Below are 71835 nucleotides of genomic sequence, written 5' to 3'. Positions count from 1 at the left end.
TTAGGTTTGTTTAGCATGTCCGGCTAAATAAATTTAGATATCGGTATGTAAAGTAAGCGGAATAAAGGAATCAAAACTGAGTTGGTTTAAATTTATTTCAAAATATAGTCACTCTTTTTATGGTCTCAATTTACAGAGTTAATACCAAAGTTTTTGTACGAGAGTAAAAGACATAAAGAAGTTAAAATCAATAGAACGACGGTTTGAGCTTTTAACTGGACAGTGTAAATTGGACATTAACTTTAAATCAGGGTGAGAGCAATTTTTAAAGTTAATTAAATTCTAATCATTTTCAAAAGTTATTTTTAAAAGTTAAATGTGAGGACGAGAGTTAAGCATTTAAGTTTAATCATATAATCTAAGTCAACAGAGCGAGAGTTTGAGACGAGGGTGTTTAAACGGTTAGTATTTTCTTAAAAAAGAGTTTCTATAGATTCCATTGCTTTCAAAAAGTGATTTTAGATTTAACTAAATAGTGAGAGCGTACGTTAATATAAAGTCATAGTCTGATTCAACAGAGCGAGAGTTTGAGAAAAGACTTTTAATCAATAGTGTCTACTGAAAAGACTTATTTTAAAACTTAGAAACCAACGAAGACTTGATTCCCTAATTACGACAAACTACATACCGATATCCGTGTTATTTGATATTTAATCTAGATCCAAATTTAGTTTTACTTTTCCCCCTAATCATCAAAGTATCGTCCGCCTTAGCTTTACGAAGTAGCCTTAGAAAAACGGTATATCGATTCATTAAGTCCCTGTGGGATCGATATCTTTTAAAATTACGCGATTAGACTGTGCACTTGCAGTTAATACCCCAATAGACTCATAAAGTCGCGATCAGGTCTTGGAGATTTAGCATCAGTAGCTTTTTGGCTCACTTTTGAACTGGTTTGAGAGAGATGAAGGTGAGTAGATGTGAAAGAACAATGGAGAGTGAGATAACCCTTCAGGCGTGTAGAAACGAATAAGTTTTGAAAATGAACTAAAATAGGAATTATATGCCTTATTTCTTGTGCAACAATGATATCAAGAGAGAGAAATTTTCCTTTTTCATAACTCATTTGCTTTAATTTCTCATACATGCAAATGCCAAGAGTTCCCCTTATCCTTTCAAACCCAACTTCCTTTGCATACTTGCATTGAGAAATAAGAGTGATGTCTTCTATTTTTACTTGATTTCCAAGAATGTGGGTGAATTATCCACCTATGCTTTTCTCAACTTCAGACTGCCTTAGTTGAACATAATGTTCCAGCATCTTGTTTGGAATTTTACTAAACACAAAGTCATAAGTGAGTTTTCCTGTATCATTCTTCACATACAGGGTGTTATTTATTCCACCCAAGCCTTTCACTTGTATGGTTTCTATGAAGTTCATATGAAGTAACTTCAGAACTTTAGAGGAGGAATGATTTTGGAGAGTCTTGTGGGACATCTTGGTCTGCTTGCCTATTTGGCACTCTCCATATATTTTTCCTCCTTCAATCTTGATATTTGGAAATCCCTTGACAATATATTTAGATGTGATCTTCTCCATGCTCTTAAGGTTGAGATGACAAAGTTTCTGGTACCATATATTTGTCTCGTCGACCTTGGATATCAAACATGTTATGGGTTGACTTTTGTTTTGAGATACCTACAAATAACAGTTGTGTTTGGATCCTAAACCCTTCATTAACACTTGTTGGTCTTTGCTGGAGACAAATCACTAAGACTTTTTGAAGTTCACATTCAAACCTTTATCACATAGTTGTTTGATGCTGATTATGTTAGCAGTTAGATATTCTATCACCAGTATGTCATGAAGACAATGGAAACCTGAACTAACCAGTTTGCATATGCCTTTGATTCTTCCTCTATCTCCATCACCAAAAGTAACATAACTATTAGAGTAAGTCTTTAACTCTTCAAGATAGTTCTTTTCTCCATTCATGTGCCTTGAACACCCACTATAAAAATACCAATCTTATCTTGAGGAAACTCTAAGAGATGTATGAGTTATGAGACAAGTGACAGTTTCCTTGGGTTTCCACACTTTCTTTACTTGAGGTTTCTTCCCTTTCTTTCTTTTCAACTTTGGTTGACTATAGGACTGAGGATAACCATATAGTCTATAACAACAAGGCATTATATGATCATATATTCCATAATGGTGACACCTCCAAGATGAGTTGTTGTTGCCTCTGTTATGAGGATACACATATTGAGCAGGATGTTGAGACATGTGGTCCAACATTTGAAATGCATTCTTATTCTCAAGAGAAACAAAACTCCTTAGTGGGAATTTTGACCTTTTTGTTCATAGAACTGTAGTCAAACCCTGTTGCCTTCATATTCTAATACTTCTCCTCAACTTCTTAGATCTCATCTAACATATCATAACACATATAGATTTTGTCATATTGTCAAATTTAGATTTTTAAAATGTGACTTCCTCTTCCAAACCTGCAATGGTTGAGCTAAGATTTTCTTTTTTCATAAGTAGAGCACTTATAGTCTTCTTTTGTTTCTCTTCTCTCAAGTAAGGTTCCTTCCAGTGAGTGAGAAAAAGTCTGTATGTTTCAAATAGTTCTTCTTCTGAGATATCTTCATCACTATACTCTCTACCAGAATCATATTTTCCAATTAAAGCCATCAACTTATTAGTGTAAGACCCTAATTTTGACCCTAAGATCCCTCATGACATCATGTTATTGCACAAGTGCATTGCCTCAAGGATCATAGCATGTTTGGCTCCTTAACCCTAGGGGTGGGACTTGTGTGTGTGGTTTTAGACCACCAAGCATGCTTGTATTGTATATTATTTCTTTTCTTATTTGATTACTAACCAAAAACACAAAAATATGTCACTAACTCTTGTTTTGAAGCTCAAGTGATCATGTGCTCCAATGCTCCTAGGAGGCTCCTAAGCCCAATGAAATGGCTAGATGAAGATGAGGAAAAGCATGACAATGGTCCACAAAGCTCCTAATAATCATATATGTCTCCCAAGTATCTCAATTTTCCAATTTGATCAAGATAATCCAAAGGGCTTGAAGATTGTTTCCCAAGGAAACCCTAATTCAATTGTGCTTTGATTGTGCCTTGCCCATGAAGCAACCTCAACCTATGATCAAATTTAATCAAGGGAATTTTATTCATTCATTATTTTATGAATATATGACCCTATTTGAGAATCCTAAATCATTTATTCATTAAGATTGGAAGTTTGGCATTGAGAAGTTGACCAGTCAAGTCATCTGACTAAGCTGAGCACCATTGAGATATAACTTTTTATGTGTTTGCCAAATGAAGATGACCCTAAGAAAAACAATGTTTTTAAGAACCATATGAACAACTTTCTAATTCATCAAAATTCCATTTGAAACTTGTAAGGTCATCATTCATTTCAAAACATTATAGGTCATTTTGACTGAAACCCTAATTTTAGGTCAACTTACCAAGGGCATAACTTCCTTATTTTTTATGATTTTGAGGTGAGACCAAATGCATCATAAATCTTAAGATGTCTAATTCATATGTTATGTTGGACAAAATTTCATAATCTTAAAATAAATACATGTGATAATACAAAACATTATAGGTCATATTGGACCTAAGTCATTGAATTTGAAAAAATACCTAACTTAAAATGCCCATAACTTTGTCATAGAAAATCCAAATGATGCAAAATTTGAGTCTAAATTGATCATCTTGAAAAGATATACAACGTTGGTGTTGGAAAGTTTTCCACTTTAAGCTTGGATCATGAAAAATGAGGGGTTTGATTAGACTTGCTTTTGGTGAAAATTTTCAAATGTGACTTAAACATGTTTTGTGCTTGGATTTTCCAGGCCAGTTTTCATTAATTTCCAAATGCCAAATGAATTTTTGCCCAACATGACTTTTGTTCTTTATTTCAAGGGCTTTCCAACCATTACTCACATTACTTTTTTTTGACTTACCATTGGTGAGTTTCGAAGAACTCTTCATTTATGTGCATTTTGGCATTTCATGATGTAACTTGGTATGCAAGCTGATTCCCTTTCATGTACGCGTCCAAATCCATTCCATGTGGTATCAGCAAGATGTTTCATTCATCTTTGGGCCTGCTACACGCTTGCACAGGCCCATGCAAGCAAAGTTCAAATTTCATGCACACGGGGGAAGTATGATGCACAACCACTTTCAGCTATAAATAACCACACCCTCTCATTCATTCATCAACCTTTTGGAGATCTGAATTGCTGCAGCATTGAAACCATAGCCATACCAAAGGAATTTGATCAAATTTTTTCTCACTTTCGAGCTTGAAATTCAGCATTATTATCTGATCTTCAAAGCTTAATCCCTTAACCTTTCACTTCCACTGCATCCCTAGAGCAAAGAGGAACCAAGATCTTGAAGGTTTCGTGGCCTGAAGAGCTCTAATTCAGAGGTATACCTTCAAACTTTTTGGATCTATAACTCTCAATTCAATGTAGTATCCTTGTGTTTGTGTGGTTTTCTGAAGTCCTCACACTTGAGGCAAGCCAATGGTGGTTTCAATTTTCCATTTCGTGCACTTTCAGTTTGAACACCATGAACTTCCACTTCACATTTCTCTCAACATAGGAAGAGTGAGGAATATCCATGGATACAGTGGTGATCTCCATCACACGAGCTTCGTTTCCATGTTCTTACTTTCCATTTTTGTTAAACTTTTTTTCTCTGCAACTGGCGGCCGGATTCTGTTGGCTCGCCGGAGAAGACGGTGGTTTCCACCACCACCACAATGTGTCTTGCTTCCTGACCCTTGAATTTGGCTTCCACGTTTTAATCTCATTCATCCATTGTGTTTACTTATTTTAATTCAAGATGTTGCGTGCTTGACTAATGTACACCATGCGCCATCAGATCTGGACAGTCCATTGATGCCACGTCAATTAATGAGGTGCATCACGCGGCTGTGGTTTTTTCCATTTAATTCATTTTCTTTTATTTCCAGTTAATTCATTTGATTTTCAAAAACTCATAAAAAATTTATCTGAAGTCATAAAAATATTAGACAAATTCCAGAAAAATTCTTGAAAAATCTAGTTTCATATTTTGATTTTTAATTATTTTTGTGACTTCATTTAATATTTTTTTGAGAATTATTTGGTTTTTAATAGTTTTAATTCATTTTAAAATACTTTCTGACTTTTGAAAAATCCAAAAATATTTTCCTAGCACCTATGGATCATGGTAAGTCAATGAAAAATAGTCTCATCAATTTCTTATTTGATTTGAGATTTATTTGAGATTTTAGTCCATATTGTGCTATTTTTAATTGTTTTTAAATACTTTATGATTTCCAAAATTATTGAGAAAATTAGTCAAAGCTTGTTTGACCATGTTGAACCTATGAGAATTTAATTGGACTTGTTGAAGTTGATTTGAATTGAATTTGAGGTTTGACCTTATTTGTTTATTTTTTATTTGCATTTTATTTTAATTCAAAAAATACAAAAAAAAATCTCATTGACTCTTTGACTTGTTATCTTCATTTCTTTTCTGTTTGGTGTTGATTGATGTTGGTTTGATCCACATTTGATCAATTGAAGTTTGATTGATGTATTCTTTTCCCCTCCCTTTCATCTTCACCCCATTCTTTCCATCAATGGCCAATGAGTTAAGTTCTTATGGTTGGTCTTGACAAATGAGAGGTTTAATCTTCTTTGGTCCAAACCAAACTCAACTTGATCCATGATCAAGTGAGTTATTTGGTGTCCAAGATAGGTTGCTTCTTGGTCAAGCAAATAACCTAAAAACAATACAAGGCCCTTCCCTTTTGTTTTGGCATGGAAAGTTTATGGAGCTTGGCTTACTAGTCATGATCTCTAACTTGTATTATTTGCCTATATTTTTATTGATCGGCCTCAGATAGGTGTGACTACTACATTAGTCCACTTACGATTGCTTAACATAGCGCTACATTGTCTTATGACAAGCTAACATAACCTCCACTAATTACTAACTTTAATTTGGGCATTTAATTTTCTTGTCATTTACTTTTAATGTCATTTATTTCTTTCCCATTATTCATATTGATTTTCCCTTTGCTCACTTGAGCACATATTTTATGTTTATGTCATTTTTCTTTTACTCATTTGAGCCCATTATTGTCTAAATATATTGTCATCTTGTGTTTGCTTTGTGTTTGTTTTGTTTGAACCAAATGCAAAAAGGAGAAAGGACTTAGAATTAGGACTTACCTATGCTTAAAGGAGTTCAAGAGCAACTAGGCCTCATGCCTTTAGAATGATAAATTTGTTAAAGAGCAACTAGGCCTCATGCCTTTAGAATGCTAAAAATTCAAAATTGATCTCAAAGGACTTCTCATCCAAACTTATTCTTTGTCCATTCCCCTTATTGTGTTGTGAACTTTTTGATGTTTGCTTTTGTGTGATAGGGATCCCACCTTGAGATTGTGAAAATAGGACCATTGTCATGAGTAGCCAAGATAAGAGACAAGCCAAATGGAGATCCTATGAGCTTGAGTTCAATTTGTTTGATTGCTTGTTTGTGTGCTAATTCCAAAGGAAAAGAGCATCTTGAGTCATCTTTATGACTCCAAGAAAAGGAACTCCAAGGGTTTATCTTTCCCCTCTTATCTTTGTTTGATTTAGGACTAGCCCTTCTCTTCTTATCTCCACTCTAACCATGCCAAAAATATTTTTCTAAACTTTGACTTTGTTTCAAATTAGAAACCTAGGCCTCAAGCCTTTGACTTTTCAAAACCATTTTCATCAATACTCATTGTGAATAAATCTTAATCCAACTTTGACTTCATTTTGTAAATAAATCTAACTTGTAAATATAACCCACTTCAAGTTATTTTTGTGGTTCCAATGGCCACTTGTTAAAACCTTTCAAAAACATTAGTCATAGGTTTGAGTTATCATAGTGGTTGATGTAAATATCACCTCATCCTTAGTGATTGGATTATAAGTCTTCCATGCTTATTATAGGGTTAACCCCTCACTAGCATGTTGAAGCCCTCCTCACATGGTGGATTGTTGGTTTAGGTTGAGTTTTCTCCCTTTGATAGCAAAAGACCTTAAGGATTTTGGTCAAATCAATTCACCAATCTTTGAGATTTTTACCCTGAACTACGAGGTTTTGATCCTCCTTTGTGATGGTGTAGGCAATGGGTTTATCCATTCAAACAACAAAATTTGTAAATATAATCTATTCTCTTCTCACCCCTCCAATCTTTTGTACAAATATTTTCATAAATACCAACCTACAACGCATATCTGCAAACAGGGTTCCCTTAGAGTACTAAGGATGTTTTGGGTGCGTAAAACCTTCCCATTTCATAACCAAACCCCTTACCCAGATCTCTGACATTTTTATTAGTTTTTGATTTGAAAAACTTCTTACCTTAGCTTTTGTTCGCTTTTTAGCCTTTCCTTTGGACAAATAAAAGTGCGGTGGCAACTCGAATTGTATGTTGACTTTTGGTTTAGTCAATAAACCTAAAGGTATCAAAAACCCCGCTACAATTAGCTATTTATCATTCCCTTTCATCATAAGAATCTGACCAAGTGATTGAAAATCCCTTTTTTTATTTCTTTAGAAACGCAGGACATTCAACTTTAATGTGACCAGGACCTTCACATTCACAACATTGTGCTATTTTGCCTTTGTTAGTTTTATGTTCATCTTTGCTCTTGTTCAAGGGAGTTATGTATGACACCTTGTCTTGGACATTTGTCCTCCAATTTCTGTCCAGCATTCTTAAATCTTTGTTAAGATTTCTCCCAACAAGGGTTATATCGTCTGATATACATTCTTCACCTTGACCTTCATCCTCTTTAGTGTTGGAGACAAAATCTATAATTTTGTTCTTCTTTTTAGACCTGATATTTAAAGTTATCTCAAAGGTTTGTAAAGAACCAATGAGTTCATCAACTTTGATGTTGCGTAAGTCTTGGGCTTCTTCAATGGTTGTGACCTTCATATCAAACTTCTTAGGTAGATTCTGAGGATTTTTATTGCAGCTTTTCTTCATACATCTTCTCTCCTAAGGAAAAGTAAGTGTTGGTAATGTCACGTTGTCTGATGTTGAAGTCAGAGATGAATTTATCTTCATTCATTCCCAGATTCTCAAACTTTGTAGTGAGGAGCTGCATCCTTGACATATGAACCTTGGATGTGCCTTCATGTGCACTTTTGAGAATCTCCCAAGCTTCTTTGGCTTTAGTACATGTGTTAATCAATCTAAACATGTTTTTTACACACCCTTGAAAATAGGATTTAAGGCCTCAAAGTTTCTAAGAGCTTCATCATCTTCAGTATTTGTCCAATCAGCTTCAAACTTTAAGGCTAAGTTCCATTTTGAGAGCTAATCACAAGGTTTTTCTAAACCTTTATAACAACCTTCCATATTTTATTGTCCATGGATTTGAGCAAAGCAGCCACCTTCGGTTTCCAATAATCATAGTTGGTGACATCCAAGGCAGGTGGTCTATTGACTGATCATCCATCCTTAGTGTTGTCCATTTAAACATAAAATATCTTCCTTGAAGCTTACCCGAATAGAATAAGGTGTCTGCTCTGATGCCAATTGAAATTTCATTCTTAAGGGGATAGATGTTGGACCAGATGTCTAAGCCAATGTTTCAACAACGCCTACGTCTAGGGGGATTCAAACCCAAGAAAAGAAATCCACTCTCAATAAAATTAGCACAAAATGTCTTATATGAAAAACCATAGTTCAATGCCCCTCTTCTTAATTCTATCAGTTTATTTCTATTTAGGATTCCCCCTAAATATTAGACCCCTCTCACTTTCTCTTAATCACAAACCCTAGTAGTGATCAATATAATAATCAGAATATTGAAGGTTGAATTATATCTCAACTAACAAATGAAACTCTGTGTCTTTGGATATGAATGCAGGCTCTAGGGTGGTGCACAAACAACAACACAAATAAAATACTCAAAATAGAAACCCTAACACAAAGGTTTTCAATACTTGCATACACTTCAAACGTTAGGTTTAAGTCTCCTTAAATAGCAATGTAACTTATGGGCTTTGACCCAATGGGAAATTGACTTGAGATCTGTCCAGATTTGTAGCAGATTTAGTTAACCTCTTTTTTCAAAAGCCTCCACCAAAAAGATTTGAATTTGAATTTAAATGCCTAATTAATTATATTTGATTTTATTCAATCTTCCAAAGAAAAATAATTAACACATTTCTAAAAGATAACAACAAATCTTGTTGTACACATCCAGAAAATAAGCTTTAAACAACAACATTGGGTTGTTGATAAATGTCAGATGTTGCACACATGCTATAATATAGTGTCCCACATGTGTTCTTTCTTATCAAAACATCTTGAACACTCCATGTTATTTTGCATAATGCAGTCAATCAAACAGAACAACAGTCTGGTAACCCCCAATTTTGATATTGTCTCTCACACCTTGCTCACCACATTTAACTCCATATTTTCTAGGATTTTCTTGTTACAAAGATTGACATCTGGATCATTTAAGGAATCGTAACACAACACCGGTCCTTCAGAAAAAAATTCCTTCTGAGAATCCGATGAACTCTTGGAAATTAAAATATTTGTCTTGTGATCATTCTCCTTTGACTTTCCATGTTCTTCGTTGTCTCCTTCTAGGCATTGGTGGCAATTTTAGGGATTTTGCTGATATTAGGTTGAAGAATTGCAAAATATAATAGTTGAAACTCCAAATGTTTGTCTTCAAACAATTTTCTCAGGGATTTCTTCCTCCTTCTCCTTTTGGGCTTACCTTTTTTTACCTTCAAACTCTCATTGTCAAAACTTATTATGCCTATTTCCCCTAAGCCCTTTTCGCTGAGTCCAAAAGATGAATTAGGTCCATATAATCTGATACTATCCTTTGAATTTAACAAAGACTCATGTACCCTACTACATGTAGGTTGTTGAGAATCGTGACTGTTACCGCCTGAATCACTAGAGTCACCTGCAACCTTTTTACCTTCAAAAAGTTGATTTTAATTTTCTAGTGAAAAGGTGTTTTGCTCTAAGCCTCCCTACTGAGAAAATCCAATTCCATTTTCCCAATATCCTCTTGACATGTAACATTAGTGTCAAAACTTAGGAAATCTCCTACCTTGTTACTCTCCTTGAAAATCGGGATTCTATCTTCGAAAACTTTTTTGAATAAAATTATCCCCGGACTATGAACATCTTCTACCATCTTGTTTCTAAAAAGATTATCGTTGACCCTTAAACTGAGCACTTCGTTAATCGTCATTAAACACTTGATTATGATAAAGAAGCTAACAACATCCATATTATCTTGTCTGGACGTACTATCATCGCTACAATTGTAATGGCCTACTGTCTTGGCTAAAAATTCAAAAAACTTGGAATCCATGCATGGCATGGGATGCCGTAGCATTTGATCCAAGTTACTCTTTCAGCATCTAAATCATTTGGTTTCCAAGCACGAATCTCCTTAAACCACTAACTAAGCTAATCCATGGCTTCCTCAATAAACACATTCAGTTCCCTTTCCTCAACTTCCTCCAACAAACACATATTTGAGCCTAATGGCGTAACTTTGATTGAGAAATAACCCTTCGTGTGAAAGATATCTTGAATATCATAAGCTAACCCAGGATAATCCACAAGCTTTCTCAAACCTTTCCAGCTCACCTCCTTCTACCTTGAAACTGAGCTGATTGATTGTCTAGTTAGAGGTTGGTTCTTTAGCTCTGTGGTTTGTTCCCGAGGAGTCTCTAACTCTCATAACTTCTATGTAAGTGTTTTTGTTAGCTCCATGCGAACTTCCAACAAATTTGTGAGTCGTTACATGCTTGGTCCTCCATACAATATCTTTTCCCCCTCGATCTTCCTTCACCTCCATAGCTCTCCTTGACATCACTTTCCTTTGGAATGTAGGAAGATTCGCAAACAACTTCCTTCCGTCTATGAAAATGTTATCAAGCTTCGTCGGCTTCCTTCTTTCATCTTTCACATTGAAGAATCGAACAAAGCTGTATCCTCTTTTATCTTTCTTGCCAGAATCACCACTTCATCTATCTCCCCATACTCTTTGAGAAATAGAGAAAGGTTTTTTTGCCTTCATCTTCTCTGAGAACTCCGTGACGAAAAACATTGTTGTTTTGGAATCTTCCCTTCCACTAGCCGCTCTTTCTGCGTCCAACCTGTCGTTTCTCCCAACAGAATGATTAGTAGAAACTTTGGACCAGCCATCTTCATCTGTTACTAACTGTTTGCCTCTTGCCAATGCCTTGAATAGTAGCTCGATTAGGGTTTGTGAGGGGAAACTAGAGAGAAGAGAAGGTTTCTCTCATTTTCTAAAACTTGCATTGCATGTATGTGCTCAACTATTTTAATAAAGAGCTGGCTATCTAAAGGAGTAAACCTTGTTGGTAAGTCGAACGATTGTAATCAACTCAGAATATTCCGGTAACAAAATACAAAAATATGTTCTTTTATATCATGGTTATTGGTATTTTGCAATTGATTCTTGCCATGCTCTTGAACTCAATGTATATAATTATCTTCTGATATATTTTATAACTATTTCGTTATATAAGTGTACCCTAGTAGTTAATAGAGTTGGTTAGATAGCATAACTAACTTGCAACTGTACTTCTAACAGATTAGGCAGCTAACTAATAACAACTATAGAATTTACTGCATAATTAAACAGTAAAACAAATACAGAATTTACTGATATATACTCTTTAAACCAATAATTTAATTCTAGCAAATACCTTGAACATGCATCAATATTAAAATTACTACAAATGTACATATCAACAAAGGTGGTTTTTGCAATTTTTATAAATATGTAACAGACTCTAGAGTTTGTGAGAAATTTAAAAACTAACTAACTACCTAACTAACTAACCAACTAACTACCTAACTAACTAACCAACTAACTACCTAATAACAAACTCTAACCAACTATTATATATATCATCCTATTTGGAAGAGTTACTCAAATCAAAGTAAGACATCACCATGGCCATCAATTGCAGTAATGTTATCTATTATTTCATACTGAACCTCCTTTGTGGGCCCTATTTCGAGCAAATCAAGCTCACATTCCTCACAATTTTTGCGCTTTCAACGTCTTCCTGGATCATCTTCTGCGCAGTCATCACATTTGCCCCCTCTAATGTCAAGTTCCACGTAACTCAGGCTTCTCTCACAAAGTTCAACCTCACAACCAACACTTTGGATTACAAACTAGAAGCCAACATCACATCAAGAAATCCCAACAAGAACGTTGAAATACACTACATGAGGGTCACCGCAATTGCATGGTACAAAGATAATGAGTTTGCTAGGGTGAATCTTTCATCTTTTGATCAAGGCCGCAAGAATACCACTTTTCTGCATGTAGGGTTTGAAGGGAAGGGTGTGATCATACTCAAGCCTAAACAACTTTTCGAGTACAGCCAAGAGACGCGTGTAGGGATCTATAATGACTTGGCTATCGATTTGGATTTTTCAATGACGTATAAGTTTGGAATTCACAAGAGTTGGCCCTTCGAACCACCAATTGTGAAATGTCGTCGATTGAGTCTTTCTTTGATTTCTAATGGTAACTCATCAGCAGCAGCACCTTCTTTTCAGGTTAGAAGATGCAGAACTGGTCCTTTCTTTGTTAATCGATAATCCTTTGTAGCATTTAAAGATTTGCTTAGTTTTGGTTATTTGATCTAGGGTTTGTTTAGTTTTCAGATGATAAAGTTGTATAAAATCACATGGTGGCGCTAGTATATAAAGTGCTATATGTGTGAATATGACTGTTAGGATTTGTTTAGTTTGGAATTATGATTTGAGTATTTTGTGCCTGTTATGGAATAGTTATCACGTTTTGCTGTGTTTTATTTGATTTCAGTTTTGTTATTCAATGCATCTAGCAGTGCTGTAATAAGAAATGTTGTTTTGTTTGAATTCTATATTCAGATACAATTATATCAACATTGAAGCCTTCTTTAATCTTCTTATTGACACAACTATTGTTCTTTTATTGAATTAATTGCCAGAATGATGTTGGGATTATAAGATAAAGTGTCCAATTTTTGGTTTAGTTAATGCATGACTTACTAGTAGTACCTTTTAATTTCAAATTTTATGATCTAGAATTCCTTGAAATTTAAATCTTTGCACCTATCAACTCTCTAATCATTGTCCAATGCTTTTTTAATTTCTTCCATTTACTATACAACTGAATTTGCATGAAGTTTATTTCGCACCTACATAATTTACTGTACAAAGCAACATGTAAAATTTGATTGTAAGTCTAAACTTTTCTTTTGTTTTGATCAAGTAATTTAATAATTATAATTTTAACTTCTTAGAAATAAATAAGTGGAGGATACCTAATTGGATTTAGAAGATAGATGGCAATGTCCCACCGAATTGTATTTAGAAGATAACTCTTTGATATTTTGATATTTGAGGTTTTAGTATTTTAAAAAGAGTGGAGATCAATTTATTTCAAAAGTAAATTTTTTTAAATTAAATTTTAAATTAAAGTATTTAAATTAAATTTAACCTAATAGTTAATTTTACCATTATATTAAATTCAATTTAAAAATTATGATTTGGAATAAAGTAAAAACTATTCTTGAAATAAATTGATTTCCTCTCTTTTAGAAATATATATGATATTCATTTATATAGCTTCTACAATTAATTAAGGAGTTTTTAATTAAGGAGTTTTTAAGGCTTTCACCAATGATCAAACATATCACTAGTTCAATTAACTAGACCTCTACCCACACGCGATATAAGGGTAAGTTTTATTGAATTATTATTGATAATATTGTTTCTAAAAGATATAAACTATATTTTTATGTATGTTTCTAATGAGTGTATCTTTTATTAAAAATTTAATAATAATTTAATAGTTTATATATTATCACTATTATAAATAATGATTTTTAGGACAAAACTTATACATTGAACAACAAATAATCAAGGGTATATACGTTATGAATGTGTCATGTTTTATTTTTAAAAAAATAATAATCAATCTTTTTCTCGATTTTTACAAAAAGACGTATTTGCTTTTTATAGATTTTACTATGGATGTGTATGTGTTGAGTTGGATACGGTTTGACATAATCTATTATCCAACCCGTTTAAATTTTAATGGGTTGGGTTCGTCGTCCAACATGCAATTTCATTTTTAAAACCGACACAAACCTACCCTTTTCATTTATGGGTTGTATTTGGTTGGGTTCGCGGATTGTGTTTTAACTAAAAATGATTTTTTTAATGATTTTTTTAATATAAACAAATTTCACACAATTCAAATTGAATGAAACACATCATATAATATATAATAAAATTCATCAACACGACATCATATTTGATAATAGTATAAATTCCACTAGACACATTATTTTCATAAAATACGTAAGTTAGAAATGACGTAAAAAAAATAAGAAACAACATTTAGTCTTAAAATTACGTAAAATAATTGGTCTAATAGTATTATTAGTAGAGAATAAAAAAATTTGACAAAATTATGGTTAGTAGTAAGATATTAATTTTATATGTTTATTTAAAATAATAATAAATTACTAATGTCACATCAATGGATTGGGTCAATAGGTCTACGAATTGAGAAACTCAAACCCAGTATCCGAATCAAAACTGTTCGGATTGTTGCGGGTTGGGTTAGGTATACCTATAAATGAATGAGTTCAAGTAATTTATGGGTTGGTTCGGTTTGGGTCAGTGGGTTCGCGAGTCCACCCGAACCCATGAACACCCCTAGATTTTACGTCGGATATGTTACCTCGCTTTTTAGTAAAACTGAGATAAATACTCTCTAAATTTTTTATTCCCTAAGAGTTAATGTTAAGTCTATGTCATTCACTTTTTGAGCTCTAGAGAACGAAAGAACACCATTCTTTTTCAAGGAGGAAGAAAGCTCGAACGAACATTTTTCTTTACAAGTATCTCATCACATTTCCGGTATGTAAAAGTTCTTCATTACTGATGTTGTTGTTGTTTTTTTGTTGTTGTTGTTGTCGTTGTTGTTGTTATTGTTATTATTTTGAGATTGTCTTGTTGTTTACTGTTTTGTTGGTTGTGTACTATTTTTATTTTATTTTTCAAAAGCTTTATCTGATTATGGATCGTAGTTTGATGAAAGTCAATAGATTAAGTAAAGAGTATTAGAATAGAGTGGTATAATTTCTTGATTTCTCTAAAAAAACCTTCCTAAAAATAATGAGATTTTTAGATGTCCAAGGGATGATATATTCAATCATGTTGGATGTGATGAAATTATTCAAAATTACACGAAATGGGTATGACATGGTGAAATGACAAAAAAGAGACCTCTGTCACATACAGTTGAAGATGGTGAATTTATTAATGATACTATATAAGATATGATTCGTGACATTGGAGTAAATGTTTTCAAGAAAGCTAATGTGGTAAATACTTTGCAAAGAGACATGGAAGATTAGTTGTATCCAGGAGGGAAGTTTATAAAAGGCAACACCATATTAATGTTATCTTTGGAAAAAATACAAAAAAAGTCTATGGAGAAAAATATTTGGAAAAAGAGGTCGGAGTTCTTTGATCTTCCATATTGGTCTAGTCTTGATGTAAGACATTATCTTGATGTGATGCATGTGGAGAAAAATGTATGTGATAGTTTGACTGAAACACTTCTCAACATTAAAGGTAAGACAAAAGATACTAAAAAATCTCACGAAGATATGGTTGTGATGGGTATACGGCAAGAGTTAGCCCCAAAAGAAATATAAAATATAACCTATTTTCCCCTAGCATGTCACACTCTGTCTAAAAAAGAAAAATAATGTTTTTGTGAATGTTTGCAAGTATCAAAGTTCCCCAATGATACTCATCAAATATGAAGAAACTTGTGTCAATGAATGATCTCAAGTTAGTTGGCTTAAAATCTCATGATTGTCATGTCTTGATACAAAAACTTCCACCAGTGGTTATTCATGATATTTACCAAGAAATGTAAGGTTAACTATAACCAAATTGTGCTTATTATTCAATGTTATATGTAGTAAAGTTATTGATCCTGGAAATTTAGACGACTTAGGACATGAAACTGCAATTATCTTGTGCCAATTAGAGATATTTTTCCCTCCATTATTCTTAGACATTATGGTTCACTTAGTAGTTCATCTAGTAAGGGAGATTAGAATTTATGGTCTAGTTTATTTACGGTGGATGTATCCGGTAGAGCGTTACATGAAGATTTTTAAAGGGTATATAAAGAATCATCATTATTCGGAAGCTTCGAGTGTAGAAAGGTATTCACAGAAGAAGCTATTGAGTTTCGTACAAACTATTTGTCATAAGCGAACTCTATAGGTATTTTTGAGTCTCTTCATGATGGATGTTATGATGGTAGAGGTATTCAAGGTTTAAATGTTAAGACATTTGACCGAGAAGTAGTTTTTCAAGCACATTTGTATATATTGAATAACCTTAGTGAAGTTTAACCTTACTTGGCCGCTCACAAAAGTCTTATGAAGGAAAAATTCCCTCGAATGAATGAAAGATGGTTGTTAACAGAGCATAACAAAACTTTCATAAATTGGTTTAATGAAAGTGTTTCTAAAGAAAGTAGCACATCAAATACAATTAAATGGTTGTCATGTGTGCATAAGTTTAAAGTAATTACTTGGAGTGCATACAAAATTACTGAATATTCATTCTATACAAAATCAAAGGATGGTCGTAGCACCATGCAAAATAGCGGGGTTATGGTTAAGGTTGAATCCATGTACTTTTCTAGTTCCAAAGATAACAATCATGTACTAGCATCCAGAGCGTACTTTGGGGTCATTTAGGAGATTTTGGAGATTGACTATGTTGATTTTAAAGTGCCTTTATTTAAGTGCAAGTGGATTGACAGTAACGCTGGTGTAGAAACCGATGAATTAGAATTCACACAGGTTGGTCTTTGAAAGGTAACTTATAGGAACGAACCATTCATCATGGCAATCCAAGCAAAACAAAATTTTTATGTCACTGATCCTGCTAGCACTAGATGGTTAGCCGTCATTATGTAAAAAATACAGAGTCGCCGTCAGATTTTATTTATTCCAAAGGAAATAGATAATATCGAGAAAACCCCTAAAAGAATGTTCATCGCAACCATGAGCGGATTCAAAAGTCGATTATGCAAGGGGAAGGTATTAGCACCCCTCACATCCATTGTATTCATTGGGAACCATCTTGATAGTCCTTTGCTTGAATGGGTGTTACCATTTTAATGCTTATTTGCTAGAGGTTTACGGAGTGGTAGTGAGTTTTTATTAGTGTGTTCGCCAAGGATTTGGGCCCTCTTGCCTACGTATGCTCACTTGTTGAAGTGAGAAATCAAATCCTCGTAGTTCATGGTAGAAAATGATTGTTTATTGGTTGTTTTTACCTTGAAAAAGGGTTTTCGGTGTGATGCTCTAAGGCGCAAAAATATAGTTTGATGAGTTAATGTTGTTTTTTAGGTTTTGAAAGGAAATATTATTTGACTTCGGATTGCACTAAAGACTGTGGGTAGAGGTGAATATTTCAAATAACTAAGTCGTCTTGTGTACAAAATACTCAGAATGAGGGTAGGAAAACTCCATTCTCACTCCTTCTCCACCATTTAAGGCTCGTGGCGCGCAATCCGAATCCTATCTTATTGTGTTTTGAATTTGATTGAGAAAAGGTTGCTTGACGTTGGATTGAGAGTTTGTTTATTGTTTCGATGGTGACGGTTCTAGCTCCTATGTTGGCTAACAAGCAACAACAAAATAAAGGAAAACGAGGAAAAAAGTACACCAAAGTGGGGAGAGAGAGATATAAAAAATACAAGGGAATAATGCGAGAAATAAAGAGTCTCGTTGTAAGGTAGACCAAGAGAAAGCCTTGTGTGTGCATTGTGTCCTAAGCTAAATATATAGAAAATTGAATTGTAAAGCATGTCTCCCTAGGGTAGTGTCATGTCAAGCTTATATCATACACAAGTTCCAAGGTCCATGCAATGGTCACTATAAGTACTCTAAGTCCATCATTAAGTCCCAAAGATTACTCTTTTTGGTCTTTTCCATTTTTATCATATTTTTGTTCATTTTTTAGATTAGATCACAAGATAAAGCAATAATAAGAATGTATAAATATGAGGTAAAATGATAATGATGATGTAGATGATAATGATGATGGATGATAGTTAGAGTGCACAAAGTAAAGAAACAAAAAAGAGTTAGGATGCAATAATGTAAATGTTAGAAGTTAGTGTTGCATAATGTAAAGGTTAGAAGTTAAGTGGCAAAGAACAATCACCTAGGGATCATCTATCAACAAATCAAATGACCCAAACATATGCTTCACCAAGAAATAACATATCATCAATTCAAAGTGCCAAAAATGATCAATTGATCATTTATCAACATGTTTGAATTGAAGAAGATTGAATCAGCCAAGGGATTCATCTATGGATGATTTTAGATGATAAAGATGGATCAACCAAGTAATCATAAAAGATGAATAAAAGTTTAAAATAAAAAGAATTAAAAGTTAGTGGTTAGATGTTAATTTGCATTAAAGATTAGATCAAGTTGGAGTGTTAACAAAATGCGAAAATAAAATCAAGATAAAAATAATTGCATAAGAATAATAAGAGAAAAAATAGGAAAATAAATAAATAATAGTAAACAAACAAGCAATGGAGCAGCGGGTGCAGAATTGTAAAACAAAGTGCAATGAGAAGTTTGGCGCCAGGGCCCATTGGCAAGGCCCAAGGCTGGCCTAGTTCACTACATGGGGTGCATTGAGTGAATAGGGTGTGAAGAGCTGAAAGATTGGGCCTCAGATGGAAATAAGCCCACAAGGAAGGCTGAAGAAGTAAAAACTTGTGGTCTGGTCAAACATTTCAATGTTTTGCTCATTTGAATGAGCCACCGGAGCAGCTTCCCTCTTCGCCGGCAGCGGTGGCGCTCAAACCATAAATGAAACCACCAATCAAAACGCCTTTTCACTCTGAGCCTAAATCTGCAATCAACTTGCCTTAATTCTCACCGGATCAACCAAATCAAAGATGAAATTCCAAGAACCCTAGGGCTTGCAGATGAAATTAAATGGCGAATTCGTGTTAATTCACACAATTAGCTTTGGGTTAATGATCTTCTGATTGAGCTCTGCACACCAGTAACAAAGTTATGGTGAGAAGTGAAGAGATTAACTACCTCCCGAAATGAGCTCCGGCGAAGAAGACTTAGAGAAGCTGAATCCGAGAATCAGGTGTGAGCTCTTCCTTTCCTTGCCTTTGGGTTTCTTCTTCTTTCAATATCCAACTGCTTCTTCTTTTGTTCTACTTCACTTATTTTGCTTCTGCGTGAGTGAAAGTGAGAGATTGAGAGAAATTCGGAAATGTGTAGGGTTCTGAGTAACTTTTGGGGATCAATTCAAAGAGACCAATGATGAGTGAATCCAAGGTTCTTATAGAATTTGATCAAGGGTAGATTAGGAATGAATTAAGAAATTTGAGTTAGTTAGATTTGGATCCAATGATGAGGTGGAAATGAAATTATGATTTATTTGTGAATTAATTCGAAATAAAAATGCTACTGAAAAATCTGTTAGTTTGGATTAAATTGGATGAGTTAATCAAGTTAATAAACCAGTTTCTTTTGGCCTTGGTTCACTTAAGTGGTTTGGGACTGGTTTATGTGTGGACTGCATTTGCTTGATGATTGCTTGCGCATACGTTGATATGCATTGCCCTGTATTGAACTGTTTTAGTTTTTGGTAGGAATTGTGAAATGCACTGCTATGTTTGATGTTGCTCTGTTGAACTGATGCAAGGCATGATGCTGTAGGTTTGTTGATATGCAGGTGCAGCTGTAATCGATTATCTTAATCGGTTACCAACACGATAACATGGGTTCTGGGTTGTAAAACAAGGCCTGCTTGCACATGAAGAAAACATTGGATGGAAGGTTAAGTGAGGAGATGAGACCATGAAGACTAAAAAACAATGAAGGTTTAGGATTAGGCTTAGAAAAATAGGTGAGTTGACTTTGGTCAAAGTTGACCAAAAAGTCAAAAGTTGACCAAAGTCAACTATAGGTCAAAGTTGGCATTTTTTGTATTCCTTTTTTTTGTAAGAATAATGTAAATGATATTGTACATAGTTTATGGATATTTATGAATGCAAATAGCCTTTTTTATTTCAATGCAAAGAATGTTTTCATTTCAAATGATTTTCCACCAAATCTCCAATTTGAATTGCCTTATTTTGAATAATGTATTATGGATTTGAAATGAAGTGCAATAGGTGAATCGATCAAAATGGTAAAGTAAGATTTGTAATATAGGTAAACAAACTTCCCTCCAAAATCAGGATTTGAATTTTGAACAATGCTTCTTGCAAAACATGAAACTTGCCATACCATTTAAGTGCATTTGAATCAATGATAATGAAATGCCATAGAATGCACACTTGTAATGAAACATGAACCACAATGCCCTATAATGAAGGGCTACATGAATGTATGAACCTCAATCTAGATCATTCAAATGCAATTACCAAAATGATTACCTTATTATCTTGATCAAGTAAAACCAATAGCCAAGTTGGTCACTCCACAAAGAAACTTAGTCAAGCAGATGGAAATCAAGATTGACCAAGAGACATGGATGAATCCTTAATCCTCAAATGCCAAGATCAGGGATTAAAGTTTTTTCTTTTGGTTGAGCATACCTCACGATGATGTAAGGAAACCCTATTTTTCCTCAAGTACAAACATCATAGCTTGAACTCATGAAATCCAGTCTTTTTGTTTTGAATCATGTTAATGCAAATGTAGATGATTAAACATGAATGTATGCACATGAATTAGGGTCATATACCAGATAAAAGTTTTATGGAAGGTAAGGTAAACTTGGGGGTATGAACCCTGCCCCTATAAAGTTTTGGCAGGTATTGGTAATTTGAAACATTCATGCAGTATCCTGGAGATTTATGCATTTGCAACAGGCAAACAATAAGGGTATAGTTGTACTCTGAATTCTTCTGCAAAAGGCAAAGAAACGTCTTGCGAAAGGAAAGGATGACTTAGTTGGGGAAGGGTCCCTCGTGTAAAAGGCAATGAGAACACTAGTGGTTGAAAGGATTTCTCGCTACAAAAGGTAGAGGAGGCTTACAAAGGAAAGGAATGGTATAACTTTCTTGTGCATAAGGAAACAAGATCTCCTTAACATAAGGTTAAGAAGAAAAGATGAGAGTGAACAATGACCTCGCTGGGGATGTGGTTTCTCATACGAAAGGTATTGAGAACTCCTTAGCTAAAGGCTAAGAAGATAAACGATGACTATGATTTTCTCGTACAAAAGATATCGAGAGCTCCTCAACAAAAGGTTAAGAAGAGAGATGAATGCGATTTTCTCATGCAAAAGGCAATGAGAATTATTTAACAAAAGGTTAAGAAGAAAGAACGATAATTTCTCAATACAAAAGATAATGAGAATCCCTTGACAAAAGGTTTAGAAGGGAGGACGCATCACTTCACCGGGGATAAGCTTTTTGATATAAAGGATAACAAGAACTTCTTAGAAAAAGGCTAAGAAGAAGGAGAGATAAGGTTGAAAAATGACTCTTGTAGGGATATATTTCTCATACAAAAGGTACCGAGAGTTTCTTAGAAAGAGCCTAAGAGGAAAGATAACAAATGTGTTGCTCTTCTCATGCAAAAGGAAATGAGAACTCCTTAACAAAAAGCTGAAATTTGTGAAGAGCGGCAAGCTTGTCGTTGTTGGTGGAATGTTGGTAAGCCATTTGTCATCTTTCACGTATGTTGATGCTGAGGAGGAGGTTGGAACGCCGTTCCAAGCCTTATCAATTGTTGATGAATTGAAGAAAACTGGGGCACCCATGTCTTCTTTGAAAGATGCACAAGAGACTATTCAAGCTGGCAACATTGGCAATTGAGGTCGTGTTGTGGAGGTCGCCCAGAACAAGAACAAAGTTGGACTAGGATTTCAACCAGGGTCTTTCAGCTCCAAAGCCAAAGTTATACAACCATTATTCTGTAGTGGAGGGTTCATTCATGAGAATGATCAATACTCAGCTGCCATTATTGAAGACAATGGTGATGAAGATGAAGCTTGCGCCAACTTTGTGACGCATGACCAGACTTACAACAATTGCATTGTTGTTGATGTTCCTGTTGTCATTCATCGTTCTAAGTAATTTGTTTTTTTATTGTTTTAAGAAAAATCCTTCTCATATGCCTAAGGGAGAAGTGAACATTGTTTGGCATTTTTATTATTATCATCAATAAAATACAATTTTATTCATCCACATCTATGATGTTTTATTTTCACTTTTTTGCTTTCTCTGAAAATGGCAATCACAAAAAAAAACATGAATAAATAATATCCTTCCATCTGCAAAATATTTGTTTGCACTCTGCTTCTCTAAAATCAAAATATCAAATCATTATGCAGGTTGGTTCTCAAACCCATTGAATACAACGATCCTACTCCCTCTCCAAAATTTGATTTCCCTGTGTTTGAAGCTGAGGCAGGGATTGATGATGAAGAAGTATCTGATGAATTATTCTGTTTGCATGAGCACGAGGTAAAAGCCATTCAGTCATTCGAAGAGAAGATTGAACTAGTCAATTTGGATTCCGAAGATGATGTGAAGGAAGTCAAGATTGGGTCTCAACTGTTTCCAGAAGCTAAGAAGGGGTTGATTGATCTTCTTCGATATTATTCTGATATGTTTGTTTGGTCCTATCAAGACATGGATGGTCTGGATTTTGGGATTGTGGAGCATAGATTGTCGTTGAAGCCAAAATGCACACCGGTCAAGCAGAAGTTGAGAAGAACGCGTCTTGGCATCGCAGTAAAGATCAAAGAGGAAATGCAGAAGCGGATTGATGCTGGTTTTTTTGTTACCTCCGAGTATCCGAAATGGGTGACCAATATTGTGCATGTTCCTAAGAAGGATGGAAAAGTCTGCATGTGTGTTAATTATAGAGATTTGAACAAAGCTAGTCTGAAAGATGATTTTCCTCTACCACAAATTGATATGTTAGTAGATAATACAGCTAAATTCAAAGTCTTTTCGTGTATGGACGGATTTTCCGGTTATAATCAAATCAAGATGGCACCTGAAGATATGAAGAAACCATATTCATACCCTGGGGAACATTCTGTTATAGAATGATGCCTTTCAGTCTAAAGAATGTTGGTGCAACGTACCAGAAAGCTATGACCATTATTTTTCATGATATGATGCATAAAGAGATTGAAGTATACGTTGATGATATAATTGCCAAATCAAGTGATGAAGAAGAGCATGTTAAGCATTTGTTGAAGTTATTCTAGTGTTTGAGGAAGTATAAACTCCGCTTGAATCTCGATAAGTGTACTTTTGGTGTTTTTTCTGGTAAGTTATTGGGCTTTATTATCAGTGAGAAGGGTATTGAAGTTGATCATGCCAAGGTTAAAGCAATACAAGAGATGCATGCGCCCAAAACTGAGAAGCAAGTCAGAGGTTTTCTCGGCCGCTTGAATTACATCTCGAGGTTCATATCGCATATGACTGCCACATGTGCGCCAATTTTCAAGCTTATTCGAAAAGACCAGTCTTGTGATTGGATCGAAGATTGCCAAAAAGCTTTTGACAGTATCAAAGAGTATCTGCTTGAGCCTTTGATATTGTCTCTTCCTGTTGAAGGAAGATCGCTGATCATGTATCTGGTTGTGCTTGATGAGAGTATGGGTTGTGTTCTTGGTCAGCAAGATGAATATGGGAAGAAAAAGTATGCAATTTACTACCTTAGTAAAAAGTTCACCGACTATGAGACTCGGTATTCTGTGCTTGAAAAGATGTGTTACGCATTTGCTTGGCCCGCTAAGCGTATGCAGCAATATATGTTGAATCATACTACTTGGTTGATATCCAAAATGGATTCAATCAAGTATATTTTTGAGAAGTCTGCTTTAACAGGGAGAATTTCCCGTTGGCAGATGTTGTTATTTGAGTATGATATTGAATACCGATCTCAAAAAGTAATTAAGAGTAGTGTCTTGGGTGACCATTTGGCTCAACAACCGACTGAAGATTACCAGTCTGTGCAGTATGATTTTCCTGACGAAGATAATTTGTACATGAAGATGAAAGATTTGTATGAACCATTGATTGAAGAATGGCCAGAACTTGGTTCCCGTTGGGGCATGGTATTTGATAGATCTGTTAATTCGTATGGTAATGAATTAGGGCAGTGATTATTACTCCTCAAGGCACTCATTTTCCGTTTACAGCTAGATTAACTTTTAAGTGTACAAACAATATGGCTGAGTATGAAGCTTGCATTATGGGGCTTGAATAGGCCATTGATCTCAGAATAAAATATCTTGACGTCTATGGAGATTCAGCTTTGGTTGTGAATCAGATTAAAGGTGAATGGGAGACGAATCAACCCGGTTTGATACCATATAGAGACTACACGAGGAGGATTCCGCATTTCTTTACAAAGGTTGAGTTTCATCATATCCCTCGAGATGAAAATCGGATGATAGATGCTCTTGCAACATTGACTTCAATGATTATGGTAAAATTTTGGAATGAAGTTCCCAATTTGAATGTGATGCGTCTTGATGGCCAACTCATGTATTTATTGTTGAAGAAGTCAAATATGAAAATCCATGGTATTTTGATATCAAATGTTTCCTCCAAAGTTAGACTTACCCGCCTGGGGCATCTTTGAAAGATAAGAAGACTTTGAGAAGATTAGCTGGCAACTTCTACCTCAATAGTGATGTGCTTTACAAGAGAAACTTGGATATGGTTTTGCTCAGATGCGTGGATAGTCACGAAGCAAACCTATTGATGAATGAAGTCCATGAAGGTTCCTTTGGTACTCATTCCAATGTACATGCTATGACAAAGAAGATGTTGCGAGCAGGTTACTATTGGCTGACAATGGAATTTGACTGTTCCAAGTTTGTGAAGAAATGCCACATGTGTCAAATTTAGGCAGATAAGATTCATGTTCCTCCGACACTGTTGAATGTCATTTCCTCTCCATGGCCCTTCTCCATGTGGGGAATTGATATGATTGGTATGATTGAGCTAAGAGCTTCGAACGAACATCATTTCATTCTGGTGGCTATTGACTACTTCACAAAGTGGGTTGAAGCGACATCATACGAAAATATGACCAAGCAAGTTGTTGTGAGGTTTCTCAAAAATCAGATTATATGCCGGTATGGTGTGCCAAGTAAGATCATTACTGATAATGGATCTAACTTGAACAATAATATGGTGGAAGCTCTTTGCAAAGACTTCAAGATTGCACATCATAATTCTTATTCTTACAGGCCTAAGATGAATGGGGTTGTTGAAGCTGCAAATAAGAACATCAAGAAGATTACTCAGAAGATGGTTGTGATATACAAAGATTGGCATGAGATGGTCCCATTTGCTTTGCATGAGTACCATACATTCATCCGCACTTCAACAGGGGAACCCCTTTATCTCTTGTTTATGGCATGGAAGTTGTGCTCCCCGTGGAGGTTGAGATCCCGTCATTGCGTGTCTTGATGGAAGCCAAGTTGACTGAAGCTGAATGCCAGTAAATCTCCTCCAAAAGGAGTCTTTTTTGAAAATATTTACACCAACAGACGAACATCGGAGACACTGCTTCATTTATACGGAGAATCTCAATTGTCTATTTGAGATGCTGCTTCATCAATATGAAAAGTCTCATCCCATTTTCTTTTGAGATACTGCTCTAGTATCCTCGAAGAGTCTTGGATTCAATTAAGGTATCATTCCCTTGTTCGGAATATCTTAATTCTATCGTATAAGATGCTGCTTCGATAGGATACATAGAATCTCATTTTACTGTTTGAGATACTGCTTCATTATGAAGAGTCTCATTCCATTTTCTTTTGAGATACTGCTTCATTTATACGGAGAATCGCAGTTGTCTATTTGAGATGCTGCTTCATCAATATAAAGAGTCTCATCCCATTTTCTTTTGAGATACTGCTCTAGTATCCTCGAAGAGTCTTGGATTCAATTAAGGTATAATTCCCTTGTTCAGAATATCTTAATTCTATCGTATAAGATGATGCTTCGACAGGATACAGAGAATCTCATTTTACTGTTTGAGATGATGCTTCATTATGAAGAGTCTCTGAAATTCTGGTGTAGTCAGAATTCAGATGTTATACTCCACATCATGACATCTGATCTAACATTGTACCTAATACAGCAAGACAGTTATACAAATTACAAACTAGTACTGAAATGCACACATTCACAGATGTCACGACATCTGCTACTAAATTACCATAGAATGGAAGAACACCCAGTTCTGTCCATCTGGTACACAGGCACAGCAGAAATCAAACATAGCACTTACTTCTGTTGAGCCTGCACAGTTATCAGCATGATGTCTCAACCTGATTTGAACATCATCTGTTACAGCATTACAGGTTTACCTTATTTTATAACAGACAAAATTATAACATGCAAAAGGTAAAAACACAAGTAATTGTTAACCCAGTTCGGTGCAACATCACCTACGTCTGGGGGCATACCAAGCCAGGAAGAAGATCCACTATTAGTAGTATCAATTCAAAGCTAAACTCACCCGTTTACAACTTATCACTTAATCCCTACCCAATGCAATCTATACCTAGGAACTCCTAGATAGAAACCTCCAATTTCCATTCCTATCACCACAATTACAATGTAATGCTAAACAACTTGAACTTGCTTCACAGCTTCGTTCAAGAACATAATCACTCTTGCCTACAGGCTTTGAGCTACAAATACTCTCAGCTTTGAACACCGAGAGAACAACTTGAACTTGCTTCACAGCTTCGTTCAAGAACATAATCACTCTTGCCTACAGGCTTTGAGTTACAAATACTCTCAGGATTTACCACTGAGATACACATGGTAACCTTCCCACAGATTGGGAGGTTTACCTTACACACACCCCTAAAAATTCATTCTAGGAAGCTTACAACAACTAGGTTACAAAGTGCTATTTATAACCTAATCACCCAACTGGATTTGGGCCTTCAGAAATCGCAGCAAACTTGTTCTTTGCTGTTACAAAGTCAGCAGAAACTTTCTGCTACAAACAAGGTCTTCAATCCTAAAATCTCTCCATATATATCTCCTTATTTTGAGCCTATATATATTCCAAGACCTCCACAAATAATGCCACATAGGATTCTAACTAATTTCCAGATATTAGTGTGCTAACAAATAGGCTATTTGTTAGGTTCCTTAATTGTAGCTTGGTTGTTGGTTTCCTGGATTTTAGCTTGAGAAAAATGCTGAAACAGAAAAACTAAACAACCTACAATCTAGCATATGCTGTCAGGAATGAATGTTACAACATTCAGCTTGACATCAAGGACCATATGCTAAGTCTGTTTTTCCTGAAAACAGACTGTACAAGTTTGCTGAACTGTACAAGACCAAACTGTCCATTCTATAGTAACAGCTTACATTAATACATGTCAACGCATCCAATTTGACATTTACACATTTAGCCTTAAGTCAGTTCTGTTATCCTCTTGGAGAACAAACTAAGAAACATACTGAAGTGTAGCAGAACCCCACTCTGTCTATTATTCAGTATATACTTTCCATGATGAATGTCATAACATCCAGTTTGACATTCATACAGTAGGCCTTATGCCAGGTCTGGTTCTTCCTTGATAACCAGACTGCAAATGAATACTGAGCTCTAACAGAACACCAACTGTTCTATTCCTCAGTAGCTGCTGACAGGGATGAATGTCACATTCTCCAGTTTGACATTCAATAAATCCTGTATTAGCTAATCCTGCAGTAACTACTCAAGTGTGTCATGACATCAGTCAAGACATTAGAGTACAGTTAGATATTCTAACCTACAATGCAGTCACACATACACACCATGTCATGACATCAGTCAAGACATTAGAATCCAGCTAGTGTTTTACCATATAATGCAGCCAATTAAACACCTACAGTCTCATTCCATTTTCTTTTGAGATACTGCTTCATTTATCTAGAGAATCTCATTTTATTGTTTGAGATGCTGCTTCATCAATATGAAGAGTCTCATTCCATTTTCTTTTGAGATACTTCTCTAGTATCCTCGAAGAGTCTTAGATTCAATTAAGATATCATTCCCTGGTTTGGAATATCTTAATTCTATCATATAAGATGTTGCTTCGATTCGATACAGAGAATCTCATTTTGCTATTTAAAGTACTGTTCCATCAATTGGAGGAGCCTCATTTGTTTTAAAGGTGCTTATTCGCTTGAACTTCAGAAAACATTGTGTGACCGGTTTTAGACACTGTTGTGCTAAGTGTCAGGCAGTCTTAGATATAGTTGAGGTATCATTCCATTGGTGGAATATCTCGATTGTAATTATCTAAGATACTGTTCTGACGATCCCCAGAAAGTTCTGATTGTTTTTTTACCTCACAAATACCGCATTTCTCACTACATTCCTCTTTATGCATTTATTCCTTGCATTTCAAAGGACAAAATTCGGGTCTTCTTGTATTTAATTATCTTTCACCACGAATGTATGAAGATTGTTGTCATTCTTACTTTCTAGTTCGCGGTAATTAAATAGGGGCAGTTGTCATACCCCATTTTTGTCCGGACAATTTTCAAAACTTTCATTAGTATCCATAACCGGAGGGCACGGTGTACAGAGTCAGAATTTGTGGGTTTTATCAGGAGTTTTCTTTGTTACTACCTTAACTTGTGAATCAAAGCCCTGATCCAAGCAAGCCCTGATCCGACTCTCCATTGCTCCTGGCGCTTGGTTTCGCCTGCTTGATCAAGAGTTCACTCAACATTCGTTTAGTCATAACTCTTAGTGTTGGTCTAGACTTTTGGTTCTGATTTGGTTTCATCTTCTATGAAGCATGTACTAAAAGATCGAAGTTTCATTTAATCCGTCTGGCTTGTTAGGGTCGGTTCATAAACCTGACAAGTCCATAGTTCCGTTTCTTTGATAAGGGTTTATTTAAGGCATCTATGTTCTTGGTTCATTGCTTTATTTGGGGTAATCATTGGTGCCAAAATCACAGGATTGGTGGTCCATTCAAGTTATAGTTCGGGTCGGTAGCCATGTTCATATGATTAATTCGGGCCGTGGTCAAAATTATCATACACCTAGTCAAAGCCATCTCATTTCACACCATTTTATCATAGGCCTTGAATCACCAATTTCAAAACCATCATCCTACAAATATCATGCCATAGTCTTTCATCTCATTCAAAACCAATTCTAATTTTCATGATGTTATCACTTACTTCCATGGTTCAAGGCATAATGTTCTTCATACATAATGTTCATTTGAACTTAGCATAGTCATGACCAACAAATGCATCTTTCATTAGTATCCATTACTTTAACCATTCACCATGTATGGATTATTTGAACTTAGCATAGTCATGACCAACAAATGCATCTACATAAACCAATTGTCAAGACATAATGTTCATTCATTAAATTTCAAATCCAACATTCACAATCAAGATTCTATAAAACTCCTCTATAATCAATTTGAAATTCAACATTGTGAATCCATCTATATTCTTTAAAACATTCATACAATTTACAACCATTTCAAGAGACTAATCACATGAAAAATCCTAAGCTAACAAAATCCTTACAAACATCAAATCCATCCAATACATATGAGCTCAAATGGAGAGGGCAATATATTACATGTACTGCACCATGGTACCAAAATACACAACACATGATGGACCTATGGCCAATCAAGACAGAATGTTGCACTCTACATTGACGTAGGACCATTACAGTAGCCAGACATTACACCAAGCATCGTCAGCATACAACAGCCAGACCTGCAGGACCTCATAAACAGGAGCATGGCAAGCTAAATAAAAAAAGACTTTCGCAAGTCATATCATCGTGTGATGCAGCTAAGTCATGCAGTCATCCTATAATCCATCCAAATAATACAATGCAATCCTCATAAAAGCCATTCAATCCTGAAAATTGATCAACACAGCAATCTCACGATAAGAAGGAAATAGGAATGAAAGTGTCTTACAGAAGTCTTGACTTTGAAACTCCACCCAGCTGCTAGCCACACCATAACGCCATCTTGCGTTCCAATGATCATAATAGGGCATAACGTAATGTCAAGTGATATTCAGTAAAACACATATCAGAGCTTTCATTCAAAAATATGTTCAACAAGTTCTATTGAGAAATAAACAAACAAAATCAAAATCCGAAGTTCAGCAGGGGCATTTAGTTTGAGTTATTAGCAAGGTCAGAGATGTCTCACAAGGATTTGTAGAGTTATTCCATTAGTAGCAGGCCAAGAACACAAACCCAAGTCATTTGCGTCTCAAATCCTCACATAAGTTTAAAACCAGAAAGACACCAAGCTAGTTTTGGGTCGAGAAAAATGTAAACCACATACCGTTTGAAATTCGAATTTCATGACAGTAAAATTTCCTTATACAATTTCTTACCACAGCCAAACCCAGTTGTTACAGTAGCAAGATTTCAATGAAAATCAGCGCAGTAGCCCTACTCTTCGCTAAAAGACAAACTATACATACCACTCAGCAAATTGGTCCCCACAAATATGAGGAGAAAATTATCTCTAACGGTTTTTGATCATATCCAATATCAGACAGCTCATAGGTGGTACCTTCAAAAAGACCACTCACCTGCTCATATAAAAGGATGGTTGTTCATTAAAAAAGGAGAGAAAAAAAAAACTCTGCAGAAATCTCAGAAATAGAACCCTGCCGTCATTCTCTGAATCGCGTCTCTCATACCTAACAGAGAGCACATCATTATTTCAAGAAAGAAACCCTATCCGAAGTCCACGTTGGAACTCTGCACAAGTCGTGCCTATCCCGGTAGAAAACCTTCATCAGGCGGAACAAGCGGGTAAACAGAAGAACAAAAAGAGGAAGGAGAGGACTCAGAAAAAGCGAAAAGTTTCAAACAACGAAGGAGGAAGAAAAGGTACTAACCCGAGGTCCGATTCCACTTCTCAAGCTCATCGGAAACGTTGTTTTCAGGTAAAGTTTATTTTACTTCTTTCTTCACATTTACATATGTTTTTCATTGTACAAATACCGCATCGACCTCATGATAATATGATAAACCTGATTTGATTGCATATGTGATTGCTTGATTGTAAGGTCTCGTTTGGTTGTTGGAGTTGTAGTAAGAGTTTCGCCTATAGTAGATCTTTGGTCAGTTTGTTTTAGTGAGATGATTGCGGGGTTTTCGCTGGTTCAGAATATGGAAGGATTTGGAACAACGAGTTAGATCTCGTCTTATTGTTGTGCTTAAAGGTTCTAAGTAAGAGAATGAAATGAAGAGCAGAGGAACAAGGGATAAAGGGTGACGGTTGGGGAAAGAGAAAGAAAGGGTTTTTTAGATGAGGGCAGACGTTTTGATTTTCGTTTATAATAAAAATTATTGAGTTGTTTTTTTCTGTTTTAAAGTTAAGTATGATCATTAACATGGATTCTTTTCCCACTACCCCACGTTCGCTGTCTTTTCATTTCCCCCCTGCATTAATGATCATTTTTCTCGGTTACCCTGTAAGACCCCAATTTTGTCCCTAAGATCCCTCATGGCATCATAACATTGCATTGCATAGCCTCAAGGATCATTGAGCATCTTGGCTCCCTTTCCCTTTGGGTAGGGATCTCTTGTAAGTGGTTTGAGATCACCAAGCATGCTTGAATTGTATATCATTGCTTTTCTTGTTTTATTTACTAACTAAAAGCACAAAAATATGTCACTAACATCTTTTGTTAGTAGCTTAAGCAATCACCAAGTCAAGAGCTTCAAGAAGATCCTTTGTGCAAGAGATGAGGTATTTTCTTGGGATGAGGATCACATGATTATTATAAGGAGCTTACATGAGTTAGGGTTTCATTTTGAAGCAATTTCACCAAGTGGTAGAGGCTCAAGTTAATCAAGACATTTCAAGGTCATCTGAGGACCAAAAGTCAACTGTGCAGTCAACTGAGGGCTATGAGGTGGGGAAATGAGTTGAGACAACTCAATCATGTTCAAATGGGGGCTATTCATCATTCTAAACATCCATCTTGAAGATTCAAAGGTCATGGCAAAAGTTACTAAAAATGGAAAATGACCTATAATTCAAAGTTTCCAAATTTGGCAAGTTTTGGTCCACTTTCAACTTGACTTGTCAATGTCAAATAAGTTTCAAATGGACTTTTGGTGAACATGAAAGTTGTAGATTTTTGTCTCCCCTTTCAAAAAAGTCCTAATTCATGTCCATATGATGAATGGTTGAGAAGTTATGGTCATTTGATCACAAAGTGTGCATGGAAATTCAAAATGGCATAACTTTTGATGTAATGCTTCAAATTGGTTCATTCTTTTTGCAAAATGCTTCTCATGTTCAAGGCATCTCAAAGTAACATCATTTGGCTCAATTGTGCAAAGGAATCATGGTCAAAAGTTCATTATTTCACACATGTTCATTTTGAAGAAAATCTTCACCATTCATTATTGGCTTAAGATGCAAGCAAATTAATATTCAAATCATGACCATTGGTTGCTTTTGAGTGAATTCCAATCATAACATGGAGATGATCACGTGTATTATGGGCACATGAGCTCATTTTGCATTTTTGCAAATTGCTTCATATCTCACTAATCATGATTAGCAAATGGAAAAGATGATTAGCATTGTCATTAGCATGGGATATAAATACTGAAACCCTAATCATAACTGCAAGAACAAACCATTTCAGATCTGAAAAATTAAAGAATTCTCTCAAATTTCTCTCTCTTCGATTCTTCATTTTCTCCACACAAACACCAAATATTCTTGTAGATTATTGATCCTCATGCTTCACTGAGCAAGAATCATCCATCATCTGTTGCAATTCATCAAGATTTCGAGCTGTTCAAGAGCATTCTCATGGCAATGGAAGCTGGAAATTGAGGTAGATTCAAGAGGTTTCAACTGTTTCTTCTTGCACAAAGCTTCAACAGAAGTTCATAGGAGTGGATCTGGAGCACTAGAGCTTGTGATAACACGATTTTAGAAAGCTTCAATTCAAGGTGACTCAATTTTCGTCCTCTCCTTTTGCTGTTTTCATGATATAGAACTGTAGATCTTGTTGAGTAGAGCATGGACATATGTTTAGATTTGAATTTGGTTGAGAATTGAGCATGTATGGTTGACTGGAAGTTTAGATCTAGAATATGTTTTCCTTCGATCTACCAAATTTATGAGGAATTAGAGGAAATTGATGTGATATTTGGAACCTACGTGGAGAGACGGTTCGAATGATATAAGCCTTGTTGATTTCTGGAATTTTTTTTTGTGGAAGAGCCGTTGGAGGCTCGCCGGGGAAGACGACCGGAGCTGTAGCTCCGGCGTCTGCGTGTACTTAGGGTTTGCGTGATGTGTCTGCCATGTGTGCCTTGCGTGGACAGGCGATTGGCTAGAATTTGTTTGACCATGGCCATGCATTATTTGACTGCTGATGTGTGTGTGCTGACTATTAAATGAAACGGTGCGTTTCATGCTTTTGAATGTGAGCTGTTGATGCTTGAAGCGTGCCAGATCCAAGGGTGTGTGATTTTTCTGAGTTTATTTGAATATTTGTATTTCCCTCCATTTTCCATTTGATAATTCAATTATTTTGCTTGTTTTTTTTTAAATCATAAAAAATGCAAAAATGATCCAAATGAGTTCCAATTTTTTTTCATGGTTTTGTATTGATGTCTAATTTTTTTTAATGTTAATTTCATGAATTGTTGATGTCTGGTTTTTGATGTGTGAATTTTTGAATTGATGTGATGCCAAATTGATATGTTGCATTCAATGCATTGTGAAATCCTCATTTTTGAGCCATTTGATCCAATCTTTTGCATGCATAACATTCATACATGATGTGAATTTTTGGTCACTGGTTTGGAATTTTTCTGACATGTTATCATTGTTTTTGACACATAGAGAAAAGTGTGACAATTTGTGTCACATTTTTGACATTAAATTGGTGCATTTTTGTTCATATAGCATTTGCATCATTCTGGACTTGATCTTTTGCATGTTGAACATTCATGGCATGAGAAACTTATACAAAAAATCTCAAAGTCATTGCATGTATTTGATCGCTCGGCTTTATGAGTCGATTGGGGTACAAACTGCAAGTGCACAGTTCTATCGCGTAGTTTTAAAAGATATCGATCCCACAGGGACTTATGAATCGATATACCGTTATCTAAGGTTACTTCGTAAAGCTAAGGCAGGTAATACTTCGATTTTTGGGGGAAAAAGCTAAAACTAAAATAAGATCTAAAATTTATATCTAATAAGCGGATATCGGTATGTAATTCGTCGTAATTAGGGAATCAATTCTTTATTGGTTTCTTGGTTTTAAAATAAACCTTTTCAGTTGACACTATTGATTAAAAGTTTTATCTCAAACTCTCGCTCTGTTGAATAAACTATGATTTTATATTAACGTAGCTGTCACTTATAGTTAAGTCAAAAACCATTTTTTGAAAACAATAGAATCCGTAGAAACTCTTTTTAAGAAAACACTAATCGTTTAAACACCCTTATCTCAAACTCTCGCTCTGTTGACTTAGGTTATATAATTAAATTCAAATGCTTAACTCTCGTCCTCACATTCAATCTTTAAAAATACTTTTTGAAAAAGATTAGAATTTAATTAACTCTAAAAATTGCTCTCGCCCTGATCTAGAATTAATGTCCAATTTACACTGTCCAGTCAAAACCTCAAACTCTCGCTCTATTGATTTTAACTTCTTTATGTCTTTTACTTTCGTACAAAAACTTTGTTATTAAACCTGTAAATTGAGACCGTAAAAAGAGTGATTTTAATTTTAAACTTAATTAAACCAACTTAGTTTTGATTCCTTCATTACGCTTACTTTACATACCGATACCTAAATAAATCAGCCAGACATGCTAAACAGACTTAAATAAATAACATGCATAAACAGATTCATCGCAGGCAAGCAGTATAAATTAATGATAAAAACAAGCATATATAATTCAACAAATAAATAAAGAACCTGAATAATTAAATAGCAGTCTTGAACACTCCACCACAGACCGGTTGGATTTGTTCTTGAGTTCTTCAATCAGGCAGAAAAATAAAGCGAAGGAATAAAAAACTAGATTCTAACGTAAGGTTAGATCCGGTAAAAGGTACACAATAGTTTCCGGTGTAGAAACTATTGTGCGAAAAATTAATTAAGTGCTAGAAAAGAAAATAGAATTGTAAAAGAAACAATATAAAAAATTATAAAAGAAGTACTATAAGGAATATGCTTAAGCTGCTGGAAAAAAAATGCGAAAAAGCGAAAACTGGAAAACTGTTTGGAAGCGTGGACCCGAGGAAGGGTTTGCAAAGCTGGTATTTATATTGGCACTTTCCGTAACGGTCTTCAGAAGTAGTCCGCGTCAAGGGGTCTTCACGTAACGAAGGCATAGGCGTGGAAATAGGATTCAGCGTGCAAATAGGACTCAACGTCTCTGAAGGCAAAAATGTAGGGGAATGGTGTGATGTCCGTCACACCATGTGTGACGCTCGTCACACAAGTGTATACATCATGACGCTCGTCACAGCCTCTGTGACGCTCGTCACAGGCACAACGCCTGTGCCTTCTTTGGGCTGGGCTTGGCTTTTGCTATTTCTTTCCAAAAACTTCTTTTTTCACCTCCTTTTCTTCCTTTTTTTACTTTTACTTCAAATAGACTACCTGAGATAAATAGAAAGGAAATACCGCGTAATATCTGATAAAATGAAATAAATTAAAGTAAATAATAATATAATTTAATTGAATTAAGTCCTAAAATGTGATATAACTTCATGTTATCAAACTCCCCCATACTTAGATCTTTGCTTGTCCTCAAGCAAAATACAATATAGAACTTAAAAATTTTAGCCAGATGAAATTTCAAAACACACATCAATTCGTACTAGGTTGCATGTAAACCTTGTTTAGAAGTAACTTGAGTTTAATCTTGACATCAACAACCACCGTCACAACCTCAGATAACCTCACCTTATGCAAACCAGTTCAAGTAATGCCATTATAGCTATCCTAGTTCCTTTACTCTTATTTCACGCGTTTTCATTCTAGCAAAATCACATTAAGCCCTTTATCTTTTCGCGCACATAGTGGAGTAACCGGTTAGTGATTCTGATCCCCTTTTAGCTAGAAGTTCTGGTACACAAGTCGGATAACTTCGTTATTCAGTCCATTGCAAATTGCGGGGGATCGGACCGTAGTCCGCCCTACCAAGTTCAGTACCAGATACCTGCTGAACCAACTCATAATGGATCTCTCATATTATGCTTTTGTATGATCTGCAACCTTTAGATTAAATGATCTGGTAAGGATCACCTAACTTAATTAGTGCATTTCCTGATATATATTTTTTTTATGTTACTTTGGGAATCATTCACTTATATTCATCGGCTCTCCACGTAGTTTGCTATTAAGATGGTGCTGACTTCTCGTATAAACTACTCGGGGTTACTATAAAACTAAAAGTTCAAGGGATTGGTATAATAGGTACTCATTCTGATCTGACATGTTGAGGTTCTTAGAGCGTTGTTATGGTAATAATTTTTGTCTTGATTTCACTCAAGTTTTATAAAATAAGCAACCTTTATACTTACTGGGTGTGTTAAATTTCTGTTATTATGGCTCATGAAAATTTGAGGGGAATAGATAATAGAAAGTTTTCACGCTAGGGACTTGTTAGATGCCCAAAAGTGCTTATTTGAGCTATCATATGTGGGCATCTTTCACTCTTTTGCCTTGCTAAAATTGCCAAAACCACATTCATTTTACATGGAATGCATTACATTGATAAACAAGCTTGGTGCCTTTGATGTGTGTGTTATTGTGCAGGAAAGGCATGAATTAATTGATAATGAAGACACAACAAAATTGGCAAAGGAACCAAAGCAAACAAGCATTCTTTCTGCCAGCTCGCTAGGCGAGGATGTGGCGAAGCAAAACCTTCGCTAGGCGAGCTCCTGGCGAAAGGCTCCAGTAAATTGGTTAATTAATTCGCTAGGCGAACTGAAGGCGAAGTGGCAGCGAATTCAGTCTGTTTTGGTGAAAAGAGCAGCCAGCACTAGCTCGCTTGGCGAGGCTCTAGCGAGTCCCCAGCGAGCATTCCAGTAGCAAAACCTCTCAACCTCGCTGGGGCGAAGGTTGAAGCGAGTTCTTCGCTAGGCGAAGGTCTGTTCGCTAGGCGAACATGACAGTTCCACAGGCCCAGTTTTCTCTGGGCGCAGGGGCATTTTGTGCCCATTTTTGGCCTTCGCTAGGCGAGCCATTCTGCTCGCCTAGCGAACGTGACAGTTCTGCACTTGTCTATAAGTAGCAGGTGCCACCTTTTGTGCAAAAAACCACTTTTTACCAACTTTTTCAGTTTTTGTACTTTCTCTTAGATATTTTACAGCATTGCTTTGTGGGGGATTTTATGCCCTAAAAATTCATTTCTCTTCATCTAGCAACCATCTTCCACAAAAAGAAGGTGGATTCCCATCCAACTTCGATCATTCGACTTGGATGTTGATCAACCCTCTTTTCTTACTTGCCGACCAAGCTACCATGAAAATGAGTAGCTAAGTCTCCATTTGTCAAGGTTAGATGTAGGTGATTTCCAAGCTTTGTATGTAAATGTAAGGATCCTCATATGTAAACTCTTTAACGGTAAATATATGATGAAAACTTTGTTTCTATTTAAAACTCTTTGTGTTGGTATTTGATCGAGAGATGTTTACCGATTCTTGACCTAGGTTTTCATCCAAACTTGTTTGTTAGCTAGAGATAGTAACGAATGATTTTGTTCACTATAAGGTTGAACCAAAGCGTTGTCTTTTTGATAGATTGTGTTCGAGAGAAACAATGGATCAAAATGACAAAACTCACAATGGGTGTTCGAGAGAAACGCATTGAGAGGACTTTGTGAAATTATTTATCATCTAAAGGAGTTTATAATATTGTTGACCGTGCAAAAACATGCAAAGCAAATGTAATCATTGAAACCTAACTTTGACAATATTTCTCATATTAATCAAAACGTAACTTTTACCGCAATTAATTACTTTGTATGCAATATAACTTGATTAAAACCCAAAACCCTAGTGTTACTTCAAGTTAAGGCCAATTCAACCATTGAACGGCAGCGATATCTTACAATCTCTGTGGATACGATAACAAAAACCCGACACCTAAAAACTGTCCTTTTCAACAAAATGGCGCCGTTGCCGGGGATTGTAAATTGATATTGCGAGCATCGCATTGGTTGTTTAAGTTTTAGCTTGTGAATTTTTGACTTGTGCTTGTAATTCGTTTGGTTTAGTGTGCAGCTTACGTTTTATGCGAGGGAAAATCCCTGTGGACGAACTTCTTTTTGATCCTGAGATCGAGAGAACCGCAAGGAGGCTCAATAGCAAAACAAGACGTAGGAGGCAACAGGCTCAACAAAATCAAGAGCAAGGAGAAAGTTCTTCAACCACAAATCCACACCCATTCGTACCAAACATGGAGCCACAACCACCACCACCGATCTCTACTCCATGTATCAACAGTCCAAGGAACACTGCTCAGTTTGCCAACCAAACTGGAAGGCAAGCTGAGATGAAGACGGGAACTCTGAATTTATTGTATGGGAGTCCATTCACCGGAATGGACCATGAAGACCCATTTGCTTTTCTCACAAAATTCTATGAGATAGCATTGGCTGCCGGAGTGGATCAGGCTCAGGAGCTTCCGTTGTTCAGACGTTTATTTCCTCACGCTTTGCTCGGTAAAGCAAAGGATTGGTATCTTGATCAAACACCTGCCGTAATGACAGATTGGAATGTGTTAGAGGAGAAATTCATTGAAAGATTTTTCTCCCATAACCGATTCATGGAATCAAAGACGGCCATCTCGGTGTTTTCTCAAGGAACCAATGAATCTTTAAATGAAGCGTGGGAGAGATTCAAGTCCATGCTAAGGAAATGCAAAGGGCATGGATTTGATGAATTAACTCAAATCCATATCTTCAGAAATGGACTTCAACCAAACTGTAAGACGTTGTTGGATGCCACCTCGGGTGGCTCGTTGATGTCAAAGAGTGCCGAAGAAGCGACCAACATTATCAACCGTATGGCTTTGAATGATCTTCAAAGTCAAAGTCGTGGAAGTTCTTTGAAGAAGGCGGGAGTGCTTGAGTTGGGGACGAATGATGCCATACTTGCCCAAAACAAGCTCATCTCACAACAAGTGGAACTTTTAACGCAACAAATCAAAGAGTTAAGAGAACCGTCAAAAGCTAAACAAATAGCTTGTTGTGAACTTTGTAAAGGTGAACATGACACCGGATTTTGTCCACCTCCCGGCTTTGACGAAGTGAACTATATGGCCAATCAACGGGACTATCAACCAAGACAACAACAACCTTATCAACCGCACCCTCAACAACAACAACAATTCCAAGGGAACCAAGGGTTCCAACCTAGAAGCAACTATTATCATAACCAAGGTTATGGAGGTGGTTCTTCTAGCCGTCAAAATCCTCCCCAAAATCCGTATCAATCTCAACAACCGCCGGTAGTCAATTCTAAATTGGAAGAGACATTGACGCAATTCATGCAAATGTCAATGGCCAATCAAAAGAGTAATGACGCGGCCATAAAAAATCTTGAAACTCAAGTTGGGCAACTTGCCAAGCAACTAGCTGAACAACAAACCGGTCCTTCTTTCTCGGCCAATACGCAAACAAATCCTAAGGAGCATTGTAAGGCGATTGTGACGAGAAGTGGAAGGGAGTTGGGTAGTGAAAACGAAAAAAGAATGGCGAGTGAAAAAAGAGAGAAAGAGGGAGAGATTGAGGAGGAAATAGTGGAAGAAAATGTTGATGGTGAAGTAGGAGTGTGGAGTGATGAGGAAGTAGTTGAAAAGAATAAAAATAATGGTGAAGTTGAAAATAAAAAAAATGTGGAGATTGAGGAGAATAAAAATGATGAGGTAATAAGGGAGGTAGTGAAGAAGCCGAGATGGAAAAGCGCTAGAATAGCGAAAGGGAAGGAGGTAGTGAGCGCTACTCCTGTCCAAAACCTTCCTTACCCTCATGCCCCGTCAAAAAGGGAGAATGAACGGCATTACGCCCGGTTCATGGATATTTTTAAGCAATTACAAATAAACATTCCGTTTGCTGAAGCTTTGGAACAAATGCCAAAGTATGCCAAGTTCATGAAGGACATACTAACCAAAAAGCGGAGGTATACGGAACCGGAGACCATCGTCCTTGATGCGAGCTGTAGTGCCATCATTCAAAGGACGCTTCCTAAGAAAGAGGTTGATCCGGGAAGAGTTACATTGCCGGTTAAAATTGGTGATGTGTATGTCGGAAAGGGACTTATTGACTTGGGGTCGAGCATAAATCTTATACCTTTGTCAATTATCAAGAGGCTTGGCAACATCGAGATTAAGTCCATCCGAATGACATTACAATTGGCGGATAAGTCGACGACCCATCCTCATGGCGTAGCCCAAGATGTGTTGGTGAAGGTCGACAAATTCTTCTTCCCGGTGGATTTCATTGTAATTGATATGGAGGAAGATGATGATGCTCCGCTCATATTGGGCCGACCATTCATGAAGACCGCAAGAATGATGATTGATGTTGATGACGGTTTAATGAAGGTGCGTGTTCAAAATGAGGAGGTCACCTTTGATCTATTCGAGGCGATGAAGCATTCCAAGGATAGACATGATAGCTTTCGAATCGATGTGATCGAAGACGCTATTATGGAAGTTTCAAAGCATATTCACGAGATATCTCCTATGGAGTTAGCTCTCGACGACTCATTGGAGGTTTTCACTGTTGAAGAGGAGCTAGCTCTTGAGGAATGCTTGAAGGAATTTGATAGCTTGGAAGACCTACAACCGTGGGAAGTAGAGGAAGAAAACTTGAAGAAGGAGGTAATTGACGAGAAAGCGTCAATTGAATTAAAAGAGTTACCTTCGACGTTGAAATATGTATTCCTTAATGATACCGAGGACAAGCCGGTTATCATAAGCAACCTTTTGACAATTGAAGAAGAAGCCCGTCTCATATTTGTGCTAAAGACAAATCAAGAAGCTATGGGTTGGACTCTTTCCGATCTTAAAGGAATTAGTCCATCCTATTGTATGCACAAGATTTTGATGGAGGAGGATTTCAAGCCGGTGGCTCAACCACAACGCCGCTTAAATCCTACGATGAAAGAGGTTGTAAGAAAGGAAGTGGTGAAGCTTTTGGATGCGGGAATGATTTACCCGATCTCGGATAGTCCGTGGGTTAGTCCCGTGCACGTGGTTCCGAAGAAGGGTGGAATGACCGTAATCCGTAATGACAAAGACGAATTGATCCCGACTAAAGTTGCCACGGGATGGAGAATGTGTATAGATTATAGACGGTTGAATACCGCGACTCGTAAGGACCATTTTCCACTCCCATTTATGGATCAAATGCTTGAAAGACTATCGGGCCAACAATACTACTGTTTTTTAGACGGCTACCGGGTACAACCAAATTGCGGTTGACCCGGTTGATCATGAGAAGACGGCTTTCACGTGTCCGTTTGGAGTGTTCGCATACAGAAAAATGCCTTTTTGGGCTTTGCAATGCGCCGGCGACATTCCAACGATGTGTCCAAGCTATTTTTGCCGATCTAATAGAGAAAACTATGGAAGTCTTCATGGATGACTTCTCGGTGTTTGGTGGGACGTTTAGTCTATGCTTGGCAAATTTGAAGACGGTGTTGGAAAGGTGTGTGAAGACTAATTTGGTGCTAAATTGGGAAAAGTGTCACTTTATGGTGACCGAGGGGATTGTGCTAGGCCACAAAGTCTCTAAAAGGGGGCTTGAAGTGGATAGAGCTAAAGTTGATGTAATTGAAAAATTACCCCCTCCGGTCAATGTGAAGGGCATCCGTAGTTTTTTGGGGCACGCGGGGTTCTACCGGCGCTTCATCAAGGACTTCTCAAAGGTGGCTAAACCTTTGAGCAATTTACTCGCTAAAGATCAGGTATTTCTCTTCACCGACGATTGTTTGCAAGCTTTCGAGGTTTTAAAAGAAAAATTGGTTACCGCTCCAATAATAGTCGCTCCCGATTGGAATGAAAATTTTGAACTAATGTGTGACGCGAGTGACTATGCCGTTGGAGCGGTACTTGGCCAAAGAAAGGACAAAACTTTTCATGCTATACATTATGCGAGTAAGGTTCTTAACGAGGCTCAAATAAATTATGCCACAACGGAAAAAGAACTACTCGCAATAGTGTATGCGCTAGAAAAGTTTAGGTCCTATCTTATAGGGTCTAAAGTCGTGGTGTACACCGACCACGCGGCGATTAAATATCTGCTGACCAAGCCGGATTCGAAGCAAAGGCTCATCCGTTGGATCCTCTTGTTACAAGAATTCGATGTCGAAATTAAAGACAAGAAGGGGTCGGAAAACTTGGTAGCGGATCATTTATCCCGCTTGGTGAATGTCGAGGTTACCGCATCTGAAAAGGAAATCCGGGAAGAATTTCCTGATGAAAAATTGTTTAAGGTTCAAGTTAGGCCGTGGTTTGCAGACTTTGCAAACCACAAGGCTAGTGGTTGTGTGCCGGCCGATCTAACTTCGAACCAAAAGAGGAAGTTCCTTTCGGATGCGAAGTATTATGTTTGGGATGACCCATACTTGTTTAAGTTGGGTAGCGATAACCTGTTAAGGAGATGCGTAACTGGTGATGAAGCCCAGAGCATCCTTTGGCATTGTCACAACTCGCCTTATGGCGGTCATTATAATGGGGTTAGAACGGCCACTAAAATTCTTCAATCGGGATTTTATTGGCCAACTATTTTTAAAGACGCACATACCCATGCGCAAAGTTGTGACAGTTGCCAAAGAAGTGGTGGGATAGGTAAGAGAGATGAGATGCCTCTCCAAAATATCCAAGAAGTGGAAGTGTTCGATTGTTGGGGCATAGATTTTGTTGGACCTTTCCCACCCTCTTACGGGAATGAGTACATGCTTGTAGCTGTTGATTATGTCTCTAAATGGGTTGAGGCGATTGCCTCACCTCGGGCGGATGCCAAAACGGTGATAAAATTTTTAAAGAAAAACATCTTTTCTCGTTTTGGAACACCCCGAGTGTTGATAAGTGACGGAGGGTCACACTTTTGCAATGCAACTTTGGAAACAATTCTAAAACATTATGGTGTATCGCATAGGGTGACAACTCCGTACCACCCTCAGGCTAACGGGCAAGCCGAGGTCTCTAATCGTGAGATTAAGAGAATCCTCGAGAAAACCGTGTCTAACTCGAAAAAAGAGTGGTCCCAAAAATTGGACGAAGCATTATGGGCCTACCGTACGGCCTTTAAAGCTCCAATTGGCCTAACTCCGTTTCAATTGGTATTTGGTAAAGCTTGCCATTTGCCGGTTGAATTGGAGCACAAGGCCTTGTGGGCCCTAAAATTTCTAAATTTTGAACATGAGTTGGCCGGTAACAAAAGGAAAGTACAACTACTTGAGTTGGAGGAGATGCGCAATGCCGCATACCACTCAAGTTGGTTGTACAAGGAAAAAGCCAAGAAGTATCATGACAAAAAGATCCGAACCAAAGAATTCGTGCCCGGACAATTGGTCTTATTGTTCAACTCCCGGTTGAAGTTGTTTCCCGGGAAGTTGAAATCGAAATGGTCCGGGCCATTTCGGGTGAAAGAAGTAAAAGAGTACGGGGCCGTTATCATTGAAGACATGGACGAGAAAGACAGTTGGACCGTGAACGGCCAACGATTGAAAGTGTATCTCGGCGGTCATGTGGATCGCGAGAGTTGTGCTCAGCCGCTCGATGCTCCTCTGTGAGCATCGCACCGTCGAGCTTAGCCGACGTTAAACAAGCGCTAGTTGGGAGGCACCCCAACATTGTAAGTATTTCCTGTTTTATGTTTGATGTTGTATGAGTATTGGATGACATGCAAGTGCTGCATTTGCAAATGCACTTGCTGTCATGCTCGCTTGCAGCTCGCTAGGCGAGTCTGCAGCGAGCGCGCTCGCTACCTGCTCGCTAGGCGAGGCAGTAGCGAGCGCACCAGTACTGTTATATTTAAAACAGTTCAGCAGGGCAGTTTTGCCCTTACCCTAAAAATTCTTCTGAACTGCTCTGCTGAAGTGTGCGATTTCCCTTCTCAAATTCTCTACCGTGCATCCATATCAACAACATTTGTGTGTCGGTCATTTGCAAACACTTCCCACTTCTCCTTTCCAAATCCGTTTACCTCAAGGTTTGCCCTATTGCATGTTTCTTTTGTTGCATTATTTATTTCCAAATTTGAATGGTAAATAGGATAGGTGTGATAGGAACCTTGAGGTTGCATGCAATTTTGGGAGTTTGCAATGTTGTGCATTTAGGTTTTTAAATTGGGGATTTACTCTTACTTAGGTTTTCCATGAAATTAGGTATCCCCAATAGCATAGAACAATTCATTGTCATGAGGAATCATTGGGTTTTGCTGTGGAAACCTTGTATGTACAGGTTTTGGGGAAACAATTTTGAAAATGCAGAAAACCCCAAAACCCGTAAGGTTCGCTAGCAGCTCGCTAGGCGACCTGGGGCGAGAGTTCGCTGCAACTTCGCTAGGCGAAGCAGCAGCGAACATGGCAGAATTTTGATTTATGTTTTAATTTCTAATCTGTTTGTTTCGTGTTTGTTGCTTTATCTCTTGTTTTGCAGAATGGAGTCAAGATCAAGTGCTGGCAAGAAAAGAAAGGGAGCGGCAACTACTTCACGAACCGTGCCAATCCAATTCGACCACGACAAGTTTGTGGGCCCGAAACAAGCGGCACGGTACATCGCTTTGGAGAAGCGAAACATTTTGCCTGAGAAGCGGTTTCTGATAAACCCACAGGGCACGTATCGGAGTTTTGCCGGGTTGATTGATACAAAGAAATGGGATAGGTTGATAAATCCCTTGGAACACTATGACATCGCTACAGTGCGGGAGTTCTACGCTAACGCATTGCCTGATGATGATGAGCCCTTCACTTGGGTCTCTAGAGTGGCCGGTCGGCCAGTTCCTTTTGACAGGGATACAATCAACCAAATCCTCGGGGAGCCGCTTCAGCTGGGTGCTGATGAAAGAGACCAGTACCATATTGACCTCCGGCTGCACAAGGATATCCCAGCAATTACAGCCGCCCTGCTTTTACCAGGGAAATCAGTTGAGCCGAACCCATCTGGGGTTCCTATGAGATATCATCGGGAGGACATGACTCCCATGGCTCAGCTGATTCTTCTTCTGGTCTTGACCAACATACAACCCAAATCCCACACATCTACTGTGCCGATCCCAGTGGCACATTTAGTACATTCCATCCTCGCCAATGTTGAGATTGATGTGGCGAGGATCATTGCCAATGAGCTGAAGACGGTAATAGAGAGCGGACTGAAGTCGGGGGCTCGGGTGAATTGCCCCCTTGCATTCCCTTGTTTGATTATGAGCCTGTGCATTAAGGCACGAGTGCGACTTCCGTCTCGGGGTCAGGTTAGGATCCCGGCTCCTATTGATGACCGGTATGTGGCAAAATACTGCAGAGCTAAGGCCACCGGCAGCAGTGCAGCCTCAGGTAGCACTAGGGTTTCTGATGGTCCTAGTGCTTCTACTCCCAGGGTCGATCCATACCTGCGGGCTGCATGTGAATACAATTTCCAGTGGATGGCAGCATCGCAGAGGGCTATGATTGACATGCACGACTCCATGCAGCGTTTGCAGCTGCAGGGTAGTGGTGCACATGCTTTGATGACACGGGAGCAGTTTCTGACGAATGCAAATTGGCCCGTGGACGTGCCAGTCTATTCTGAGGGGGTGGGAGCTGATGATGATGATGAGGATGATGATGAGGCGACCGGTTCTGAGGCCGGTAGTGAGGAGGAGTCTTGAGCCCTTTGTGGGTTAAGTTTTTGTTTTTTGTATTTCAGTTTTTTTTTATTATGGCATTTTTATTTGTACTTTTGAATTTTGTATTTTGACCAATGGGTTGTACTATTGGGGTGTTTTGTCCCCCACGAACAAAATTTTATTTTTTCAGTTAATATTATTTATGTTTGTTGTTAATTTTGTGTGCTTAATAAAATTTTGGTTGAATGAGTGGCAAACCCTTCTAGATTGGTTGCTCCTCAAGAAGTACCCAATGAAGGTGCATCCGAGCTTGGATGGCAATGATAAGAATAACAAGTGAATGAAGCTAAGGTACATGGTTACCGTCGGCTAGAATTTTAGAATGCATTAGGAACTTTACTCTTTTTGGTAAATTGAATATTGTCTGTGTGCAACATAATTGAATGAATGTTTCATCTAGAACCTAAACCACAAAGAGTGAGGAAACCTCCATTGTTCACTTAAATGCTGGATTCTAATAATTTTTGTTGATTCATGTGATTCATTATTTGTCTGTTATTATTGTGAAATTGTGGAAGCAATTAGAAATGATCAAGGCACTTGTTTTCTTTCGAGCACAACTACATCCAAAAACAACTTACCTGTGAGCAGAGAGAGTATTTGTTAACCCCTTTGAGCCTGAACAGTTGAATCTCGGCTTGAAATAAAGCGAGATCTCAAAAATGTTTTTTTTACAACCCGAAAAATCTTGATTATTGTTCTTTTGCCGTAAAAAGTTAAGAGCATTCACTTAGGGTGTGGGAGAAATAAGTTGGGGAGAACGAAAAAGAATTGGTAAGTACCACAGCTTTTGAAAATGAAAAGAAAAACCGAGCAAGCATAGAAAAATATATGTATAGAAAATGTAGAAAATGAACATCTGTTTTGTATATTTGATGTGAAAGAAAAGAACAAAAATATAAAGAATGAAAATGAATGCTTGCTTGGAAGAAAAATAGTGAAAAATAAGAGTTGAGTTGTGGAATATGTGTTGTGAAGGTTACAAATAAGAAACAAAGGAAACAAAGTCGAGTAGTGTGAATATTACTGTGAATGTCTCTTTTGCATCGGCACTTTCGTTTCAATGGCCTTAGAAATGACCCTTGTTTGTTAACCCGACCAAGTTTCAACCGAAAAGCCCTTAGTGATCTTTATGCTTCCACAGTAGCATTTTTAATTGATTAGACATTGTATGAATCTGTTTGATTTCTTCATTATTTGTTAGAGAGTGAGATTAGTCCCGCGGTTGCAAACGCGCAAAATCTTCATTCCTTATTCGAAGAGGAGAGATAGGATGATTCATTCAGAATAGCATTGTTGTAGATAGATATATATTTTGCATTGCTATTTAAGTTTTAGTTCTTATGTATTATTTTATTCAAAACCGTTGGAAACGTGTATTTGCGGATTTCGCTTGTGTTTGAGCCGTTTATCCAACTTCGGAAAAACCGTTTTCTTAAAAGCAAATCCTCTTGTTCTTCAAAGAGGCATACTTTGCTTGAGGACAAGCAAGAATCTAGTTGGGGAGAGTTGTTAGATGCCCAAAAGTGCTTATTTGAGCTATCATATGTGGGCATCTTTCACTCTTTTGCCTTGCTAAAATTGCCAAAACCACATTCATTTTACATGGAATGCATTACATTGATAAACAAGCTTGGTGCCTTTGATGTGTGTGTTATTGTGCAGGAAAGGCATGAATTAATTGATAATGAAGACACAACAAAATTGGCAAAGGAACCAAAGCAAACAAGCATTCTTTCTGCCAGCTCACTAGGCGAGGATGTGGCGAAGCAAAACCTTCGCTAGGCGAGCTCCTGGCGAAAGGCTCCAGTAAATTGGTTAATTAATTCGCTAGGCGAACTGAAGGCGAAGTGGCAGCGAATTCAGTCTGTTTTGGTGAAAAGAGCAGCCAGCACTAGCTCGCTTGGCGAGGCTCTAGCGAGTCCCCAGCGAGCATTCCAGTAGCAAAACCTCTCAACCTCGCTGGGGCGAAGGTTGAAGCGAGTTCTTCGCTAGGCGAAGGTCTGTTCGCTAGGCGAACATGACAGTTCCACAGGCCCAGTTTTCTCTGGGCGCAGGGGCATTTTGTGCCCATTTTTGGCCTTCGCTAGGCGAGCCATTCTGCTCGCCTAGCGAACGTGACAGTTCTGCACTTGTCTATAAGTAGCAGGTGCCACCTTTTGTGCAAAAAACCACTTTTTACCAACTTTTTCAGTTTTTGTACTTTCTCTTAGATATTTTACAGCATTGCTTTGTGGGGGATTTTATGCCCTAAAAATTCATTTCTCTTCATCTAGCAACCATCTTCCACAAAAAGAAGGTGGATTCCCATCCAACTTCGATCATTCGACTTGGATGTTGATCAACCCTCTTTTCTTACTTGCCGACCAAGCTACCATGAAAATGAGTAGCTAAGTCTCCATTTGTCAAGGTTAGATGTAGGTGATTTCCAAGCTTTGTATGTAAATGTAAGGATCCTCATATGTAAACTCTTTAACGGTAAATATATGATGAAAACTTTGTTTCTATTTAAAACTCTTTGTGTTGGTATTTGATCGAGAGATGTTTACCGATTCTTGACCTAGGTTTTCATCCAAACTTGTTTGTTAGCTAGAGATAGTAACGAATGATTTTGTTCACTATAAGGTTGAACCAAAGCGTTGTCTTTTTGATAGATTGTGTTCGAGAGAAACAATGGATCAAAATGACAAAACTCACAATGGGTGTTCGAGAGAAACGCATTGAGAGGACTTTGTGAAATTATTTATCATCTAAAGGAGTTTATAATATTGTTGACCGTGCAAAAACATGCAAAGCAAATGTAATCATTGAAACCTAACTTTGACAATATTTCTCATATTAATCAAAACGTAACTTTTACCGCAATTAATTACTTTGTATGCAATATAACTTGATTAAAACCCAAAACCCTAGTGTTACTTCAAGTTAAGGCCAATTCAACCATTGAACGGCAGCGATATCTTACAATCTCTGTGGATACGATAACAAAAACCCGACACCTAAAAACTGTCCTTTTCAACAGGACTTAACTTAAAATAAATCTATATTATAATATATATATATATATATATATATATATATATATATATATTTTATATAAGGGAAATAACAATGAAAAGAAAGATACATACTTGAAAAGGAAAATGGAGGATAGAAAGAACATGGTTTTCCCCCCATACTTGAATAAAACATTGTCCTCAATGTTTGAAGGAAAAGAAATGAAATACAAAAAAGAAAGGAAAAAGAAAAGTTAAGGTTGCCTTCCGCCTCTTGTTCTTGGGCCTGGTGATCGCTGACGTAAGTCTAAGTTGTCGAACCTGCTAAACAACTCAGTGAACCGCTGATCGGTTATGGTATTCCTCTCTTCCTGCTGTTGTTGCATTTGGCGCATAATTTGCATCATTTCGAGATTCTGTGCTTGCATACCATCAATAGCATCCATGATGTCGTCGTTGGTTGCAAGCCTTCTTCGTCGACGACGTCGTGAGGATGCGCCAGCTGCAGTATCGGAAGGGTTGAGCGGGACTGATTGTTGTTCAGGAGCGTTATCACCTTGCTCCATTTCTTCGAACTCGTCTGCAGACGGGTTTGTATGTGAAGGCTCGGTAGCTTCGGGAGCATTCAGATCATAGAGGTGGCGGTTGGGATTGGTGACATCTGTTAGGGAAATGTTGGGGAGAACAACGCTTGGGACGGCCTGGTTATTCACCATAAGGTAATATTTTCCGCCTACTCGGTTCTTTATTAGGCGGCTGGACCGACAGTAGCCTATATCCATAAATAGGGGAGGTAAAGATTCTAAAGTTTGGAGTCGGTCCCCTAGGTTTAAGCCAAGTGCTATGGTGGTTATTAATCCACCAATTACGAAAGGTTGACGGCCTCTAGCATATAAGGTGCGGATATGATGAAATAGGAAGGAGGCGGCATTTACCTTAGCCTGCGGTTCGAAGACGCATTCGAGGAAGAAGAGTTCCTTTGCGTTGACCTTGCTGTTGTTCGGTCTTCCAAAAACGGTGTTTTGTAGGATACGGATAAAGTACAGTATAGTTGGGTTATGTATATGGGAAACAAGGAGCTCTTCCCAGTTGTTGGCATCTACTCCGGATATTTTCCTAAAGAGGTCGAAAGTAGCAACTGTGCTCCAGTTTAGGTTTGGAGGGATTCTGGGGTAGACTTGACCTTCTGTGGGGAATTGTAGCATGGTACTCAATTTGTTTTGGGTTAAGGAGTACTCGGTGTTGAACATACGGAAGGTTGCGGTACCGGTTAAGAATTCGTCCTCACCGGCTGGGGTGTTGTACGCGTATGAACTTAAGAATTCTAAGGTTAGGGATGGGTAGGTGGGTTGATTATGCGTGCATAGAAAGATTAGATCTGCAAGGCGGAGCATCCACTCGATACCTTGAAGTAATCCTAATTGTTGTAAACAAGTTGAATCAGGATACCTGGTAGAGATGACGCCTCGCTGTTGAAAGCGCTCGAATTGCTCCCTTTGATAGTTTTCATCTCCAGATCGGAAGATGATATTTCCGAAATTCTGATTTCCCGCCATACTGATGAATGAATTGAAAGGAGTCGTAAAGGAAAGAAATGTATTTGATATTAGAGAGTGGTTTGTGGTGAATGGAGGAGGGTTTTGATGGGTATTTATAGGAAAAGAATTTGGGAGTTGGAAAGGAGGTGGTTGAAAAGTGAATAAATGTGGGTTAATGGGAATAAATGGGGAAGGTAAAAAGTGAAAGGGTGTAACGTTCGTCTCCAACGGCATGTAACGTTCACCTAGTCAGAAAGGTGTTACGCTCGTCATAGGGGCGTGACGGGCGTAACAGGTACTTGGCATGTCGTCCGTCATAGATTGTGTGACGCTCGTCACACAGTCTTTTTGGCATGGCTTCAGCTAGCGTTCTTTAGAATAACTTGGTAATTTTTTTTTTTATTATTTATTTGTTTTGCTTCAGATTATTTTATTTTGCTATTTAATTTTCCTGCATGTCATTCTACTTTGCATAATGATGCATAAATATATTGTTCTTTAATAAGTCATGTAGGCAACAACAGTAGAGAGCATAATAGATATTACATAATAAAATGAATAAATAGCTTCAATAAAATAATCATAATGTAACAATGGAGAAAAACAAAAATGCGAAAGAGAAACAGATACGAACATAATTTGAAATAACATTAAATAAATAATCTAACTTAAGACTAAATAACTAAGAAAAATGAATTCTATCCATCTGCACGATCTCTGGCCGGAGGGGCAAAGGAGTTAACACGGTATAGTAACTCGTGAAACTGGTTTGTCACACTGTTCATGTATCCCAGAAATTCGTGCCTCAAGCTAGTGAACTCTTCTCTGAGGGCATCTTGTTCTGACATCAAGGCTTCCATGGCAGTGTTATAATCAGTTCCGGGCATATGATGTATAAGGTCGGGTATTGCCGATTCTTCGGTCTGAGCAGGTTGAGGAGGAGGATCAATATCATAATAACCAGATGGTGTCTGAGGATCTGATTCAGCATAAGGAATCTGGTCATCATAAATCTCATAGTCATCACAAATCTCATAGTCCTGGATGGATTCAGTGGATCTAGCAGGAGAGGGGGTTTCGTTCAGATTGTAGAGCCAGTTGTTGCGGTTATGAACACTAGTCCTAGGATCGGGCATGGTGAATAGGCAAAGAACTTGGTTATCAATTATAAGCTCAAACTCATCAGACCCTAGGTTTGCTATAAACAAAGTGTTGAAGAGGAAGGGTATACTCATAGTAGTAATGCCACAAAAAGGGCTTAAGTCAAGCATAGGCTGACGTAATCCAATAGCATTACCTATCATAGTTATCAAACCGCCTATTCGAATTGGTGCTCGCTCATCTTGGATAAGGTGGTCCAAATTTTCTAACATAAAAGTGGCACCGTTTACTGGACGGTTCTGGGAAGCACAAAATATGATGAAGAGTTCATCACGTGAAACTGTGGTACTGTTTGGCTTCTTCCTAAATAAGGTGTGGGTCAGGATCTTATGGAAATAACGGAAGGCCGGGTTATGTATGTTTCCAGAGAGAAACTCATGTTCCTCGGGATCGTCATTTCCAGTCAAGTTACCCCAAAAGTGTTCAAGTTCTCTATATTCGAAAAGTTCCTCTTGGCTCACTGTGAATGTGTCAAAGGATGTAGGGAAGCCTAAAAGGTTGGTAAAATCTTGAATATTGAATTGGTACTCCATGTTAAACATTCTGAACTGGATAAAACCTCTGCTTATTCCTTTTCCATGGCTGGGTAGATAGATCAGAGAACTAAGGAATTCTAGAGTCAGTCTCCGGTAAGTGACAAATTATCTACGGATAGGAGCGGTTTCCCACCCTATCTGATTCAGCAAATACAGGACACTTTGTCTTAGTCCAAGGGCAGTCATTGCCCAGTCATCAGCATACAGGCTAGGTAGCATCTCTCTCGTGGCTAGTTCCTCAAACTTTTGTTTCTGAGCTGTTCCTCTGAATTTGATACCCATACGATCAATTTGTCCCATCAGGTTAGTGTTAGCTAGAGAAAAGAAAAACAAGAGTTTTAGTCAGGATTTGGCCAAATGCCGAAAGAAGAGAAAAGTTTTTAATAAATTAAAATAAATTAAGAATGAATACTAAACAAAAATTAAGAGAATAATTAAGGAAGAAATAGAAAAATAATAATAGAATAAGGAAATAATAAAATATTTGTGGGTTGTCTCCCACTAAGCGCTTTGTTTAATGTCGCAAGCTCGACATAAAAATAATCAATTATAATCTATAATTTCTGGAGGCATTTCGTCTAAGTGCAAGACTTGCGAATCTTCATTGTTTTCTGCATAGTGATAATGTTTTAGACGTTGCCCGTTTACGGTAAATGGTTCCATAGATTTGCCTTTAATTTCTACTGCTCCACTGGGAAAAACATTGGTGATTTGAAAAGGACCTGACCATCTAGATCGTAGTTTTCCCGGAAATAACTTTAGTCTGGAGTTAAATAAAAGGACTGTATCGCCTTGTTTGAAGTTTTTCCTTGATATGCGCTTGTCATGCCATTGTTTTGTTCTTTCTTTGTAGATTCTGGCATTTTCGTAAGCGTCTCTTCTGAGTTCCTCTAATTCGCTTATATCAAGGATTCTCTTTTCACCGGCGGCTTTATAGTTTAAATTTAGATTTTTAATAGCCCAATAGGCTTTATGTTCTAATTCTACCGGGAGGTGACAGGATTTTCCATAAATTAGCTTAAATGGGGTCGTCCCTATGGGCGTTTTGTAAGCAGTTCGGTAAGCCCATAAAGCTTCTGGTAATTTCAATGACCAATCTTTCCTTGAAGTGGCGACTGTTTTCTCTAGTATCTGTTTGATTTCTCGGTTAGATACTTCCACTTGCCCACTGGTTTGGGGGTGGTAAGGTGTCGCTACTCTATGTCTTACGCCATACTTAAGCAGTAGTTTTTCGAGTACTTTGGATATGAAATGCGATCCACCATCACTGACTACTATTCTTGGGACACCAAACCTTGGAAATATTATATTCTTAAAGAGTCTAGTTACTACTCGTGTGTCGTTAGTTGGAGAAGCCATAGCTTCAATCCATTTTGATACGTAGTCAACTGCCACGAGTATGTATTTGTTACCGGAAGGGGATGGAAAAGGTCCCATGAAGTCTATTCCCCACACGTCGAAAATCTCTACTTCCAAAATGCCCTTTTGTGGCATCTCGTCACGTCTAGATATGTTTCCTGTGCGTTGACATCTGTCACATTTCTTAATAGCTGCATGTACATCCTTCCATATACTTGGCCAATAAAAACCGGCTTGTAGGATTTTAGAGCAGGTCTTGGATGTACTTGCGTGTCCACCATAAGGAACGGAGTGACAGTGTTGGATTATATTTTCTACCTCTTCTTCGGGTATACACCGACGGAAAATACCATCGGGGCCTCTTTTAAAAAGTAAGGGGTCATCCCAGTAGTAATGTTTTATGTCATAGAAGAATCGTTTCTTCTGTTGGTAGGATAAGGTAGGTGGAACTATTCCGGCAGCTAAATAATTAACGAGGTCAGCGTACCACGGTGTAACAGATATGGCTAAGGTGGTTTCTACCTGTTTATCAGCGTGATTTTCTTCTAAGGTAGCTATAAGCTTATCGTACGAGAAATCATCGTTAATTGATGTTCTTTCCGGTTCAAGGTTCTCAAGTCTAGAGAGGTGATCTGCTACTACGTTTTCAGTTCCTTTCTTGTCTTTGATTTCCAAATTGAACTCTTGTAGCAACAGGATCCACCTTAGGAGTCTAGGTTTAGCATCCTTTTTAGTTAAGAGGTATTTGATAGCGGCGTGGTCAGTGTAGATGATTATTTTGGCTCCGACCAAGTAAGAACGAAATTTATCTAGCGCAAACACTACTGCTAGAAGTTCTTTCTCGGTTGTGGCGTAATTCATTTGTGCTTCATCTAGAGTTCTACTTGCGTAATATATAACATGAAGCTTTTTATCCTTTCGTTGTCCTAAAACAGCACCTACAGCGTAATCACTGGCATCACACATTATTTCGAATGGTTCATTCCAATCTGGTGTCTGCATTATGGGTGTGGAGATCAGTGCTTGTTTAAGCGTTTGAAATGCTTCTAAACATTTATTGTCGAATATGAATTCAACATCTTCCATCAATAATCCGGTCAACGGTTTAGTTATTTTAGAGAAGTCTTTAATGAATCGTCAGTAAAAACCGGCATGTCCTAAGAAGCTTCGTACTTCTCTCACAGTTTTCGGAGGTTGAAGGTTTTCGATTACCTCTATTTTGGCTTTGTCTATTTCAATTCCTCTGTTCGAGATGATGTGTCCTAAAACAATTCCTTCTTGTACCATAAAGTGGCATTTTTCCCAATTAAGTACTAGGTTTACTTTTACACATCGCTCTAGAACTTTCTCTAGGTTTTCAAGACATTCTTCAAAGCTTTGTCCGCATACGGAAAAGTCATCCATAAATACTTCCATGATGTTTTCTAGAAAATCGGCGAATATTGCCGTCATGCATCTTTGGAAAGTTGCAGGAGCATTAAACAAGCCAAACGGCATTCGTCTATAAGCGAAGGTACCAAAAGGGCACGTGAACGTTGTCTTTTCTTGGTCATCAGGATGAATTGGTATTTGAAAGAAACCTGAGTAACCGTCTAGATAGCAGAAATGTGAATGTTTTGCTAATCGTTCTAACATCTGGTCAATGAATGGTAAAGGGAAATGATCTTTTCGGGTTGCTTTGTTTAGTTTCCTATAGTCAATGCACATTCTCCATCCCGATTCGATTCGTTTGGTTATAGTTTCTCCTTTTTCATTTTCACTGACTGTTATACCTCCTTTCTTTGGTACTACGTGTACCGGACTAACCCATTTGCTATCAGATATAGGATATATGATACCTGCCTCTAATAACTTGGTTATTTCCTTCTTCACTACCTCACTCAGGATCGGGTTTAGTCTCCTCTGGTGTTCCCTAGAAGTTTTACAGTCTTCTTCTAGCATGATGCGGTGCATACAAATAGAAGGACTTATTCCTTTAAGATCGGTGATGTTGTAACCTAGTGCGGTTGGATATTTTCTTAAGATATGCAGGAGTTTTTCTGTTTCGAGTCTTCCTATGTCAGCATTAACTATCACTGGTCGTTCAAGCTCTAAGTCTAGGAATTCATATCTCAGATTCTTGGGAAGTGTTTTCAGGTCTAAGGTTGGTTTCTTAAGGCACTGCGTAGGGTCTGGTGTTATTGCTAAACATTGGTTAAGTTTGTCTTCTACAAGATAGTCAGATGATTTGTCTTTTTCTAACTCCGTTTCTTTTATGCATTCATCGATGATATCCATGAAGTAACATGTATCTTCTATTGCAGGTGCTTTCAAAAATTGGGAAAGAATGAACTCAATTTTCTCTTCTCCTACTTCGAAAGTGAGTCGTCCTCGTTTTACGTCTATGATTGCACCGGCAGTTGCTAAGAACGGTCTTCCCAGTATAATGGGTGTAACTTCATCTTCTCTAATATCCATAATTATAAAATCAGTTGGAATGTAGAATTGACCTATGCGCACTGGAACGTTTTCAAGAATTCCTACAGGGTATTTGACGGAACGATCTGCTAGTTGCACAAACATTTTAGTTGGTCTTAATTCTCCCATTTCAAGTCTCTTGCATATGGATAAAGGCATAACACTAATACCGGCTCCTAAATCGCATAAGGCTTTGTCAATGACAAATTTTCCTATGTGACAGGGTATAGAGAAACTACCTGGGTCTTTAAGTTTAGGAGGCATATTCTGTATTATAGCGCTACATTCAGCGGTGAGTGTAACGGTTTCGCTATCTTCAAGTTTCCTTTTATTAGAAAGAATTTCTTTTAAAAACTTGGCGTATGAGGGCATCTGCGTAATAGCTTCTGTAAACGGAATTGTGACGTTTAATTGTTTTAGTAGGTCGACAAATTTTTTAAATTGGCCCGCATCTTTGGTTTTAATAAGCCTTTGAGGGTAAGGGATAGGTGGTTTATAAGGTGGTGGAGGTACATAAGGTTCCTTCTTTTCTACGGTTTCCTTATTACTCTCTTCCTTTTCCTTAGGTTCACTTTCTTCCTCAGTTGACTTTTTAGAGTTTTGGTTTTCTATCCTTGGGTCAGACGGTCCTTCCACTTCCGTTCCACTTCTCAGTATAATTTCATGAGCGTGGCTTCTTGGGTTAGGTTGGGGTTGGCCAGGAAATGTACCAGTTGGGGCAGCAGTAAGCGCTTGTTCTTGAGCTACTTGTGATATTTGCATTTCCAGCATTTTGTTATGAGTAGCCAGGGCATCTACTTTACTTGCTAGTTGTTTAATTTGTTCGCCAGTGTGTACATTCTGGTTTAAGAAATCTTTATTGGTTTGCTGTTGAGAAGCTATAAAGTTTTCCATCATGATTTCCAAGTTGGATTTCCTAGGGGCGTTATTGTTAGATGTAGATGGGATCGGCTTCTGATATCCCGGAGGTATAGCTGGGGCTTGATTTGGAGATTGTCCAGGTGCGTATAGAGCATTATTACTCTTATATGAAAAATTGGGATGATTCTTCCAATTTGAGTTATAGGTGTGCGAGTAGGGGCTTCCTTGAGCATAATTTACTTGCTCCGCTTGGATTCCTGTTAGGAGTTGACAATCTGCAGGAGTGTGACCTTGGATTCCACAGACTTCGCAATTCTGAGTTATGGCAACTACGGTGACTGGAGGTGATACATTTAAACTTTCAATTTTCTGGACCAGAGCATCCACTTTTGCATTAACATGATCAAGGTTACTTATCTCGTACATGCCAGTTTTCGTTTGAGGTTTTTCCACCATTGTTCGTTCGCTTCCCCACTGATAGTGGTTTTGAGCCATGCTTTCGATAAGTTGGTAAGCGTCAGCATAAGGTTTGTTCATTAGTGCACCACCTGCGGCGACATCTATTGTTAACCTCGTGTTGTATAGGAGACCATTATAGAATGTATGAATTACTAACCAGTCTTCTAAACCATGGTGTGGACAAAGTCTCATCATGTCTTTGTATCTTTCCCATGCTTCAAAAAGAGACTCGTTATCTTTCTGTTTAAATCCATTTATTTGGGCTCTTAACATAGCTGTTTTGCTTGGCGGAAAATATCGAGCAAGAAAAACTTTCTTCAACTCGTTCCATGTGGTGACTGAGTTGGAAGGAAGAGATTGAAGCCATCTTCTAGCGCTATCTCTTAACGAGAAAGGAAAAAGACGAAGTCGAATTGCCTCTGAAGTGACACCATCAGCTTTAACAGTATCAGCGTATTGGACAAATACGGATAAATGAAGGTTAGGATCCTCGGTAGGATTTCCAGAGAATTGGTTCTGTTGCACTGCCTGCAACAGTGAAGGTTTGAGTTCAAAGTTGTTTGCTTCGATTGCGGGTGGAGCAATACTTGAATGCGGTTCATCTTGCGATGGAGCGGCGTAATCTCTAAGAGCACGAGCTGGTTCTGCCATCTCGGGTATCGAAGGGAAAATATTTTTGAAATCAGGAAGTTCTACAGGAGGTAGATTGTTTGAAGCACGATATTCCCGAATTCGTCGTAAGACTCGGAGATATAGTTCGATATCATTGATTCGTAAGTAGAACGGCTCGCCTTGTGAGCGAGTGTGTGGCATACAAATCAACGAAAGAAAGAAAAGAGAAAGAAAAGCCTTAGTCTCTACAGCGTAACAGAAGAGTTACGATATCGACTAAATAAAAGTCCCCGGCAACGGCGCCAAAAACTTGATCGCTCGACTTTATGAGTCGAATTGGGGTACAAACTGCAAGTGCACAGTTCTATCGCGTAGTTTTAAAAGATATCGATCCCACAGGGACTTATGAATCGATATACCGTTATCTAAGGTTACTTCGTAAAGCTAAGGCAGGTAATACTTATATTTTTGGGGGAAAAAGCTAAAACTAAAATAAGATCTAAAATTTATATCTAATAAGCGGATATCGGTATGTAATTCGTCGTAATTAGGGAATCAATTCTTTATTGGTTTCTTGGTTTTAAAATAAACCTTTTCAGTTGACACTATTGATTAAAAGTTTTATCTCAAACTCTCGCTCTGTTGAATAAACTATGATTTTATAGTCACTTATAATTAAGTCAAAAACCACTTTTTGAAAACAATAGAATCCGTAGAAACTCTTTTTAAGAAAACACTAATCGTTTAAACACCCTTATCTCAAACTCTCGCTCTGTTGACTTAGGTTATATAATTAAATTCAAATGCTTAACTCTCGTCCTCACATTCAATCTTTAAAAATACTTTTTGAAAAAGATTAGAATTTAATTAACTCTAAAAATTGCTCTCGCCCTGATCTAGAATTAATGTCCAATTTACACTGTCCAGTCAAAACCTCAAACTTCGCTCTATTGATTTTAACTTCTTTATGTCTTTTACTTTCGTACAAAAACTTTGTTATTAAACCTGTAAATTGAGACCGTAAAAAGAGTGATTTTAATTTTAAACTTAATTAAACCAACTTAGTTTTGATTCCTTCATTACGCTTACTTTACATACCGATACCTAAATAAATCAGCCAGACATGCTAAACAGACTTAAATAAATAACATGCATAAACAGATTCATCGCAGGCAAGCAGTATAAATTAATGATAAAAACAAGCATATATAAATTCAACAAATAAATAAAGAACCTGAATAATTAAATAGCAGTCTTGAACACTCCACCACAGACCGGTTGGATTTGTTCTTGAGTTCTTCAATCAGGCAGAAAAATAAAGCGAAGGAATAAAAAACTAGATTCTAACGTAAGGTTAGATCCGGTAAAAGGTACACAATAGTTTCCGGTGTAGAAACTATTGTGCGAAAAATTAATTAAGTGCTAGAAAAGAAAATAGAATTGTAAAAGAAACAATATAAAAAATTATAAAAGAAGTACTATAAGGAATATGCTTAAGCTGCTGGAAAAAAAATGCGAAAAAGCGAAAACTGGAAAACTGTTTGGAAGCGTGGACCCGAGGAAGGGTTTGCAAAGCTGGTATTTATATTGGCACTTTCCGTAACGGTCTTCAGAAGTAGTCCGCGTCAAGGGGTCTTCACGTAACGAAGGCATAGGCGTGGAAATAGGATTCAGCGTGCAAATAGGACTCAACGTCTCTGAAGGCAAAAATGTAGGGGAATGGTGTGATGTCCGTCACACCATGTGTGACGCTCGTCACACAAGTGTATACAGCATGACGCTCGTCACAGCCTCTGTGACGCTCGTCACAGGCACAACGCCTGTGCCTTCTTTGGGCTGGGCTTGGCTTTTGCTATTTCTTTCCAAAAACTTCTTTTTGCACCTCCTTTTCTTCCTTTTTTTACTTTTGCTTCAAATAGACTACCTGAGATAAATAGAAAGGAAATACCGCGTAATATCTGATAAAATGAAATAAATTAAAGTAAATAATAATATAATTTAATTGAATTAAGTCCTAAAATGTGATATAATTTCATGTTATCAGTATTTTTGATTTGATATGAACTTTCTAAGTTGGAAGTTCATTTTGTGCACATTTTTTGTCCTTGCATGGCCTAGACCAATTGCGATACTTGCTTATTGATTTGATACTGGTCCTTTTGAGGACATTAGATGGAGTGTTTGAATGTGTGATGTGTAGAAGATTGGGTTTTGTTTTGGTCATTTGATTGGGTTTTGAATCTTGTCTTTGCACTAGGGTTTTGTACATAAACTAACTTTGTCTTGTGTTTCAGGTTTGGACACTTATCATTGATGGTTGGATTTGTTCTCACTTTGTGAGATAAAAAATGAATTGAGTTCTGACTTATTGTTGTTTTGTAGGGTTTTAATTGATGTGGTGAACTCATGAGCTCATTTGAGTGCTTGGGCATTATGCATTGAATTGTGTAACTGTTGGAGAGTTTCACTGTTTGTTTTCTGGTTTTATGACTGAAATACTGACTGTTTAGTCTTTGTACAGGTACCTTAGTTGCTTGCTTGCTTTTGCTTTTGCTTAAGTTTTGGATTGTGGTTGACACACCACTCAGGTAGTTAGCTTCTTACTTCATGTAGTCTGAAGTCCTGTCACCTTTTTGGCAGGCATTTTGTTGGCAAGTCCTCCTTCAGAGGCTCTGTTTGTGTTTGTTTAAAATTGTGCTCAAAGACCTCCAATAAGAGGCATGTGTTATTTGATAAGACCTCCAAGAGAAGAGGCAATTGAAGGATAAAAGGGATTAGTAGCCAATCCCCCGTTATTCAGTGTGTCGTTCTTTATGCTCGCACTACGTGCTGATGCTTCTGAACATGTGCCCCAGATCTTTGTCCAGAGTCTGTCAAGTGGAAAAGGATCCCACTTTCTGGATCCCCACGCTTTCTTTGTCATGAGCTCACCCTGGCCAGGGTTAAGAGCATGAGGTCTCATCCTCATTACCAATTTGATCAGCTTCACCCTAACGTTCAATGTTAATGGTTAAGAGCTACAGACTACCCTTTACAGTTTGGCTTGTTTGTTGAGGTTGACATGAACCCTCTTGACTAAAGCCCACTCATTGTTTGAGCCTCTTGTATGGATATAGTGTGTGATGTTTGCTTACTTGTGAGTTAAGTTCTTGTTAGATACCTCAACTTAGGGATGTTGATTGCATGATAACTATTAGATTCGAGTCTTAATCTCCCTATTAGTTTGTTGTTTCCCTGGTCTCTGGTTAGGATAGCGTTTTACCCCATGGAACTTTTGATGTGTGTGCTCTTGAACTAGGAGTTTCCATTTGAGCTTAATTGGAGGATCATTACCATGTTCATCCAAGTGGAAGATACAAGATACATTGAGGATCTCTTTTGAGACTTGTTTGATTGCTTATACTTTGTGCTTGCTTATTCCAAAGGATGGGAGCTACTTGGATCATCAATATGATCTCAAGAGAGGAACTCCTAGTATGGTTTCATTTCTTATCCCTCATCTTTTTGCTTTCCTTAGGACTTAGCCCTTCTTCTCCATCTCTCCACTCTAACCAAAGCCAAAAACCTCTTTGTGCAAACATTTGACTTTTGTTTTCAACATTAGAAACCTAAGCCTTATGCTTTTGATTTTCAAACTTTCTTTTCAGAACACTCATTTTGAATTGAATCTTTAAGTCAACTTTGAATACTTTTGTATATACTTCTAATTGGTAAATATAACCCATTCAAATGTCTTTTTTGTGGTTTCAATGGCCACTTGCTTAATCAAAATTTTCATAACCTTTAGCTATTAGGTTTGAGTTATCTTTGTGGTAGATGTAATACTCACCTTTGTCCTTAGTGATGGACAATAAGCCTTCCATGCTTATTATAGGGTTAACCCCTCACTAGCATGTTGAAGTTATCCTCACATGGTGGATTTGGGGTTTTAGGTTGAGTTTTTTCCCTTGGATAACAAAAGACCTTAAGGCTTTTGGACCAATCAATTCACCAATTCATTTTGAAATTTTTACCCCGAACTACGAGGTTTTGATCCTAATCTTTTTATAAGAGGGTACGTAGGCAATGGGTTTATCCATCCAAACACAAAATGTAAATAACTTGTAAATTCTCTTCTCAACTCTTCAATCATGTTTGCACAAATAAAATTTCACAAAACAAATAAGCTTTGCAACAAATGTGAAAAGGGCTCCCTAGGAGTACCTAGGATGTTTTGGGTGCCTAACACCTTCCCATTGCATAACCAACCCCCTTACCCAGATCTCTGTTTCCTTTACTAGTTTTTGTTAAAACTTTTTAGGTTTTTGTTCGCTTTCTAACCTTTCCTTTGGATAAATAGAAGTGCGATGACGACTTGACTTTGTATGATTTACCTTGGATTTAATCAATATCTCCAAAGGTAGCGAATACCCCGCTACATACCCCATTTCCCATGTGACCGTTGGAATTGAAATTTTTTATTTCCTCTTGTGTTTCCCAGCAGAATGTGGATGGATCTTATTGGATCTGACCTAGGGTTTCGGTTGAACCGAAATGATTCTGCCCGCTTGGGCATCTTGGGTTTTCGGCCCACTTCCCTTCTATCTACTGTTGTGCGCCCTAGTGGTCCTTAGGATGCTTAAAAGGCCCATCCATTTTGTGTGTTTCTCTTGTTTATTTTAGCACATAATTGGTTGTTAAATTTATTTGATTTAAATGGAGTTTTATTTATCAATTAAATTTTTATTATCATTATTATTAATACCTAATATTGATTATATAACTTATTCATATTTAATTAATTAACATGATTTTATTATCATCATTTATTATTTAGCATAATTTAGATGATTATTCACTTTTGGGATTTATATGAATTATTATTTTGTGCTTATTTATCCATTTGTACAAATTCTTGATTTCATATGTGAGGCGCGTTATAATAATGAGAAACCCTTTCAAATCTCATCGATTCAAAACTATTCCAACCAATGTCAAAAATAAATCACATAATTCTCGATTCAAACCTCGAGCCCATCTTCAAACACCTTTGTAAGTCGATTGCGTTTAGCATCGCCATCAACCTCATATAGCTTACTCTTGGGCTTTCTTACAATGAGACCTAGTCGATTGTTAATTGATCGATTAGACGATCGAGACACTAAATAAAATCCACTTCATTCGTAAAAACAAATTTAAAGCCTCGATCCAATATCGAGTATTTTATTCAAAATCAATTAAAAATACCTAAGTGCAATTGAATACCATTTCATAATAACGAAGTGAAAAGGGAGATGGTTTTGAGTTTTCAACTCCTCTCCTCGATTTATTTGAATGCGAGTGTCATACCCTAAATTTTACCCTGAGTTTTTCACTCGTATCAACATAGCATGAATCGATCCAGTTTGTCATGCATTTCATTAGTTAAAAAGAATTTATCAAGATTTTAGATAAAAAGTCAGAAGTTTTGGCATTTTATCTTATCTTAATAACCTTCATTCATCATCTGTTGATTAAGAAGTCGAAAGACTTGATTTCTCGATCTCAGTGCATCATTCATTCAATTACGTCTTGTTTCAGAGGTTCAGAAGGTGAGAATTAAGAGCGTTGTCGTTGTCTGAATATATGTATAGGTTTTGTTTGTGTTTGAGAATGAGAAGTAAATGGTCCAAGGGAGATTCATCTGCGTCTAATTGTCTGTTCGTATTTATTCAGTCAGTGAATCAGTGCATTCACTAGACGTTTGCATTTTATACTTGTCACCACATGCATTTTATTTTGCATAGTGCTTGGAATTTCAGCTAGGTTAATTTTTCGGGTCTACAGACAAACCGGTCGCACCGTTTCTCAACTGTATGTTGAATTAGCGGGCGAAAAATTTCAAAATTGAGCTTGCAAACGTCAATTTTATTAATCTATGATCCGCGTAGTTTAATCTGGCGCACTCCTTTTATTTTTTTGACTACTTTTTCGGTCGCATTTCAATCAATCTGAGCCTTTTAACTAGACAATTTTTATTTCAATTTTTTTTATCAAAACCTGTATATTTCCGAGACGTTTATTTGGTGCCGATCAATTAAGTGAATTCAATTTATTTTTTGGACATTTTACGCCTGATTTTTTATTTATTATTATTTATTTATTTATTTTTCCGATTTATTTTTTTATGTTTTAGCCAATTTAGTTAGTAAAATTAATTAAAATTATTTGTTTGTTAAATTCAATTCAATTTTTATTATTTTTATTTTAATTAGTGAAGTTTAATTTTTATTATCATTTAATTTAAGAATTAGAAAGAAATGCAAAATATCTTCAAATTTCTCCATTAAGAAAGAGACACTTGGCGCATGGTTGGGGAAGGTTCGTGGCATGTGATTCATCCATATGTTTCTTTAAGTATCATTTCTTCCTTTAAACCACAGGAGACTTGATGTAGGAAAGCACAGAAAAAAATACCTTCATTCTCCCAATGGTCCATAACACTCAAGTTTCCACACTTTCTCACTTCCGATCTCCCATACATTAAGGCAACACACATAAAAAACACCACGCACGGTCAAATCATCACCGACATAGTGGCTTGCTTCTGTTCCTCCATCACGTCACCACCACGGACGTTTCCGGCGAAACCGGTGTATCAAACGTAACCACCAACTGCACATCTCTCTTCCGACCGTGCGCTATCAACTGGAACCGTCGTCTCCCTTACTTTCCATTTGGTACTCATGGGTTTCCTCCCTTTGTTTTATTTCTTGAGTTTACTTTTTCATTATATGAGTTTTGTTGGTGAATACTAGCTTTATCTGAGCTTTGTTATCTCATAAACAAAGTTTAAATTAGATAATATAGTTGCTGTTTTTTTTTATTATTATTCTTTCTAATTTATTTAGTTTTAATTAAAACATGAATAAGAAAGATTGGAAGTAAATTTTTTGAAATTTAAGTTTACAAAGCAAGAGATTGTGAGAGATGAGGAACAATGAGACTTTTTTTTCTCCATTTTTATTTTGGTTGTTGTATTTAGTTTATCTTAGTTTTATTTTATATATTTTATAAAATAAATAAAAAAGAGCTGGTCATGTATCCATTTTTATTGGTTTTGTTTGGCCATTGTTGTTTGAAAGAGTCAATATTATCAGGCTAATTTAGTTACAGATTAAAATCAATTTTGGTTGAAGCAACTCCCCCACATGTTTGGTTGGGTTTTTATTTTTATTTTTTTTATTCACTATTATTATTTATTAATGACCATTATTATTTTAATTATTACTATTATTATTATTATTATTATTATTTTGTGGATTATTATTATTATTAATATTATTATTATTATTATTAATATTATTATTTAAGTAAATTGATTTTTTTTTTTGAAATCTTTTCTCAAAATGAGAGCATTGTTGGAATGGTTTTTGTGTGTGTGAAGTTCTTAACAGAGAAAAAATGGTTTCATTCTTTGCATTTTGTGAGAACTGAGAGGGAGTATTTATTTCCTTTCGGTGGTTTTGTTTTATTAATTCCATGGCCACATATCTAATCCATATTGGCTACATTTTGAAATTTGGAAAGGTGAACTTGCTACCTCTCTTGTTTCACTGAATGTATCGCCCCTTCCTCTCTTATTATTATTTTTATTATTATTTTTATTATTATTATTATTATTATTATTATTATTATTATTATTAATATTATTATTATTATTATTACTATTATTATTATTATTAATTATTATTATTATTATTATTATTATTATTATTATTATTTAAGTAAAATGGGTTAATTATGCTTGGGTTAGGCTTTAGACCTATGTTATTTGGACCATCTCATTCATGTCTTACACCCTTATCTTGTCTTTATGTGTTTTAGTATTATTTTCTTTTTGCTTTGATTAAATTAATAGTTAATTAATTAATTTTCTAAATTGATTAATTGATTATAATTTAATTAATTGATATTTATTGTTAAGTGGATTTACTTTATCGATTATTTTATTTGATCTAGATGTATGAAGTCGATCGGTTAAATAAGTTCATGTTCGTATCCCCATTTGACAAATTGTATCCCCATTCCCGTAAATGTGTAATAAATTTACCGTTTTTATTTACTTTACTGTATTAGTTGATTATTAACAAAAGATTAAAATCAACCACCTTCAAAAAAAAAAGAATAAATAAACATTCGATCCAACATCGAGTCTATTTTCCAAATAAAATCCAAATTAAAATGCAAAGTTGAGCATATGCCCCCGCCACATCCAAACTATTTTCATAAGTCAACTTGAGACGCTTGATCCAAAGTCAAGTCGCCTCCCTTTTTTAAAATCTTTTTACAATAAAAATGTAAGAAACTGATTAAGTTTAGACTTTCTCTGTTTCGAATGTTAGGATACTGCTGTAGAGCTCAATGTTCAAACATTCGTCTTCCATATTAACATACAGTAATTACCAGAATTAGGTCATTTCTCTTATAGAAGAAAAAGATTGATTGGGCATCGACCTTCTCTTTCCCGATTATTTGGACACTGCTGTAGAGCTCTCTGTCTGACTAATCATCTTCCGTTAATGAACTTTGACCTAATTTGCCACACATTTTCATAATAAACTTTTGAATGAAAAGAGAGTGATTGGGCTTAGGCCTCTTCCTTTTCGGGCATTCGAGTAATGCAGTAGAGCTCCCTGCTTGGATGCCTGCCTCCGCTTAAAATCAACTCAAACTCATCAAACTTATTTTCCGCCCTCGTGCGACTCCAAAAACATTTTCATAAAAGAGTATGCAACATCCATTTTGATGCGAAACAAACAAAGACTTCAGCCTCCAAGAGTGAGCAGCAAGTAAAGGTTTAATCGCTCAAATGTGATCCAAGCATCACTCTCTTTAAAAGCAATCCATCCAGTAGTTCTCTTTGGGTAGAACTACGTATGCCTTGAGTTCTTCATAGCACCCGGAGATACGTAGGAGCAGGATTGTGAAATCTTGTCAGGCACATTAATATTAGAAAACCCTAAGTCTTTTCTTTCTTTTTTTCTCTTTCCTTACCCGATAAGTAGAAGATCACAAACGATATCATGCTAACACTCTAACACAAAACTAACTAAATGGGTCCCATCGAGTACGATGGATGTGAGGGGTGCTAATACCTTCCCCTTGCATAACCGACTCCCGAACCCGATTTGGTTGGGACGACCATTTCTTTTTGTTTTTCGTGGGTTTTATCGATATTTTCCCTTTCCCTCTTTGGGAATAAATAAAGTTCGGTGGCGACTCTGTTTTGTTTATATTTCGAGCGTTCCTTACGCTCGGGTATTTTTCGCGTCGCGACAGCGAGTTCTCTTACTCGGTTAGTCGAATAATCGTCATTTCTAATCCGCTTAAGCATAATTAAATCAAAACATTATTACTAAATAAAATGAAAAGGGGGATGGTTTTAAGCCTTTAACTCCTCCCCTCGATTGTTTGAATACGAGTTTTCTTACTCGGTCAGTTAGACAATCGTCGTTTCTTTACAAACTTCTAAGTTCGATTAAATCAATCATTTCATAATAAACTATACGAAAAGGGAGATGGTCTTGAGTCTTCAATTCCTCTTCTCAAATGCTTGGATATGAGTTGTCTTACTTAGCCATTCGAGCACTTGTTGTTTATTCTAAAATACGTCAACCATACATAAACTTATTCTCATAATCACTTAGATGAAAAAGAAAGTGGTCTAGAGTCTTCTATTCCCTTTCCCGACTATTAGGATACGAGTTGTCTTACTCGGTTATCCGAGTATTCGTCATCCATTCAAAACACATTAATCATCATTAAATCCTTTTTATAATTAAGGATGAAAAAGAAAGTGGTATAGAGTCTTCTATTACCTTTCCCGACTATTAGGATACGAGTTATCTTACTCGATTATCCGAGTAATCATCATCCAACCAAAATATCTTAATACATCAAATTCTCGCCTCCGCATGATCGAAACCAATCAAACAAAACATCACACATATTAACTCAACTTGTCACCCCCGTGTGGCCAAAACTATTTTTCAGAAAGAACCCTATTTAATAATTTCTAATGCGCACAACAAACTAGTGCTTAAGCCTCCGCCGAGAGTAGACAAGCCAACATTTATCCTTTAGAATGCGATCTAAACAGCTGTTCGGTAAAAGCCACCAACCAACCGTAGTTCCCCGAACTACGAATGCTCTGATTTCCTTATTGCACCATAAGGATACGTAGGCACGAGATTACGAGATCTTGGCGAGCACATTAATAAAAAACCTCCCCTTCTGAGGTTTCCATCAATCTCTATTTTTAATCCTAGCCGATGACGAATATTATTTTGTCTAAGTTTATCCTTGATATATTCATCCTAACTGATGACGAATATTCTTTCTCTAAGTTTATCCTTGATATGTTCATCTTAACCAGTGATGGATACTCTCTTTTCAGTCTTCTACCTGATAGCTGGTAGTTATAAATCCTATTTATGTCTGTGTTCTATCCTTGATATGTTCATCTTAATCGGTGACGGATATTCTTCCTCTTTCCCCAGGAAGTTTATCCTTGATATGTTCATCCTAACTGATGACAGATATTCTTTCCTTTAAGTTTATCCTTGATGTGTTCACTCTAACCGGTGACAGGGACTCTCTCTTTGGTCTTCTACCTAGTAAAGGTAGTTATAATTCCTATTTTAGTCCATTTTCCCCAGTAGGTTATTCTTACCCAATAATCGATAATGAATATTCCTTAGCGAGTCATCCTTAATATGTTTACCCTAACCAGTAACGAATGTCCCTCTGTCCGAGTGTATTATCTTCCTACCTAGTAACCAGTGGTAGATAATATTTCTCTTTTACTCTTGCATTGAATTTTTTCTTCCCCTGTTGAATTTGGGTTCGCATTTCTTTCTGAAATCGAATTTCCTTTGGCTTGAGTATTTCAGCTTCGTTCAGACCTACTCTTGTCCCCTGCAAATAGCTTTTTCCCTAGTCTGAGCCTTTCCTTTAATTTATTTTCATGGAAATCCACTAGTGTCTCCAGCAATTTTTAAGTCGTAGCCTGGCCTACGCATATCTTTTTATCCTCCAGAGTTTATGTCTCCTCAGTAAGCTTTCCTTATGGAATGCATTATGCTCATATAGATTTTCAGTCTCTCTGGATTCTTTTCCTTTATGGTAATATATTCCCCACAAATCTTACTTTAACATTCATATCATATGCATCATGAGGTCTCTTAGGGACCAAATTTTGTTTCTTGATGTTGTTATTTAAGTCTATTCAACTGAGTTGATACGCAGATTTTAACCTTCACATCCTCAGGTAGAATGTCTTTAAATAGGGGCATTTGTAAGACCCCAATTGTGATCCTAAGATCCCTCATTCTATCTCATCATTAGCATTGGCTTTGGGATGACACCTTGGTATCCTCCTCACCCCTCACTCATTGGGTTTGCATCGGGAGAGATCATCAAGCACATTTGATTGTATCATACTTTGTTTTTATTTATTTACTAACCAAAATACTAAAAACATGTCTAGTGTAGCTTTGTTTCTTTTGTAGGTAGTGTGTGTGTCCACCTGTGCCTCATCAAGCTCACATCTAGGGTTTAAGATCCTCAATGCAAAGAGATCAATCAAGTAAAGGTTCATAATGTTTCCAAGCATCATTTTGGTCAAGAATTCATCAAGATTTTGAAGCTTGTTTGCCTTGGAAGCCCTAATTCATCTTGGTATCTTGTGTGACTTCCTCATCAAGTTTCTTCCATATTTGGTCAAATATTTCAAGGGATACTTCATTATACATCATCTTATGCATATATTATTCTCCATGATCCCCAAAGATCAAAATAACTTCAAGTTTTCAAGTTGGTTCAAAGAGGTTGACCAGAGAAAGTCAACTAGTCAAATATAGGGTACCCTAGACCCTATCTCCTACATTTCTTCTCATATGAAAATGATTCCAAGAGAAACATTACTTTTTATGACATTCCAAACAACTTTAATGTTGACATCAAGAGCTATTTTTGCTAGGAAAATCATTTTTTATGGTGAAAGATTATAGGTCATTTTGTTTGTGCCCTAGTTAGGAGGTCAACTTCTAAGGACCATAACTTGCTCAATTTTTATGATATGAATACCATACAAGTTTCATGATAAAATTCAATATGTCTTCTCTAACTTTTCCTCTTTGATAAATCTCAAATTCAACTTTCAAGAGTATGTACCAAGAGGAAACATTATAGGTCATTTTGGGTCATCATTATTGAACAATTTGTGTCAAATCTATAACTCTCTCATGCAAGATTCAAATGGTGTCCAATTTGTGACCAAATTTAAGAGGAATTAAAGCTCTACAACTTTGATGAAGTAAGTATTTTCATTTGAAGCTCATAGAAAATGTTATTCAAGGTGGAAAAAAAAGGTCATTTCACTTTTAACTTAGAAAATTTTCAACTATGTTTGATTCCTCCAACTTCCACCTCAAAACTTCATCATGATCCAAGCTCCAAATGAAAAATTATTCAACAGAAAAGTTATTCCCCTTCATGTTACCTTTCCAAATCATCCAAGATCATGGCATTCGTAGCATTTTTGAAGGACTTGCACATGGGTGTAATGCATGGCCTCATTTGGTAAGTTCCATGATCAACTTCCATTTCACTTATTCATGACTTCATGCTATTGTTTCAGGTTGATTTACACTTCATTTTGGACTAATTCCAATCATTTCATGGGCCTATCACACGCCCATGCAAGCATGCACATGAGAATTGCAATTTTTGGCATTTTAATGGAAGAGTTTAGAAATCAATTAGTAAGCCTATAAATACATTGCCTTGCTACTCAGAATGGGAGACCTGGCCCAAGCCTTGCTCCTGTAATATTTCCATCCTCCATTGATAGGAAAAGCTTGAAGATTTCATTTGAAATCAAGTTTCAATTTCACTTCTGTTTGAGATTGAAACTCCAAGAGTCCAAATCATTTGAGCATCCATTTCATCTCCTGAAAGCTAGTGGAAGAAAGCCCAAGCAAATTGAGATCCAGATCGTGCTTCATCACTACAAACAGAAGGTGAATTTTCTGAAACTTTCCTTCTTCGATTATCCAACATTTCACTTGGTTTTTGTTTGGCTGAAGTCCTACCAATGTAGGCAACAAGATCGAGTTGCTTTGAGGTCAAACTGAAGCAACTCAGATCATACTCCTCAAATTTCAAATCCATGTATCTTTCAATATACTTGGAATTGGAAGAAATTGAGGTCAGATTTGGACTCTTGAGGATTTTTCCTTCAAAATAGTATATTCACTTTTCATTTTTATGGAGGTTAGTGGTAGACCAATTCGGTAAGGTCCATCGGAGAAGAAGACCGAAGCTTGGGCTCCAGTGGTATGTTGGCACCCTCACAACCATCTAATCATGTTTAAACATTTTAATCATGGCCATTGGTTCTGATTACCCATTTTGCTTCGCGTTTGACTCAGGTCCTTGGTACACCTTAGCGCATGGCCATTAGATCTACCACCTCAATTAATGAGGGAGATCTGATGTCCCTTGTTTTTTCCAATTTTCTTTCAATTTCTGATTTTTCTTTTAATCCACTTATTTTGATTAATTCATAATAAATTTATTTTTAATCCAAAAAATAAGGGACTTTCACCAAAAATATTTAAATATTTTCCTCTTTCATATTTTGAATTAAAACCATTTTTTGGATTAATTTTGATATTTTTTGTGGATTAATTGATTTTTGACTTATTTTTAAATATTTTAAAATACTTCTGACTTTCCAAAATTTGTGAATTTTTTTGTCTAAGGTCCTT

The 71835-nt window shown here is 36.9% G+C and overlaps 2 protein-coding genes, 2 long non-coding RNA genes and 1 other non-coding gene across 7 annotated transcripts; 4 read left to right on the top strand and 1 right to left on the bottom strand.

Annotated features, from left to right (window-relative positions):
• Nucleotides 1-11989: 11989 nt before the first annotated feature.
• On the top strand, nucleotides 11990-12874 carry LOC127128902 (NDR1/HIN1-like protein 2). The gene has a single exon (XM_051058263.1). The coding sequence runs from the start codon at nucleotides 12008-12010 to the stop codon at nucleotides 12665-12667; it is 660 nt and encodes a 219-aa protein (XP_050914220.1). The 5' UTR covers nucleotides 11990-12007; the 3' UTR covers nucleotides 12668-12874.
• Nucleotides 12875-18866: 5992 nt separating this feature from the next.
• On the top strand, nucleotides 18867-20220 carry LOC127132403 (uncharacterized). The gene is made up of 2 exons (XR_007806703.1): nucleotides 18867-19285; nucleotides 19864-20220. It is a non-coding gene; the product is annotated as an uncharacterized LOC127132403 (long non-coding RNA).
• A 9370-nt stretch (nucleotides 20221-29590) lies between these two features.
• Nucleotides 29591-30950, bottom strand: LOC127132402 (uncharacterized). The gene is made up of 2 exons (XR_007806702.1): nucleotides 30858-30950; nucleotides 29591-30746 (listed from the first exon to the last, which is right to left on the bottom strand). It is a non-coding gene; the product is annotated as an uncharacterized LOC127132402 (long non-coding RNA).
• Nucleotides 30745-46180, top strand: LOC127132401 (uncharacterized). Of its 3 annotated transcripts, none has more exons than XR_007806700.1 (2): nucleotides 30745-31106; nucleotides 31861-32504. XR_007806700.1 is itself a non-coding variant. In XM_051061352.1 (2 exons), the coding sequence occupies exon 2, from the start codon at nucleotides 44840-44842 to the stop codon at nucleotides 46043-46045; it is 1206 nt and encodes a 401-aa protein (XP_050917309.1). In that variant the 5' UTR covers nucleotides 30966-31106; nucleotide 44839; the 3' UTR covers nucleotides 46046-46180. The 3 variants fall into 3 exon arrangements, 1 of the variants encoding a protein (XP_050917309.1); XR_007806701.1 differs by having other exon boundaries at nucleotides 30959-31106; nucleotides 31858-33903; XM_051061352.1 differs by lacking the exon at nucleotides 31861-32504 and adding an exon at nucleotides 44839-46180 and having other exon boundaries at nucleotides 30966-31106.
• Nucleotides 46181-57596: 11416 nt separating this feature from the next.
• On the top strand, nucleotides 57597-57703 carry LOC127133069 (small nucleolar RNA R71). The gene has a single exon (XR_007807065.1). It is a non-coding gene; the product is annotated as a small nucleolar RNA R71 (small nucleolar RNA).
• Nucleotides 57704-71835: the final 14132 nt, after the last annotated feature.

This window comes from Lathyrus oleraceus, chromosome 3, assembly GCF_024323335.1.
Source record: "Lathyrus oleraceus cultivar Zhongwan6 chromosome 3, CAAS_Psat_ZW6_1.0, whole genome shotgun sequence".
Classification (NCBI taxonomy): domain Eukaryota; kingdom Viridiplantae; phylum Streptophyta; class Magnoliopsida; order Fabales; family Fabaceae; genus Lathyrus; species Lathyrus oleraceus.
The sequence above is the reverse complement of the archived record's forward strand: the minus strand, read 5'-3'. Positions and strand labels throughout refer to the sequence as shown.

Bases quoted from the DNA above. Each gene is read 5' to 3' on its own strand.
- LOC127132401 (XM_051061352.1), top strand. From the start codon at position 44,840: ATGGAGTCAAGATCAAGTGCTGGCAAGAAAAGAAAGGGAGCGGCAACT.
- LOC127128902 (XM_051058263.1), top strand. From the start codon at position 12,008: ATGGCCATCAATTGCAGTAATGTTATCTATTATTTCATACTGAACCTC.